This window comes from Diuraphis noxia, unplaced genomic scaffold, assembly GCF_037042655.1.
Source record: "Diuraphis noxia isolate RWA-SAM2 unplaced genomic scaffold, SU_Dnox_SAM2 contig0003, whole genome shotgun sequence".
In the NCBI taxonomy this organism is placed as follows: domain Eukaryota; kingdom Metazoa; phylum Arthropoda; class Insecta; order Hemiptera; family Aphididae; genus Diuraphis; species Diuraphis noxia.
This window is the reverse complement of record NW_028301713.1, coordinates 38,581,354-38,635,931: the sequence shown is the minus strand read 5'-3', so window position 1 is coordinate 38,635,931 and position 54,578 is coordinate 38,581,354. Positions and strand designations below refer to the sequence as shown.

General features: G+C 26.4%; 5 protein-coding genes and 1 long non-coding RNA gene across 12 annotated transcripts in view; 3 read left to right on the top strand and 3 right to left on the bottom strand.

The window, feature by feature from the left end:
* The window catches only part of LOC107170840 (uncharacterized), a 17,685-nt gene extending 15,954 nt beyond the window's left edge, over window positions 1-1,731 (bottom strand). Inside the window, exon 1 of the mRNA XM_015521042.2 lies at window positions 1,591-1,731. The gene's annotated coding sequence lies outside the window, so the exon portion shown is untranslated. The remainder of the gene's footprint in view (window positions 1-1,590) is intronic.
* A 2,132-nt stretch (window positions 1,732-3,863) lies between these two features.
* LOC107170839 (uncharacterized) lies at window positions 3,864-5,406 on the bottom strand. The gene is made up of 4 exons (XR_001506304.2): window positions 5,172-5,406; window positions 4,981-5,093; window positions 4,863-4,905; window positions 3,864-4,785 (listed from the first exon to the last, which is right to left on the bottom strand). It is a non-coding gene; the product is annotated as an uncharacterized LOC107170839 (long non-coding RNA).
* Window positions 5,407-5,805: 399 nt separating this feature from the next.
* Window positions 5,806-7,685, top strand: mh (DNA-dependent metalloprotease SPRTN). Its single transcript, XM_015521038.2, has one exon. It carries the CDS (start codon window positions 5,806-5,808, stop codon window positions 7,381-7,383), a length of 1,578 nt encoding a protein of 525 aa, XP_015376524.2. The 3' UTR covers window positions 7,384-7,685.
* A 1,420-nt stretch (window positions 7,686-9,105) lies between these two features.
* Window positions 9,106-29,945, bottom strand: C3G (C3G guanyl-nucleotide exchange factor). Of its 5 annotated transcripts, XM_089225048.1 has the most exons (18): window positions 29,755-29,945; window positions 29,477-29,633; window positions 23,534-23,784; window positions 23,141-23,428; window positions 22,813-23,033; window positions 22,535-22,743; window positions 22,345-22,464; window positions 19,847-19,986; window positions 19,555-19,768; window positions 18,970-18,993; window positions 18,623-18,803; window positions 18,406-18,552; window positions 17,911-18,092; window positions 16,632-16,806; window positions 16,207-16,569; window positions 13,937-14,215; window positions 12,930-13,061; window positions 9,106-12,870 (listed from the first exon to the last, which is right to left on the bottom strand). In XM_089225048.1, the coding sequence occupies exons 2-18, from the start codon at window positions 29,529-29,531 to the stop codon at window positions 12,741-12,743; spliced, it is 3,111 nt and encodes a 1,036-aa protein (XP_089081174.1). In that variant the 5' UTR covers window positions 29,532-29,633; window positions 29,755-29,945; the 3' UTR covers window positions 9,106-12,740. The 5 variants fall into 5 exon arrangements, with proteins under 5 accessions (XP_089081174.1, XP_089081175.1, XP_089081176.1 ...); XM_089225049.1 differs by lacking the exon at window positions 18,970-18,993; XM_089225050.1 differs by lacking the exon at window positions 29,477-29,633.
* A 494-nt stretch (window positions 29,946-30,439) lies between these two features.
* Atf6 (bZIP_ATF6 domain-containing protein ATf6) lies at window positions 30,440-39,977 on the top strand. Of its 3 annotated transcripts, none has more exons than XM_089225054.1 (15): window positions 30,440-30,678; window positions 32,669-32,738; window positions 36,157-36,200; window positions 36,317-36,443; window positions 36,503-36,603; window positions 36,672-36,849; window positions 36,933-36,998; window positions 37,351-37,559; window positions 37,636-37,776; window positions 37,862-38,004; window positions 38,062-38,262; window positions 38,843-39,022; window positions 39,083-39,306; window positions 39,394-39,522; window positions 39,607-39,977. In XM_089225054.1, the coding sequence occupies exons 2-15, from the start codon at window positions 32,681-32,683 to the stop codon at window positions 39,702-39,704; spliced, it is 1,899 nt and encodes a 632-aa protein (XP_089081180.1). In that variant the 5' UTR covers window positions 30,440-30,678; window positions 32,669-32,680; the 3' UTR covers window positions 39,705-39,977. The 3 variants fall into 3 exon arrangements, with proteins under 3 accessions (XP_089081180.1, XP_089081179.1, XP_089081182.1); XM_089225053.1 differs by having other exon boundaries at window positions 30,454-30,678; window positions 39,388-39,522; XM_089225056.1 differs by lacking the exon at window positions 32,669-32,738 and having other exon boundaries at window positions 30,455-30,678; window positions 39,388-39,522.
* Window positions 39,978-49,218: 9,241 nt separating this feature from the next.
* Window positions 49,219-53,980, top strand: parvin (beta-parvin). Its single transcript, XM_089223781.1, has 8 exons — window positions 49,219-49,606; window positions 51,601-51,690; window positions 51,770-51,943; window positions 52,461-52,558; window positions 52,634-52,801; window positions 52,887-53,027; window positions 53,088-53,331; window positions 53,519-53,980. The coding sequence occupies exons 1-8, from the start codon at window positions 49,483-49,485 to the stop codon at window positions 53,593-53,595; spliced, it is 1,116 nt and encodes a 371-aa protein (XP_089079907.1). The 5' UTR covers window positions 49,219-49,482; the 3' UTR covers window positions 53,596-53,980.
* The last annotated feature ends 598 nt before the right edge of the window (window positions 53,981-54,578 follow it).

Sequence of the window (54,578 nt, the reverse complement as noted above, 5' to 3'; positions counted from 1 at the left end):
TATGGATGGAACATTTTTAACTGCACCTATAGGAATCAAAGTTAATACAGACAGAAAGTTAATCAAGTTTACACTATATGTTAAAATGGGTTTGATGACAATTGTTTAGGTGTACATACTTCTTCAAAATAAAACATAACAGACTTATACCGAAATACTTTCTGTTATTTGTGCAAAATGTTCAAATTGTGAAATGGTACAAATAACAATAGACTTTGAGAAAGCTGTCGTTTTTTGCAATTGAAAAAGTATTACCAAAAGTAAAAATTCACTGTTGCTATTTTCACCTATGTCAATCAGTATTGCGTAAAATCCAAGAGTATGGGATAGTCAAAAACAGTTCCAACGAGATATCGCAATGATAACTGGTCTTGCATTTTTATCATTTAGTTATGTCAAAAAAGGTATGTATATTATGAATAATAACTTGTTCATAACTAGGTAGATGCACATTGTGGTTGAGTTTTAGGTTTGAACATTTTATATGAACAATTTCATAACCAAGATGCTGATCAAATTCTTACGTACTTTGATACAACTTATGTTAACGGTTGTTATAGAAATAAACAAAATGTAGAATTAGAGTACATTTTTACCAGAACACCTCCGTTATTTCCACCTTCCATATGAAACGTGTTTGAGTTGACTAAAGTTGGTATAGGTAAAACAAACAATATTTCGGAAGGGTGTAATAATAAATTTACAACACTAGTGCGAATTAATCATCTACCTAAATATTTGGCTTTTTATTAAAGCTCTACAGACGAACAACTCAAGTGCATCAATCAATATTTTAAATTATAGAGCAGGAGCTTTTCGTAATAATTTAGGTGAAGATGATAGGTTAAAAAAGTTAGGTTATTGGTGAAAGTTTTTCAAATGATGAAATTTTTAATTTTTTAATTTCAGAGAGGTCTTACCAGAAAAAAAAAATAAAAATAGGTATACATTTACACGATTATACTTATATTATTATTTTATTTATATATGTTTCATATTTATTTATTTTGTCCGAGCGGAAATTATCCCATTCGGTGGGGGGAAACGTCTTAGATTCATAAATTAACGATATTATGAATCATATTTGGTTGGTAAAGATTAACCAAAACCGTCTAGTCGTACATCGTGTGTATGATTTTAATACAAATGGAATTGTTGAAATTGTTCAGTGTTTTTTGTCCAATCCATTTGTCGATCTTTATCTATTTTAAGACCGAACTATGTATAAACCCAGATAAATTTAGATCATGGTTCCAGGAGAAGTGATTTCAGCTTACAAGTATTCCAGAGATGATCAATCAAAACAAACATGCGAAACCATTGAATAACAAGATAGGAACAGCAACTGTGAGTAAATTGACTTATTAAGTAATAGCGATTTTCAGAATTTCGATTCTCGAGAAAAAAAAATATTTAACAGACGACAAATCAAAATGGCGACACACGGCACACCATGGGCTCGATGTGACCTTTGTGGACAGGAGCGCACAAATATTACTCACTGCTATAGTCTAATCCATATAGTAATTATTAAACGAGTATAAAGCGTGCGGTCAAGAAGATTTCTATGGAAAAAAATTGTGTACTTACAGTATGAAGCAATACAATACACTAATGCCGTGACACACCATAGATGCCGAGTGACAGGCGACAGCATTACAAATTACAATTTACAGCAAGAAAAAATAAGTCATAAACTCATAATAAAATGAAACAAAACAAACAAGAATAATAACTAAAAAGGTTAGAAGTAACTAACCACTAGGGAGCGTCGGAGCGAGATTATTGTCAGGCGTGCACCGATTGGCGATTATTGGTGATTACTGTAAACCACGGTTTAAACCGTGCTGTAAACAAGTTATATCACCAGCCACTTTAATCGAAATTTCATGGACTAAAGAATACGGAGGCATTGAAGTATTTGAAGTGCCTCAAATCCTCAATTATAGTCCAGTCCATTTCGATTATTATAAACTAAATTTATTTTATAAAATGGATACTGGGTACCAACTGGTTTAGTTGACGCCCGCCACTAATATATCTCATATTTTATATTATTTAATTTATATAAAATTAGAAACTAGGTATTTAAAATTAATAATAACTACAACACAATAAAAACATAAGTATGAAAAAGTATAATAAATATTTTGTCTATGAATTCGTTTGAGGAAATACTTAGATACATACAAATTTTGGCCACCTGCATTTTATAATATTACTCGTAGATAAAATATATAATATAATTTTTTAACCAAATCAAAAACACCATTCACACATGGCATTCCCCACCTGAATTTTCAAGAAAGATGGAAGTCTCCATAAATAGAATGCGCATAGGACACACGCAGCTAACTCACCAGTACTTGATGAAGAAAGAAGACCGACCCATTTGCGCCAGTTGTGGTACACTTCTATCTATCAAACACATCGTATCTGAATGCCGTTCCTTCGAATCGGACAAACAAGAAGCTGGAGTATCAAATATTATATCGGAAGCCCTCCACCCAGACAACATTAGCCGCATGATGTCCTTTTTAATCAAGACCAACCTAATTAACAATCTATAATCTATTATGTTGTAATATGTGTAATGTTTTTGTAAATAATGTAAATAGTGTATACAACAATTATCATTAACAATGTAAACTATGTCAGCCAATGGCCTCCGCAGCCGAGGCTTATTTCTAATAAAAAAAAAAAAAAATATAATTTTTCATATTTTTATATTTATTGTATTAAAATTGATATTATTTTTAAATACCTACCTAATTCCAAATTTTATAGAAAATACGAAAAATATAAGTAGCGGGCGTTAACTATATACCTGAATGGCGGGAGAATACGCGGGTTGGCTGGCGTCAACCAAACTAGTACCTACCATAAAATGTTAGGCCAACTGTTAAGGTTATAGTATACGACTATACGAGTAGGTATTATTTCACAATTTTATGTGATATCCTAAGTATAATATTACTATAATAATTAACACGTTCACTGAAATGCGGCCGCCGGGGTCCGTATAAAAATTATTAGGTATTGATTTTTAGACCGCCGAATGCCGCACAATATCATTCCTTGGAGGCCATACGGTCTAAATTAATTTGGATTTATATAATTAACTTTTCCGTGGCGCTACAATAATGATCTAGAAAATGCACTGTGGTGTAGCGGGAATAATTGTATTTTTTTTTATGTAATAAACTATAAACATAATATTAACATTTTTTTTTTGTACTTTTGTTTTTTTTCAAATTCAATAGTATATAATAATTATACAAATTTATAATGACACTGAAAAATTTCCTTGACGTACTAATGATAAATATTCTTGTGGCCCCATAGCAGACAGCAGTCAACATGTTAATAGATAAATAGATCTTATAAGTTATAGTATAAAAGTATATGAATATTACAGAATACAGAGTATAATACAATAATAATATTATATCATCTAGGTATTTTATTGTGCAGGACTAAAATATTATACCATTTGTTGTTCTTATTATCAATATTTGAAACATGCTTAAAATTAAAAAGTTCAAACCTTGATCTTAATTATAATATCTTATTATTACTATGTATATTACATGATATTACAGCGAAACCTCGGTATTTCGAATTTTTTTCAGTCCCGATCATTCAGTATTGGACTTAGTATTAAGTTATTTCGGTATACCTATCGAATTTCCATAAGTCGAATATTTCTGTAAGTCGAAGTCATTATCCATATCCGGTACCCAACGCCTATTATGATTCACTAACTCGAATATATGACAGATTAGATAAACACTCTGATATCAAAATTTCATATCAAGAATTTTTGGATATTGATTCTACTTTGAGCACATCAGAAAATTAAATCGATGCAGAAATTTTTAAAACATCTGATATTCTCAGTGAGTCAGAGACAGATTTTGCTGATGAAGTAATTGACGAGGAACTGAGGAAGAAATTGCTGTTGTTAAACCTTTCATACGTGGTGCCCAAGCTGAAAACTACATACATGAACTTCGAAGACACGTCCAACAATTACAGTTAGGAGTTTCTGACAACATTTTTTCTGCACTAAATATTTTAGGTAGTTTTATTGAAAATACTTCTAATACTAAACAAAAACGATAAAAATTGATCAACACTTTTCAAGAAATTGAGACGGACAAGGCAAGAATGTTGGCTGAGGTGGTAGAAATTAATCGAAAAAAAGGTAAAACTGAAGTTTAATTGAAAATTTTAAGTCAACGTTTTTATATGAAGTCAAATCTGCAGATATTCCTAATTTTTATAAGCAAACAGGTCACAATATAAAAAAGATGTTTTAATAATTTTAATAAATTCATTTATTATAACATTATTATAAGCTTTTTATTTTTTAATTAATTTACGAGAGGTAAACCACACCATGATAATCATAGAATTAGGTTACATTTTATCGGCATTTATATAGAGGAAAAAAAATTTAAAAAATGGAAAATGTCCTTATGAACATCTCAAAACAAGTAAAAATATTTTTAAAAGTTTACGGTGTAAAGAAAATGCTAATAGAGACTATTTCCTTATATCCACAAATAAATAATTTAAAAATGTAAATAATATTCATTACAGTTTTTTAATTATTCTGACGCCGATTTGGTCGTCGTGGTCGTGGTTGCCGTGGCGGTTAGGTAAGGTTAGCGGTCGTCGACGTTGCCGCCTGCACGGCCGTGCTGCTGGCCGTCGCCGTCACTGGCGTCCCCTTATTATTGGTCGGGGCGGCCTTAGCCGACTTTTTTTTCGGTTTTTTGCCTGAAATACAAATAACATTATATACAATTTTATTGTGAAATGAGCTAGAAATAATATAATAAATGTAAAATACTCACATTTACGGGCGATATGCCCGTAACCATATGCAATTATAACAACCTGAAACAAATAGGTACATTTCAGCATAAATTGAAGTATTTGTAGACAAAGTTTATTAACTTTTGATAAACTTACGGCGTGCAGGCATCTTACTGCCCCTGGTATATGCAGGTGAATTATTACGGTAATTCACCTGCATATTGGGACAATTTTCAATTTTAAAAATTAATTTATTTGGACTGTTCATTCTAAAAATAAAATTACAACTTATTCACACTATGCATGTACATAACAATTGATAGATATAATTTTGGGTAAACACTCACGTGGGGTAGCTTGACGGTGCCTCGACGGTAGTCCAGCAGAAACAAAGTTTAAAGTACAAATCGCTTTCTCATGACCAGAATTTTGTATTTTGGTGGTGATGGATATTGTATTATAACAAGCTGGTTATAACCACATAACGTCGTGGTCATCGCATAGATAATATATATTATCCACGATGTATCGTGATATTATCTATGGTCATCGATGAGTATCTGAGATGTTCTTATCTAAGAAGTGATAAAAACACATGTTCGCCTGTTTTCAAAAGGCAAAACATTTATCATTTATCAAGTTTAAATAATAACTGTTTTACTGTTTATTGTAGTATATATTAGAATTATGTCATTAAAACTTATGTCTTCATAGTTTCGTGCTTAACCAGATCGTATTTTTCAGACCTTTAGTATTCAGTGGTCAATGGTCAGTACTAATTCCTAACCTCAACGGTTATTTCATATTATACATTGTTGACGGTTCAGCATTTCAATCATGGTCATATATTGAAATAAATATTTAGTGTGATGTTTGCCATTATAGGGTTTTCCTTTGTAAATTGCTTTAGTAAGTAATGTAGGTAAATATTAAATTTAGCTTACAAATATATTGATATTGTTATGCAGTAAATATTCTATTATGGATACAAGCAATGATTATTTATTCGCTTTACAATTGCAAAACGAGTTCGCCAATTCCGAGGAAAATGGGGATCTACGCTATATAGATATGACAAAATCTACAACTAATTTGGCTGTTGGCTCTAATAATGATAGTGTAATTGATTTGACTGATATCAATACCAATGTTAAGAAACAAAAGCGCAATGCACGTGATAATTTATCTCAACCAATTAAACGGCCATGTCCTAAAAATGTAGAGGCTACTGTAAGTATTGTAGACCATTCTTGGGAAATGTTGGATCCAAATCCTGACATACATGGTCTTTTTTTGGCATTTAATCGACAGTATTTTTGGAGTACATTGGATTCAGTAATGATACAGTGGAGCAAAAGGATGACAGTCTGTGCTGGTTTATGTAGATATCAAAATGGGTTTTGTTCCATTAGCCTTAGTGAACCATTGTTGAAACTCAGGCCTCGAAAAGATTTAGTTGAAACATTACTACATGAAATGATTCATGCATATTTGTTTCTTACAAATAACAAAGATCATATAAATAGAGATGGACATGGACCAGAGTTTTGTAAGCACATGTACAGAATAAATGTAGCAGCTGGTACTAAAATATCAATTTATCATGATTTTTCTGAAGAAGTAGAGGTGTACAAAATACATTGGTGGAAGTGTAATGGTCCATGTCAATATAAGAAGCCATTTTATGGATCTGTAAAAAGGTGTAAGAATCGTGCACCAGGGCCATATGATAGGTGGTGGAGTCATCATCAAGCTACTTGCGGTGGAGTTTTTACTAAAGTCAAAGAACCTGAAGGGTTCGGATTGAAAAAAAAAAAAACTATTCCAAAACAATTGGATGTTAAACCTGTTAATAAAATTACAAATTTCATTACAATATTGGACTCTCCAGTAAATGAAGTTCATCATAATGGTTCTGACATATATTCTAAATCACTAGAAAATAATCAAAAAGTTCAGTTTGATGATAAATCAAATTCACCAACACAGACAATTTCTGATAAGAATGCTGAAATGTCTCCTGAACCTGAATGCGATAAACAAAATATTGAACAGAATTTATTTTTATTGAATGATTTGTGTGATGAAACTGATTTTAGTGATGAAGATATTAGCGATTTGTATGATGGAACTTCTGAATGTCCCATTTGTAGTAGACTGGTGTTAACAGACTGGTTGAATGATCATTTACAAAGTTGTGATCAATTGAAAGAGATGTTTGGCAATGAAATTAATGATAAATGTAAATGCCCAGTTTGCAATAATACAGTTGATAGATCCTTAATGAATGAGCATTTAAATAGTTGTAAAATGTTGATAAATGTATTTGAAAATGACTTTGAGAGCATTCCTGATGATACTAATTATGTAAACTGTCCATGTTGTAATAAAATGGTCAAAGAGAGCAATATTAATACACATTTAGATATTTGTATGTCAACAGAATCACTCAAGCCAAAACATGATAAAAATCATTTAAAATGCCCATGCTGTGAAAAAATATTTAAAAATGTTATTGAATTGGATGATCATATAGATAACTGTTCGTCAGTATGTTGATAATATTATAGTGATTTATTTTATTTTTCACTTATTTTTATACTTTATATATGTTATTTTTTTTTTATCTTTATTGTATCTTACATAGTATTTATACATAATATTTATTAATTGAAAATCCAGGTTTGATCATTTTATTTAAAGTGATTTGTACAGTCAGTACTAAGGCATTGTCAGAGCTCATTATACTCTTGCACTTTAAGGGGACTTGCTTGTCAAAATCACATGTTTATATGAGAAAAATGTTTGGGTATTCTGTGTCATGATATTAAATAATAAAGTATGCATATTTTATATTCGTACATAGTTGTTACTCTTTATTTATTATGTGTACTTGTTACAGTAAACAATTAATAAATATTATTATGTTATATACTATATTCAGTAGAGAACTCTATATAGCACTGAGTTACCTCATAATGATATTTATAAAATGTAACTCTTACAAGTGGTTATAATATTTGGTTGTTGACAATATTAGCAAATTCTAGTTGTCTCGATATACAGTTTAAGCTTATGTAGTTATTAGGGATAGGATTCCTCATTATTATTTTTATTATACCAAAAAATGAAGAATACTCAAGTGTTCTAAGAAACAAGAAATACTAACTATTTCAGCAACATCTTATTTAAATTTAATTTTCAGATTATTAAATAAAACCATCAACCAAAAACTTGTTGAACTCATGTATTCTGCGCAGTAGATGGAAAAAAACCCAAATTTTTATAATTTGTTGTATGTAATGTTTTATTGGACATTACTGTAGGACTTGATTTAAATGCATATGCATCTTTTTTTCTGGAATGGTACGATGCTTTCCATGATACAAATGTCTTTCAAGTACAAACTATGCTATTAATGAAATATTTTGAGGTTTTTGATTTTTAAGAGCATTTTTAATTTTCCTAGGTTTTCTAAGAAATCTATTTGCTATTATTATTAAAAAAATATTGATATTTACTAAAACAACACAAACGTAAATTTTTTGATTTCTGAAGAAATACGATATAAATTTTAGAGTATTTTTCACTTTAAGGTCATGTTTTTTTATAGGGTATTTAAATTCGAGTCCTATAGTAAATAGGTTCAGAGATTAGTGTTAATTACCTATCTAATTGAAAATTTAGATCGATAATCCAAAGATAATTAATATCTTATACCTTAAAACCAACATGTGTATAAGTATACCATATATGGCTATATAGATATTATTTACTTCATTTTCATGAAATTTGAATTCAAAAATATGCATTAGATATTAAGTCGATTAAAAGCTATTTTCCAAAATTTCTATTAGTTATTGTTGAACTATCTGTATTTTTCTTAATTTAAAAATAACTTCCAAAAATGATTTTAGACTATTTAGACTTGATTCCCAGCTACAAAGGTACCTACCTCATTGGAAATGTTTTGCTAATTGTTTCACTTAAATAGTTCTATAACGAAGTACTTTTAAAAATCACTTGCTAATGCATTTAAAATTAGATGTTTTTATAACATATTTTTTAAATTTTTATACTGATCAACTTCAAAAAAATCAGGTCATTCGGTAGGTATGTCAAAAACAAAAATGTAAAAGTTCTCTTTTTGAGCTTGTAGAAATAATTAATTGCTTCGACTAAAAAAAAAAGTATAAATATTGTACACCTATAACACTTACTTTTACAACAAGTTACAAACATAATACTATACAATTTATTTTAACAAGGAATAAATACATGTTATTGATATATATTTTGTGTATTTAACTACATCATAAAAAATTGCATTTCAAATGTTAAGTCACCTTAACATTGCTAAATAAATTATGTGAAGGCCGGTCAAAACAATTAAGTTGTAAATCACTATTACATACCATCATACATTTAATACATAATATAATATATATTATGACTAATGGTGTATTTCTATGCCAAATAAAGATTTTACATAATTTTTTACAGTAATATATAAACAAGATAAATTCAATCATTCTACATTGGATCACATAAAAAATTATTTTAAACTAGCCTTTTTCTAATAGCAAATATAGATCACAAAGATCACATCATTAATAAATATTTCAATTTTATGATTGAATGAAAAGATGACACAGGTGAATATTAAATTTATAAATAAGAAAACTGTATTAATCTTTCTTATTTTAATGATATGATCAATAACAATAAACATTTTTGACAATATATTAAAGTATAAGAAATTTTGAATAATAAACAAGGAGCGCAAGATGATTCAGAGCAATATTTCTAAATTTAAATTTTTTTAAACAAATTTTTATAGTTCAAAAATTTAGAAATAAATACTACAAGCAACTTAGCAAAAATGGTAAGATAAATAAAAAAGTGTAATCAGTTTTAGAAAAAAAAAACTTATTTTCTTATACAGTTATATTATAACCTAAATAAGTTAAAAGAATATGTAAATAAAAAACAATGTCACCATAAATAATTCATCTTTATCTTTATGGTATAGTACTTAATGGTGAATATATTAGTATATTATTTCTAACATATACATAATGCTACACATAGTTTTACAAATATAATTTAAAATACCTTACATATTCTGATATATTATGGCCAACATATTTTTTTAATTTAATACATTGTATACTATGAAGTATGGGCAAAATTCTATTCAATTTTGGTTATTTATTATACATAATTATATAGCTAAGTAGTAATGTGAGACAATTATTTGATCCTCTTCTTCTAGGTCTATCATGTCTATAGTGGTTTTAATGGTTTGCAATTTTTGTACAATAAAATTTAGTATTAATCAGATTTTTAAACACATAGTATATATTTAAATGTATTTAAGTATTATACATAATAAATAGTCATTTTATTAAAAAAATAAAAATAAAATAAAAAATAGGAACTAAAATTGTTCAATGCTATTATATTTTCATAAAGTAAATATTTAGGTTACCTCAAAGAGGAAAATATTATTTATTCTCTATAATATATCTTCAACAATTGATTTTTTCTAATTAAATTTTACAAATTTAACTTAAAAACTGTAAAATACAACATACACATTTATACTATAAAATATATTACATACTGATTTAATTAAAATATGTTTTAGTTATTAAATATTATTATTAATAATTATTAATAATTCAAGCTGCTATTAAATTCTAGTTAAATTATTTCAATACTTTCTATTTATTCAATTCTATTGTTACATCTATCAAAAACACCAATTAACCAAACAGGTTAACACCTGTTCTAATAGATATTAAGTTAATTCTATAAATAGTAATAAGTAAGGATTGAAAAAATAAAAAATTATTCATTCAGAATGCTTTGGATTTTTTAAATATTGTTTATATAACATGGCAACTTTTTTTGCATAGCGAATATTTTTATTAAATTAATACATGGTCTTATTACAAAAGAGAGATTTATAATAGCCTGCTCTAAGTGGAAAGATTAAAGCTCCCCCAGTTCTAGATTATATTCGACAATTAAAGTTTAAATCTTTAGAAAAAAAAAAATAGTTGATTAATAAAAAAAGTTATATCAATTGTTGTAAATGATATAAGGTTTGATCATAAAATAATGAGACTTTCTAAATATAAACTAAACTATTCACTATAATCTAAAACGCGATTATTGAAATATGATGAGAAAACACTTGTCTAAAAGTACTATAAAAATTGACAAATATGGTTCATTTTCTTATAGGTTAGTAGTCTTTATATAAATTTGAGTTAGACTACCGCCAAAAAATATAAAATTCAAAAATCGAAAAACATTTTAACATTAAATAACTGCCTGCAGAATAGTTTCGGATGTTAAGTTGAAGTTTAAGGTAAAGAATGTTTATCAAGAGAAATCCAGGAATTCCATGCATTGGAAGACACCAATTTTCACGAGAATGAGCAATTTGAAATGCTCATTGTTTTTTTTTTGACATTAAAGTAATAATTTTTGTTGAAAGGGTTTCTAGTGAGCAAGTAGTCAACCAACATCATTATAAAGAGTTATAAAATGAATTTAGAGAATGTGTAAGGAAGAAGTGACTGAATCTGTGGAGGAATGGCTGGGTTTTTCACCAAGACAATACTCCAATTCACAGTGCTTTTTCAATTTAGCGTTTTTAACTAAAAAAAATATTTCTATACTTCTATATCTCCAGCAAACGCCAGACTTTACTTCTAGTGAGGAAAAAGGAACCCATTTACAAATGGTTGATGATGTAAAAATGAAAATGGCAAACTTAAGGCGCTTGGTAACACTGTTTTCAAGAATGGCAGCAACATATGCAACAGAGCATTGATGCCGAGAGAAGGTACTTTGAAGGTGATAGTCATTAAATTATAATACTTTAAAAATAAATAACTTATTAAAAAAGTCTGGTTATTTTACAATCATACCTTGTTGTGTTACATTGGAAATAAATTAAGTGAATTTAGTTAATTCAATATTTTTGAATAGAATACAAATTAAATTTACATTGCAACAAATAAATAAAAAAGAAGAATATTTTAATAATAATAATGTTAAAAATAATCATGAATAAAATTTCAACTAGACAACATAGTTTAATAAAATAAAATTGTTTAGAAAAGTGACTAGATATTTGCTAAGATCTATCTTATTTAAGACATTATTAATTGTTAATTTTTAAAATTTTATCTAATTTTAATCATAGAACAAGTATATATTAGGTACCCAAATTAATGAGATATAATAATTTTAAAAGCAGAATGGATGGTCAAAAGCTTGTTTCATTTTACTCACTATGACATGAGTTATATGTTGTTATTATTCCAGATATGATAGCAATGATTGCATAATGGTTTAAAGAGGTGCACAGTTAAGTATAGTGTTTATATTATTTTTAAATTAGAAGTGCTCATAAAAATATAATTACCAAATAAAAAAAATTGGAATATCTGATTTAACCTTACATTGAAATTTAAATATTTATAGTTATGAACAAATCCAATCGAAAAGTCAACAAAAGTAAGTCATAAATTCATAATGGAAATTAAAATTATTGTGAATAATTTACTAAATATTGCAATTTTTGTTAATTGATATATATAATATGCAATTTGTTTGAATAGCATGTCTTATTGTGAGAAAGTTATAGCACTAAAATATTAATAATTGTATGGTAAATTATATGGAAACTACTAAACATTCACAAAAATTAATTTTATAAGGTACTGTTTGAATTATTTTCAAAACAAATTTGAGAATCGAGGATTCTATATGAGATTTTAACTGCCTTAGAAAATTATGTTAAAACACATAAAATCATTGGAAAACCAACAATTTTCTCACTACTGCTTTGAATATCAATTGCTATAAAAATATATATATTTTTTTTAGATATACTTTTATGAAGTTTTTTTACTTCCCCTTGGCTTAATGCTTTCACTGATTTGCCACATGGCTTCTTCACATAGGAACTCATCAAAATTGTTAAAGAATGCAATGATATGATCATGTTTCTTAAAATTGTAGCATCTATAAAAATATTTTGGAATAAGTATTCATTAATTCAATATACAATAATATATATTTACCCTTTTTTAAATCTCTTCATATTTTCAACAATATTAAACTGTTGCCATCTTTTGGAAAAGTTTATTATATTGTCTGATATATAATCATTGTTGCCAATGTGTACAAATGTTAAATCTTGTAATACTAGTCCTCTGAAATAAAAAAAAGTGTTTTGAATGTTGCTGTATAATTAACTATTTTATAAAGCAATATTATATCTGTTTTTATGTACTTCAATGCCATAAATTAACGTTAACAAAAGTTAGATTCTATAGTCTATTCACAATGAGATCATTACTCGGCGGCGACCAGTTTTCGTTCGGCGGCGGTCAGACTCCGCCCACAAGCATCTAAAGCGCTGCTCCCGTCGGCGGCGGCGCGTCAGCCGCTGCCACGGAACAAAGCCACGCCCATGCGCACAACTAGGCCGCCGAGTAATGATCTCATTGTGAATAGACTATAGTAAGTTTGACTTTAGCGGAAATGCATTAAAATGTCTGTTAAAATCACTGAGAGTTATCCAAAGTTATTTTGTATACTTGTAAGAATAGAACTTAAGAACAGGTGCAAAACATAGAAAATTTTATGTTTAAAATAATCCACTTTTTTATTATTAGAATGAATATTGTTCTATCACTAAATTTGAAGGAGAATATTACTAGGGCCTAAAATTTTTTTTAATTTTTTTAAAGTGAAGAGGGTATAACTTCCTCTTAATATGAACATGTTCAAAAAATAAAATTTAGAAAAAAAGATAGATAGTTCTGAAGGAATTTATTAATTTGGTAGTTGCAATTATAATAAACTATAATATACAGTACATACATTCATAAAATTGTATAACCAAAAATAAAGGTTATGAATTATAAGTGTTATATACTAGAACTAGATTTAAAATAATTTTATTTTGAATAAACTGGTCTTAACATGATTGTAATTTATGTTACTTGGTTCATTATTTTACAATTATCATAAGATTTTAATTATTAATTTTTAATAACATGTTAAATGTATTAAATTATCTTACATGTAAGGGATGCATGGAGGATTTGTGTCAGCTAAAGCTTGTCTATAAGCTCTAAAACTTGATGAGCTATCAATCAGTGCACAGTATTCTTTTAATCCTTCTGTTATATATTTTTGCCATTCTAAACGTCTTATTGGTGCACTATCTAATGCAGATAAAAGTGCTAAATATGAATTAAAATTATTCATCTTTCTTAAGCTTTTCATTATTTTGATAAACTTTAACACATAACGTTCACGTTCTTTAGCTTCATTTTGTTCAAGAATGCGTGATCTCGCCCTAAAAATTTATTATATTACCTATGTATATGATGTACAGAGCGATTCACCAAACATGTTCATACCGATTTTCACTTTATCTATGAATTTATACAAACATTAATTTAAAATTTTTTACATATACCTAAGTACCATATTTTATTTAGACTTTGTACTCAATTTAAGGAATGTTATGTGGTGATACAAACTTCTTTAATAAAATAAGAACCAAACTTTTTAATGTTTCATTTTAGAGAACATTTATTTTTTGGAAATCGTTACATCAAGTTTGAAGAAGTTATAACTGAGTTAATATTATTATTATTGTAAGGATAAAGATCAATAAAAATAGTTTAACAAAAATATGAAATATATATAATATTGGATCTGGTAGTGCTGTAGCCAGAATTTTTTTTTATTTTTTTTGGGGGGGGGGGACTTAATTTTTTTATTAAATTTTTGCAATGTTAGAATACCTGATTATCACCTATTACTTAATGGCCCTTTTGTTTATAAAGTGTTTACTACAGGCCTATATTTTTTTTTACAACTACAATTATATGTTAACAACAATGGTATCTACACATTTAACATAACAAAGAATTAACTATTAATATTATTGTAAAGCATAGATTGATAGAATAATTTATTAATTAGTATGGCTATATTAATTTAATTAGATCAACATTATCATTTATCAATATGTGTTTGAAAAACAACATTTCATTGTTAATTCAAATATTATTAATATTTACTAACATGAATACTAGATCATCACTCTTAACCTTCATCAAACATAATTAGCTACCAATTAGTACCTACGTTCTTGAGCACGAAACAAGATATGTAACATAATGATTACCATAATTAAGCCATAATTGTTTTCATAATAAAAATGGAATGCACTTGTATTTCATATCTGAAGTGTGTACTTATTATTGCTATTTGAAATTTATGAATAAAAATTATAAAATTAATAAATTATAGCTATTCGTTATCATAGATTTATATAGAATTATATAAATTTAAAAATTTCTGTGCGATGTTCTACGGCCACCACCAAAAAAAAGGGATTTCGGAGCGGGCATATGCCCCTAGTGCCCCTCCCTTTGGCTATGGCACTGGAATCCGATATTAACTTTTCACCATATTCATCATAAAGATAAATTTAACAAAATTATTAATTATTAATACATAAAATGTTCAATTAATCGTGGCCCCTAACCTTCTAAACCCAATATATCTTGGACCTATCATTCTGGTTCTTTTAAGAGGCTTTATACAGCATAACTTATAATCCCATGTGAATTCACTATCTGCGTACCATACCCAATTTTATGCTCAGCAGATCTTGTTTAGCTCAGTAAGAATGAAACTATACAGAAACATTATACCTCTTAAAAAATTTAAAGATAAGAGTATTATTTAGATGACCTCATGGGCTTTTATTATATATTAACTTTGAAGCGAGTTATAAGTATTTTAATATTATAAATTGTTTGTACATTTTAATATGTCTAAATAATTCTCTTACCTTTAAATTTTTTAAGAGGTCAATTCAACTCTAGTTTCTAAACTAACGGAGTTAAACGAGATCTGCTGAGCGTAAAATTTGTAAGTTACAAACCTATAAAACGAAGACAACTCATGCGTATATAACGTCCTCTTAAAACTAATCGTTTGAAATATTATTCCGATACATTAAAATTATCAAAATAGTAACATTATTAAACAATATTTTGGAGAAAAAAGTTCACACACAAGAGTCATAGCCAACAACATAACCGGAAATTTCTTGAATGGTATCAAATATAATAGTATTCGAAAATAGGGTCCTTAATAATTAGTATCCTACATATACTCAAAAATTCCATAAATCATAATTTCAGCATATAAAATAATATTAAATGAAAATAGGGCTGAAAATGTTTGTGGATCACTCTGTACAACAAAACATAATATATTATACATTCATTATTCAAAAATAATTCATGTTTTCCCTAAAACACATACCAATATGACATTTTGTTAAAATGCTCTGTGAATTCTGTGAGATTTGGACTACGCTCTTCATTTTGCTCCTTAACCCAAATTAAAACTTCAGGTATCTCAATTTTCATAAACAATTCTGAATCCAACATTGTCATTTGTTCAGCAATAAGTTCTGTCTTATAGTCTAATAAAGTGGCTTGGCGAGTGTATATATTTTGAGATGGTAACAAAGCATTTATTGAAGTATTATGCACTAGTTTTGCTTGATACCTTTCCAAAAGTTTCACTCTAAGTGCTTTTGCCATAGTTAAATCCCCAGCACATAATAATTGATACACAAATTCCATAAGAATTTGTAGCACTTCATTATCTAAGTCTGTTAAACTATAATCAATTGAACCTATTAAATAATTGTTCTCGTAATTTTAAACTTTGAATTTACTTACGTTAAATCACTAACTACTCTAACCAAAAGAGAAAATGATTCTCGTCCAGCTCTCTGTCTATTCAAATCACCAGAATTTTGAAACCTTTGGTGTCGCATGCAAAGTTTTTGAATTAATTCTAAAGGTGATATAAATGTTCGGTATGTTGTTAAAAATGCTTCTTGGTACATGAAATCTAAAGCAAAGATAAAAATATTAAAAATAAATAGTAAATACAAACAATGTTATCAATTTAGTATCTTCATTCATTATTAAGCTTAAAATTTTTAATTTTTTGAAAAAATATTATTTCTATACGATTTTATGATATAAGATCATTGTTTCATTTTTTGTCACAATGATTTTTGAATCTACTTTTTTTAATGAGACCTACATATTTAATTTCATATCCCAAAGCGAAACATTTTTAGTAGTTTGTATATAAACTCAAATTTTGAACGAGTAAGTAGTAAATTATAAGTAGGACATATTTTTTTAAGAAATTGGCTATAGTAAATTAAAATTTTAAAATGGCATAAAATATAGTATAAATATCAGTTTTTAATAGGGAGTGAACTGTCATGTTCATATTTTTAATTGCACATGATAATATGTCAGTCATCTATAAGCTTTTACTTTGTAATTTTTTTAGTCCATACTTTTGTTTATATGCCATAAATATGTAATTCATTTGTCATACAATTTTGATATGGATTTCCTCAACAAACAAAACCACAGAGGGTTTTCTACTGATGGAAAAGTAAAAATGTTGCTACAATAGCCGAAAACATAAATTATTTGTTAAACATTTTCACTAAAAAATAAATTGTTTTTTTTATTTATTAAGTAAGCACATAATTTAGTTTAATTTATTTTAAATTAATAAATTACTAATTATTAAAGAAACATTTTTTTTAGTTACCTATTTAAAAAAAAAATGTTAGCATGTTTTTAGTATGTAATTTATTATATACCATATTATGATACTTATTAGAGTATAACAATTTTTGCTGAGGTTGGTTGTAAATATTTAAAGTTTAGATAATTGGAGTAGTGAACTAACATCTGAAAGGTACTCTATATATCACTATGTCAAAGATATAAGCCTTAAAAACTTATACCTAACTTGAATAACTTTTTCTAAATTAAATCGTTATATTTTAAACTATTAAAGCATTCTAAAAAATATTCTGCTTCAGATAAAATATTATGAATTTTCAAATGTGTTTAATACTTTTTAAAATAATGAATTCACACGTAAATATAGAACACTTTAAATTATGCAATTTTAAATATTAACCATTTTTAACTGCATTTGTTGCATGAACAACAAGAGCATCTGCATGCCCACCACGGACAAGTGGTCCGTCTTCTTCTGGTTTTTTAAACACTAGCCATTGTGATACATTTAATTCTTCCATAATATTAACTTCACTATTATCAATATGTAGAGATTGTTCAGTAGTACTTGGTGTAATATCCCTGGAAAGCATATGTTATGTTATACTTGGCAATGGGTTAAAATCTTCAAATACTGGAGAAAGTAACATAATTGCCAAAATCAAAAATATAACTAAAAATTATTCACACTTAATAATTAGCATTTGCTGTATTCAAGTATATAAAATCTGTTAATGATAAATAAAAAAATAATATATGAACCATAAAGAGTAAAAAAATGTCTATAACACTACTTAGTAAGTTGACTTTAGTAATGTTTGATTTAGTACAACATTCAATTTATTGTTGGTTATCAAATGGTAAAATAGAAATAAATTATTTTTAGTACTCTTACTGAATTTCTGAACATTGAGTTTGTATCGGAGTCGATATAACTTCTGTAATGTATACTTTATTTGGAGAATTAGGTGGTGTCAGTTCTCTATAAGGAGATGTCACTATTTTACCTCGTTTAGGTGGTAATGCTGGTGGATTAGAGTCACTGAAATGATAACATATTATTTTAATTTAAATAACTTCTTGAATTTAAGATCAAAAGGTATGTAACATACTTGGTAAAATAATATTGTTGACAAGAATTTTCAACACTAAAACTTTGTATTTCACTCTGATACTTTTGAGGTGAATGCCAATTACTTTGATGGAGCATTGTATATGTATGAACAGAATGACGTAGAAATTCTGTAGTATTTCCATGTGTACAATTTCCAAACATTTCCATGTATGCCATTACTACAATAATTAAATTTTTTAAGTATATTATAATTTCTAATATTTAAATAAAGCACAAGATTCTATATTCACTCTAAACTATTTTCAAATTAAATTTGATACAGTTTTTTTCTAACTAAATGGTAACTAACATGCAAAAAAAAACCTATATTTTTCAACATCTTACCAGAATAGGCCACCGAATGAAACACTAAAGAAAAATAAATTAATAACTATAAATTTATTTATCATAAATAATAACTACATTAATAAAAAAACTATGAATAATATAATTTTTTTTTTTTAGTATAATGAAGAATTCATTAAATTAATTAAGATTATGTTTGAAATAAAATATACGTAATACCTAATAAATAACTGAATAATTTTTATCCTAGTACAATACAAATTAAATAATTAAACTGATTTTTTTGTTCATTTTAGACAAATATCTAGTAATTATTAATTATTCAACAATTAACACAACAATAGGTATTGGGTAATAATCAAAATTTAAATAATAATTATAGATAATGAATTTCAATAATAATTGTATATATGTACTCCAATAACATTCATACCTATAATATTGTATAAAACATTAAATATTTTAAGATATCTAATTCCAAAAAACATAAAACTTTTTATAAATAAAATATTTATATTTCTGGTAATATTTTGATATTTGTATTAAGATATTGAAGTCTTATGTACATATTTTATATATATTCTGAATTTTAGAGTAGTATAATCTCGTTTTAAAATAACTTACTATGTTTCTTTTTCAATGGCAAAGGTGGTGGATTTGATGGATCAACTGCAGGGTTATCAAGTGATGCAGTATGTGTTAAAGCTTGAATACTACAATGGCTGTTATTTCTATGAAAGTTATATTGTGTGGCCATTTCATCCATGGATAAATTGTCATAAGTAGATCTCAGCCTTTGTCTAACTATACGTTTTTTTTCTGGCACCGGTGGTGGAATCTAGTAAAATTAAAATTTCCGATTAGAAAATATACAATAAATATATTATGCATTAATTTTAATGAAAAAATAAATAACTTCATCATTTGATGTTGAACAATTTATTTCGTTTGATACTACGGTTCTATTAGTGATTTGATGTATTGTTGTGGATTTGGAATGCGTCCAAACTTGATTTGACGCCTGATGAATAAATGCAGTTTTCTTTTCTACCATTGCTAATAAACACAATTCCAATTAGTTATTTGTTTATAATTAAAGTATATATGTTGAATTAAAGAGAACAAATCAATCCTTTTTAGATTCTGAAAGGAGTGATGAATGTATTGATTTTACAATGATGTGTGTTTTTGTTTTTGTGTCTCTTACAACATAACTAGTCGAAATAATGCTTCAATTTCAAACTTCGGAGTTAGTTTCCGATGTAAAATTGAATATCCTTGGTACATTATAGAGGTCAAAAGTAAACATTTTCCAACAGTTTTCAAAAAAAAAAAATCGAGAAAAACAAAAGTGACAGAAAAACGGGAATTTTTACGCAAAACCAGTTTTTGACCAAATCGCTTTTTTTAGATGGTTGTAATTCAAAAACTAATCACTGTAAATATTTGAAATTTTCACCAAATGTTTATGTTGCGTTGTCTATATAAATTTTGAATTTTTTTTTGAAGTGTCGGTAAAAAAATTTTGGATGAACTTGAAAACTTGAAAATTTAATAAAAGGTTCCTTATGAGTTGTTCTTATTGTAGCTAAAAAAATTAAAAATCATTGATTACAGTAATTTTTTATAAGCGTTTATAGTTCAAATTTTTATGAAATCTGTCGAAAACGCGAAAATTTGCAAGTAATTTTGAAGTTGAAAAATCATAAAAATTTTTGTGTTGATAACTAAGGATTAAAAATACAACACTAAGTTTTCCATAAGTTTTCCTTCAAGTAGCTATAGAGAAAACTCGAAGCATCATTATAGGAAAAATTTAAGTGCGTTTGAATTTTAAATTTTTACGAAATAGCGTAACAATAACGATTTATCCTCGAACGATTTTAAATATTTGTTATTATTCAAAAAGTATAAGTTATAGATACTTGAAAATTTTACCAGTTATTTAGATTGGTATTTTATTAACATGATTTAATTTTGAAAATATTTTGACTTTTTTTGAGATATTTATAGACAACTGACATTTTCAATTTTTCTGAAAATTTTTTTGAAGTGTCCATAAAATTTTTTTGGCCCAATCAAAATACTTGAAAATTTAATACAAAGTTCCTCATAAGTTATTCTTATAGTGATTAAAAAATTATAAGAATACATAGGCATAATTTTTTTTATTAGCATTTAAAGTTCAAATATTGACAAAAATTCGTCAAAACCATTAAAATTTGCAAATTATTTTGTAGTTCAAAATTCATAATATTGTTTGTATTTATATCTAAGGTTAAAAAATTCAACATTAAGTTTTCCATAAGTTTTGCTTCAAAAATAGCTATAGAGAAAATTCGAAGCGTCATTATAGGAAAAATGTTTTGAGCTTTTGAGTTTTAAATTTTTATGAAATTGAGTAACGATAACAATTTATCCTCAAACCAGGTATATGACATCTATCTATGATAATATAAGGTATTATGAATTATGATAAGTACATGCAATGTTTTTGGAAAAATTAAAATTTGAATGCCTTATGCAAATGTGTCCTAATTGAAAAATAAAATATTTGTTTCAAAATAGATTATATTATGACAATATTTAAATATAATATATCCTAGACTGACAAATCATCTCCGTTCAGAATCGTTTTTTGTATACAATGAATAATGATACCTATCTTTCCATTCAAATTTAACCTACCCTAGTCAGAGGTCCACCCCACCCTCTAATGTACAGCAGAGCGACATCCACTAACCCTCTTTTTTTAGTAGTACAGTTAATAATTTTATCAAAAATAAAATAATAAATGACAAAATTGAAACTTAATACAAATTAATATTCATTAGCTTTGTGTCAATCAAACTGACATTCAGAAATGTTATTATTATTTCAATAAGCAGAAAATATAAGTAACAATACATTAAGTAAGAAATTATGTATGATATAGCAGTTTTGACAATGAACAAGTATATATAAATTGTGTATGCAAGTATGAACCAGGTAACAAAAACATTTAGTTATAGTACTAATAGTTAATGTACACATCATATTATTTTTAATAAATAACACAAGATTGCTTAATATGTTTCTCCATAGTAAATAACCTGATTCTTTTCTTATGTGATTATTATTTTTTTTTACTTAAATTTTAACCAGGACATAATAGTATTTTGACAATTATTGAAACATACAATTGACAATTATACATATAAAATTATAAAGCTCACATCATTAAATTTGCAGGCCTGATTATAGTATAAAATTGAGCATATGCGTTAATATACTTACATTATTGGCTAAAAGAGCATTGATTACTTATATTATTATATTAAAAGTTTTAAATTTAAATCAATTTCTTTAAAGTATCTATAGAGTTAGACCAACTGTATCTATACGAATGTATAGGTGTTATAAATGTTAACTTACTGTGTTGTGGTGGATATTCGGAAAATGGAGATATTCGTTTTTCATTGCCTTGGTCTACTGAAGCAGAACTAGAAGAACAATTACAATAGCCACATACATGTTTGGCAATGTTGGCATCATCTAATAATTCATATAATTAGTACTAAATATTAGCATTTGATAAATTAATAATGGCATATTAACAGCTTACTCGTTAAAAAAGAACTATCATCATTGCACATAACTTGATCATCATTTATAACTGAATCCAGTGAACCTATTGATGAAGATCTATCTGAAAGGCTTAATGGATCTAAAGATAAGTTGCCTAGAATATGCTTGGAGTTATTATTTCCAGAACGTCGTTTTGGTGGCAAAGGAGGAGGAGAATTATTTAGGTCAGTCTTTTTTAACCATGATCTATTTAGGAATAATTTATGTTAATTATTAGACATTATTTTTACAAAACATCTCAAACATTATACTTACCGGTCAGGTAGAGGTGGTTTTGAAGGAGGGTTACAGTCAACCGTGTCAAAGGAATGATTACTCGTTTGTTCTAATATTTCTCTTTCCCTTGGTGTTAATGGTATATCTGGTAAAGAAACCCTTTGCTTTAGTTCATCGGGAAGTTTTAATGAATTCTCGTCTTTGTACACAGTTTTAAGTACACCGTGGTTAAGTTTGTCATTAGTTAATGATACTAAGTTCTATAATTTACCAAAAATGTAGTTTAATATAGTTAATATATAATTTATAGCTTATATAGATAATAGGATTATAATTATGTGCCTATATTAATATATTATTTTAATACCTGAATAGCTAGTTCAACCAAATGCAGTATATCTGATACATTATCTGTATTGATTGCTTTTTCTCCAAATACAAGCACATCATCACATAGCTTAATCAATTGTGCTATACTTTGGTACACTTGATTTAAAGCAGATACGACTAGTGAACTTTGCTCATTAATATCATATGATTTAAATACCCCACAGATTGTTGTTACTGTTTCTAAGACTACTGTACCATTTCCAGGTAACATTTCTAATTTATTTTTTGTTACTACATCAAGGAAATGTCTAGAGGCTATCTGAACCTAAAAAATTATTTTATTATATGCAATATATATTAGTTATTTAAATAAAAATAAAAAACTAATTAAGACACTTTTGATAAAAATAGATAGTATGATATGACTTACTTGTCTAACATGAAAGTCGATGTCATTAAGAGACCGTTTAGGACTACTTCCTGATGAAGCATGTCTTTGCTTTGGCAAACCATTTTTTGGCGAACCACTCTTAGAACTGATGGCACTATGACTAGGTGATCGCATTGCAGATGATAAAATATCCAATAAATCTTCTTTAAACGAACGAGCTCTCCTTGCAAATTTATTACCACTACCAATATTACTATTCCATTTTTTGTACTTTTCATCTGGGACAACTCCTAATAACAAACAGTAAAAATAAGCATAACATTTATTTGAAAAAAAAAACTACATTTAGGTATATAATACAATTAAAGTACACTAACTAAGACATTAAGTTAATATTTCACACTTTACTACTATATTATGTAGTTAATATGTTATTACAATTTCTTATTTGTGAACCGTTGATGCAAGTTTACAGACAACAGAGATAAAGAATCTAAAAATAGAGCATCTAACCAAAGTGAGTGGGGTACTACACTAGGGCCGTACATACGACACAGTATTGTAGACTGTAGTATTTGTAGTACAGCATAAGAATGACGAATGTGGAATGACTGTAGACTGTAGCACTATATACGTCGACTGTCTCAGACGTTATAGACATGTAACTAAGTAGTTTTATACCACTTTCAAAGCTCACTATTCAGCCGAATCTGTCGTGATATTTTAGTTTGCGAACTGTATTTATAACTATCCAATTCTCGTACATACAAATCAACAGATTATAGGTTTTATATTCGATAGAATCCATGAAAATAAATTTAGACATTTCATACTCGATGTATGGCGCCTACGTATTCGAAATATGGAATCATTAAAACAATAAATTGTATAGTATTTTACCTACCTAATTGATTATTACGTCACGTATACTACGGATTACGATATCAATGATCAAGGTTATAATTTATCCATACTTAGTCATTCGTTTTAATTTAATACAGATACAGGATGTACTTATAAGGTATAATATATAGACATTAAATTAGTAACCAGGTTTTGACAGAATTCCAGCGGACATACATAATGTTCGATACAAAACCATATTGATCATCAGTAAGTATAAGTATCAATAGAATAGTTTACGCATAAATTATTACAAAAAAAACAAAATTATAATATAATAAAATAATAACATTCAAATTAAAATGATTTAGGGTAGCCGGGTAAGTAATCTTTATTTTTCAAATAAAAAAATTTAGAATCTGTAAAGAGAAAACTATTACAATAAGCAAATATGATATTTAAAAGAAAAAATTACACGAATATCGTGTAAAAGAAATAACCTACTCTCACTAGTAATATCCGAGGTAATACCTCTTCGATAATAAATTTTTAAATATATTATTTTTTGTTTACATTACAAACAGTGATTTATATTATAATAATACCTAACAACCTACTATTTTCAGTTACTAGTTACTACTATACTCACTTTTATCTAGTAGGTACGTTAATTTTTAGAGATTTTTATAGTAAAATTAATGTGTAACTAGTAAGTAGGTACGTGGCACGGTACTTAATAGGTTTAAATGTATAATATATTATATATTTATTTATTTAATATTTATACGACATCCTGTCTGTATAGCGCATTGTTCCCGACCTCCCGTTAATAACTTATGACATCACAAAATTGAAACTGCTAAACACAGGTTTGGTATGTTGTTTGTTTTTTATGAGTAGTGAGGAGAGACATTGAAACAACGGCACGCACGCGAGTGTGACGTCTTTTATGATATATTTATATCAGTATTTATTTCATTATTTGAAATAACTTTTTTCAATAAATTACGTATACATTTTAATATTAATATTAATGCAATAATGTTTCTTAAATATTAAATTATTAACGTGTTTCATTAAATTCAATGGTTGATAGGCAACTAGGACGTAAGTACTTATATTAACATAGAATCATAGAATTCAGTTTATCAAAAATATTTTTCCAAGAACACCATTTTGTTATCTATACTAATTTTTATAATAATGAAATGTCAGGTCATACATTTGAAGTAGGAAATTCAAAAGTTTGTACAATATTAAACATCGAAATAACCACGCGTCCACACATTTCATAAAATGTTACAAATATTTTGGAAAACTAATTTGAATACTTTTTTCCAATCCACAGTATTTTTGATGCCGATTATAAATATAAAAAAAAAATGTTGAAAAGTCAAGAAACTGGTGTAATGCGAAATACTAAAAAAAGCGGGTAAGTCGTGGATGTGGCTCTGCTGTACAGTAGGTTACAAGTGGGTTACTGTAATGAATGGAATTAAATTTGAATCCAATGATATTATATCATTGTATACGAAAAACGATTCTGAGAAAAGACGGTTTATCTGTCTAGGATATATTATAGATTATTATAAATTATCAAATCTTAAATTTAAAAAGACAATTTTTTATGAATTTCTAGTTTAAAATAATTTGCGAATTTTCGTGATTTTTACATATGTTGTCAAAATTCAAACTTTCAATGCTTGTAAAAAAAAATTGTGCCAATATATTTCTTTTATGTTTCACCTGCAATTGTAAAAATATGTTAGAAGCCTTATATAAAATTTTAAATTCTTAGATCTAAAAGGAAAATTTTAAGTGAATTTCTAGCATTAAATAAATTATGAATTTTCGTGATTTTTAAGTATGTTGTCAAAATTCAAACTTTGAATGCTTGTAAACAAATTGTGAATACGCATTTCTTTTATTTTTCAACTGCTATTGTAAAAATATGATAGGAGCCATGTATTAAATTTTCAAATCTTAGATATAAAAGGAAAATTTTTTATGAATTTCTAGCATAAAATAATTTACGAATTTGCATGATTTTTACGTATGTTGTAAAATTCAAACTTTGAATGCTCGTAATTTGACTTAAAAAAATTGTGACTATGAATTTATTTTATTTTTCAACTGATATTGTAAAAATATGTTAGGAGCCTTGTATTAAATTTTCAAATTTTGAATTAAACAGAAAAACTTTTATGAATTTCTATCTAAGATATAATCGTAATTTTTACGTATTTAATCAAAATTTGAACTTTAAATGCTTATAACAAAAAATCGCGCCTATGTATTTTTAATATTTTTAAACTGCTATTGTTACAATGTGTTAGAAGCCTTGTATTAATTTTTCAAGCTTTTCTACCAAACAAATACATTTTTATCGTTATTTATAGAAAGAAAAAAAACCAAAAAAGTTGAAAAATTAAACTGTCGGCAAACAGCTCAAAACAAATTTAAATATTTTGAAAATTTTGAAAATTTTATCAAATAAAGAAAATGCCTATATAAACATTCAGTCAAAATTTCAAGTATCTGCGGTCATTTGTTTTAGAGTTACACCAAAATAAGGAAATCGATAAATGTGAAAATCCAATGTTGTAAAATTTAAATTTCAAATGCTCATAAAAATTTAATTTGAATTTCCAGTGGACTTTTTATTTGAGATAAAGATTGACAAACTTGTAAGAAATCTTGTATTAAATTTTCAAATCTTAGATTTAAAAAGAACATTTTTTATGAATTTCTAGCTTAAAATAATTTGTGAATTTTCGTGTTTTTACGTATTTTGTCAAAATTCAAACTTTGAATGCTTATAAAAAAAAAAATTGTGACAATGAATTTATTTTATTTTTCAACTGCTATTGTAACAATATGTTAAGAGTCTTGTATTACATTTTCAAGCTTTTCTGCCTAACAAATAAATTTTTATCGATATTAATTTTAAAAAAACTAATAATTATCGAAAATTTCAAATGCCTATGAATAGTTCAACTTAAGTCGAAAAGTTTTGAAAAATTCATGGTGCATAGAATATACTTACATGAACATTCGGTGAACATTTCATGTATCTATGGTCATTTGTTTTAAAATTACATCAAAAACCAAAATCGATTTTGTCGAAAAATGAGTGTGCGTAAAATTTCCCGTTTTTCCCTTAATTCTTGGTTTGTTTTTCTCGATTATTTAGAAAAATATTAAGAATTTTTCACTTTGACCCCCCCCCCCCCCCCAAAGTACCAACTAGATTCACTTACTGATCGAACAAGGTACTGAAGTCAAAAATCGAAGCACTTTTACTGCCCCAAAACGTGATGACAGACACAAAAAAAAAAAATTAAAAAAATTAAATAAAAACACACATCATGGTAAAATCAATACATTCATCGCTCCGCTCAGAACCTAAAATGTGGTATTATTATTATAATATGTGACCATGGCACTACTTTTTTTTTTTTGAAGTCAATATTTATTTATTTTAATTAATTACTACAAACCAGAGACGAGTTTTTTTTTTTGGCGTTTATTGAGAATTTACCATCTGTAAGTAAATATGACACAAAAGTCGCTGCTAGACGTCAGTATCTTGCGTATACATATGTATACTATATCTACTGACTATTATAGTATATGTATACAACACTTTAAGTTTAGTGCCAATTAGTGATAGCCGATAGGACTGCTATATTTTTACAAAGTAATAGATTTATTGGTATAACCAGTGACGGATTTAGAGAAGTTCTTGGGAGCTGAAGTACTTATTGTTCCGCATATTATGGATTTTTTTTTATTACTAAACTAGTAGTTAACAATTTAGTATTTAACAATATAGAATAATATATTATCACTATAAATACCGAAATATTTTATTTTTAAATTGTTACTTTTAATAATCTAATTTACTTACATAACTATTAATATAAAATATTTTAGGTATATTTCTTCTACTCTACCAGACACCTTGTTTTTTTTAAACTTAAGTAGTTTAGTACGCTGAAAACGATGGTGAAGTCAGAATTTAATGTCGGAGTAAGAGTTTTACAAAAAAAAAAAAATGCAAAATCACCACAAAATGAATAAGAACTGTACTGAACGCTATATAGTGTATATTAAGATACTAAACATGTGATGTTACTAATGTTTAACAGTTCAATGTAGGATATTGCTTCTTAGGTGATAATAGTAGAAGATAAATAAATTAACTAAATAGATAAGTTTTCAAGTTAAGGATAATTATATTCACATAAATAGAAGGTGGGGGCTTTGCCTCAACAAAATTATTTTGGCTCCCTTATATAATTAAAATCTTCAAACCCATATATTAGATTGATTCAAAATAAATACATTGCAAAGTAAAATGCTGCATGTGACGCAGATATTCAACATCAGTGCTAACAATATCATCGCAATAAACATAATTTTATAAATCATAAGACATTCTGTAAGTGCATTTGTATTTTGATGTCAAGTTTCATATTGATCTATTCATTTATGGAATACTCAAATTCAATCAAAATGAAAACTGTATAATGCACCAACACTTTTAAAACTACAGTAAATGATAATATATCTGATTTTAAATTTGTTAAGGAAAGCTTGAAACATTAGTTTCAATTACTAATTAGTATTCATGAAGAAAAATGAAATGAAAGTTAAAATAATTATTTTATTATTTATAAATTTTTATAGAGGAGCAAAAGCAAGCTTCCAAGCTTCCAAAAGTTAATATTTAGGAAAATTTATAGTGCACTCTAATGCTTAAGTCCCCCCCACCCCCCTGAGTTTTTTTTATTTTAAATACTTGCACAACTGAATGTTGATTATTCATAATATTTTTGAATATTACATTTATATTATATTATATTTTTTTTTTTATAAATATACCTATAACATAATGCTGACACATTTTTCTGAGTAAAATATTTCATATCGCCTCGAAAAAACAAATATTACCAATTATAGATGAGTTACATTTATTAAAAAAATTGGTTAATATAAATATTTACCAATAATTTAATAAACAAATAACTTAAAAATTATGTTCAATGATTTACCAAGACTTTATTTGGTAATCATAAGCATGCATGTGCTCAAACACAATCTACAATGTTTACATAATTCATTATTAATACTTACTACACTGTTCAATTTCATCATCTTTATCAGAATCATGTTTATTCGTCGAAGACATGTTGTTAAAAACCAATCATACGACGAAACAAACCATAACTGAATGTAATGCATTGTTGATCATGTTATGTGTCGTTTGAGTTCAACATGATCAATCAAATTACTGATAATCATTTTCAGTTTAAAGAATTGAAATATAATTAAAATGAGTTAAAAATAACTAGTAAATAATAGGTATATTACGTAGAAATTAAACTTTAACAAGGTAAAACTACTGTACTCACCATAGCTGATTGTGTTTAAACACTGAATGCTGACTGCTTACTTGAACAAATCTGGTAAAAAACTTATGTTGTTCCATCATAAATTAGTGTTTTTGTAAAGAAATTCATTATTTATATACTGATGCAATTCAGAATTATAATAATTATGAAAAGTTAAAGTTCTGAAATTAGTTGGGGTTTAAAAACTTTTTATCACATTTTTATCACTGTATCACATAATATTGTTTTTGAGACCATGGTATGAATTGCACAGAGGTTGTAAATATTATGTTCTATACAATCGTTATGTATCGATGTCGGTACACCGGCTTGGTTGTTAAGATGGAAGATAATACCCCATATTATTATATGGTCTGTATACACAGCTGCTGATATCTCTATTATACTATAGATATCTATATCTATAATATAGAATAGATATCAGCTGTGTCTGTATACAACATAGAGTAATTACTCTATGGTATACAACAAAAAGTTGTTAGTAAGTTCCACGATACTAGATGGTATACTATCTTAAATCGTGGTAAGTTCTATAATTGTATCTATTCTGTGATAAACTGATAAGTTGTTGTATGTTGATATTAAATTTTATCAAATTATTATGTATACATATTTAGTATACTACTAATATTACTACATAGTAAGTCGTTGTATGTATAATTTACTAAATTATTTCATACTACATTGTCTACATTATAGGTATACACTATAACTATAAGTGGATCAAAAAAATATTTTCAGAATAATTATATTATTGTTTTATTTTTTATTTTTTTTTAAAATAATTTTATGTTTGTATTTTAATTTATTAATTATTATTTTTTTTTTACTCATTACAATTAAAAATTATTAAAATTAAATTTGAAGATAAACAATTGATGCCAAACGAACACATTTTTTCTTCTTCCCGTTGCATTTCATCAGGTAATAAATATCTATAGCCTATTACTAATATACATAAAATATGTTAACTGACTTTCAGATGATTATGTCGAATGTTTTTAATGGTACCTGCCTTTTTATTTTATAATAATTTAATTCATAATTTGATATCTATTTAAAATTCTCAATTTTTTATAAATTAAAATATTTCATGGACAACTATCATGATATTTTAAATTTTATGAATTCTGAACTACACTTATTGATAGAAAAATGAGGACTGAAAATATTTTATTTATGATTATAATATTATAATATTTTTATTATGATCAGTGAAAGTGAGAATATGTATAAGTATTGAGTACTGAATTTGTTTATTTTATAGAAATACAATTTTAAGTCATTAATTTACTATATACGAGATTATATATTGCCCTTGTATTATAACAATTTACAATTTACCAATTCAAATTCAATTAAATGAGCATAACACAGTATGTAAATCGTAACAGTCTGTTAGTCATTAATTATTTTAGCATTTTACTCCTAATGTGAATTTTTGGACTAAAGTTATTGTTTGTCATTTATACAAGTTAAAAAATAAACCATAATTTAATGTCTTAATAATTTAAACATTTCTTTATAGATGGTATAATTTTTATTGTCTTCTATAGTTTTATTATTTATTTTATGATAAAAGTAAAAAGACTTTTTATTTATTATAAATAATATTATTGATTGAGTTTGTACTTTGTAAATTTATAATTTATAAAAAAAGTTGTTATGAAAATCATAAACTTATTGGATATAGATAGTATAGTCAGCAATTGTTGTGATCATTTTTTTTGGAAGATGATTCTATTAATTTACTATTTGATATTGATATTTTTTGGAATATTTTAAAAAATATTGGATAAATATGACAGATTACTTTTTAATAATACCCATTTACCAATGACATATTATAAGCAAACTATATTTTATGGGTATAATGATTCTGTATTCCTGTCCTATGAAATCAACCAAATTTCATTTATTTTTTTTTTAAATTAATATAAGTAGGGTTATATTTTACAGATCACATTGGCGATGAGCTTAGTTTTTTAATATTTTAATTTCTATTTTAACATTACGTTTTTCAAAATAAGAAAAATTAAGCTTTTTTCATAAATTATTTTATGATATCATTTGAAATAAATTTAAAAAATCGGATTTTAATATGTAGCCAGTAGGAAGTTTTCTTCATTAAGATAAAAAAAATGTTTATCAGAATCTGACAATTCTATCAGGCCTGAAAATTTTTTACGTGAAGTCATTTTTGTTGATATAATATATCAACCTCGAGCTGTAGATTAACGAAAAGTATAATAATTAAGATAGTTACTAAAATATAAAATAAAATTTTCAAATTTAATGCAAATGTAGAAATTTTGAAAAATCAGAACTGGGCTCCTAAAAATATAAAAATATAAGCTTAATATATCCATTGTATTGTCTATATATTTATATTTTAATTTTAAATCATTACATACCATTCAATAATTCCCCATTTACACATCATTTACCATTTATTTTAAATTTGTAGATTAATTAGTTATCATCTACATCACAGACATATTATAAAGATCATTATAAATTTTATAAATTATAATGAAATGTCTAGACACTCTAGATTTAAGTTGTAATAAAAAATGGTTTTGCCAAAAAAAAAACAAACATAATTGTCAATTATTAAGTGGCTACACTGAATAAACTCTATTGTGCGTATAGTGTTTTAAAAACGTAAAAAAATTATAAACCATGTTTTTTATCATAGCCGGCATATAATGTACGAGTATAACCGCAGTTAGCAGTTGTCAGTTTAAATTTTAATATTTATTTTTAATACATAAAATAAATAATCATTTAATGAAATGTTTTCGATAGAGTCTGTGTATTTAAATAATATTTATGTTTTTCAGTTTTTGTATCTGACAAAGTAAAATACATATTATTTTATAAATTTATTATTGTTTTTTTTTTTTTTTGATAGAACATTTAAGTAATGTCAAAATTAGATCCTAGCGATATTTCTATTTTGCCTTGGTATTATGACGAATTTGGTATGTATTTTATTTCTATTTTTACAAAAAATATAGTATGTTTTAATACTTTTATTTCATTAATCGTAATTTGGATTTGACAAATATTATTTGGTATTTAAGAATTATATAATTTACTGTCCTAAATATTGGGATTTACTGTCTCAAATAGTTATAGGGATTTAAAAACATCAAAAATGTTTAACGAAGCGATTTAATTTTAATTTTACTTATGTAGGTATAAAATATAATACAGAAAATAATTTTCCTATTAAATCAAGATGTAGAAAATGTGTTTGTCGTGAATGATATTTATACTTCTATAACTCATATTAATTCAATAAATATCATATTCATGAAAACCGATGCACAATTATATTTCGTTCGATATAAGTTCGATATTTTAATATTACTTTTTAAGGTTTATTTAATATTATCGTGTAATGTGGTATATTTATTTTATAAATTATACACCTTAATAAAATATAATGTTCAGCTTTTACTTTTTAAATTAAAAGTGAATAAAATGCCGCTCATTTGCTTCCGAGTTTAGTGATAAAAACATAAGCTTGTATCCGGATTTATATCGGATCATTGACCCGTAGGTAAATCTCGAGTTCAAGGACATAACTCGTAATGTATTTACTACACTTTTTAACATTTTCTATTCCATGAATTTGTAATACAAATTTTACATCTTGGTATACTGTCTACTATACTTAATACTTGTGAAATTTTTTAAATTTTTGTTGTATGTACCTATTTGAAATTTTATTGGATAAAGTAATAATTGGGATTTAACATTCACTTAGGTATACATATGTGTACCATATCATTATAATTCAATTTAACGTATTTATTTATAGTAAATAAATAAATTGATTAATAGGAACTAAAAATCCGATAAAATGTGTTAGATGATTATAAACTTCGAATTCGAAACGTTGAAACTTGAAATTGATTATAAGCATTTGGTAAACAATAATTTATTGATGTATTTATGAATTTATCAATAAAACATAAATGCTACTTTTTTAACAATTAAGGTTTATTAAGTTTATTCACCATACGATTTATTTTTTTTAAATTTGTATTTTCATACTCAAATCATTATGTTGGAAGTTATTTCCTCCCTAAGTTTGCAATATTACGTTTTTACTCAAAAGCTCAACGCTGTATGTATTGCTGCGTTTCACGCCTGTAACGTGTTTTAATTTTTTTTTTTTTACGTATAATAATGATGAAATCAGAAATTCAATATCAGTGATTCGTCTTATTTTTTGAATACAGTAATCTAGGTTATATAAATCTAATATTTAAAACTATAAAATTACTTTTTTCTTTCTTAGAGCTTTATTGTGTAAATAAGTTTTAGCCAATTTTACCATCGGCCATTAGGTAGAGGTAAACGGATAACCTAACTAGTTAACCTAACCTACCACTTGGTTTTTAGATAGATCTAAGATCTAACCAGTTAAATAACAAGTATAGTAGCTCCATTTGCCTACTGGCTATCGGCTCCGGTGCCGTATTTTCAGTATTAAAAAATAAAAATAAATATTTTATGCCGTACTTGTAGTGCTGGAGTGTCTATTGACTCTATTGCCTATATTCTAAAACAAAATTTTAATACGTTGATTCGAAAAAAAGTTATTTGATTTGTCAGGTATTTCTTTTTATTTTATTTTTTATTAACTTATGGCTTCAATGGTCATTGGGTGTGGGGACTTTCCTCTGGGGAGGGTACTGTAGGTTTTTAGGTTGGATAGGTTTGGTACACGTGTGCAGTTAGGATTTTTAGACAGAATTTTGAATTAAACATCCTCAGGTTTCTACCATGCCTGATTAGGGGGATGGTGCTCACTCTCTCCAGACAGTCGCCTGCCCAGAGAGAGTTATCGTATATATGGCTGGGATTTGAACCCAGGTCATTCTAGTACACCTTGTATCAATATATTTAGTGAAAATTATTGATTATAATATGTGGTTATTTTTAATGGATTACAACAAAACAACTCAAACTGGGTAGGTATCTCTAAAGATTCCCGTTTTCTGCTATTTTGTAGTTTTTGTTGATTGTTTTTTCTAATAATTCTATAAGGTTAATTTCTGAAACTATGTTTACTAACATTTTGAGTTGAAAGTTGATGATTTTTTATGATCTAAAATATCCATGACAAGACACAGAAAGTAACTGCCGATCGGTGTGTATGCCTTATTCGAGTAGGTCACTGATCACTGTGGCGCTTTGATCATAATATTGATGTTTTAAATTTGAATTCAATGATAAATTTTTGTATGCAAAAAATAGGTTCTGATTGAAGGTGGTTTTGAAAGAATTTTTATTATTCAGTTTATATTATGATATATTTATATTAGTTATATTACTATTAAAATATTGCTTATACTTGGGTAAGTATTATAATTTATTTTACTATTAGTTTACGGTAGGTTGAATTAATTTGTGCCTATAATATTGCTTATTTATTATTATAGTTTTTATTTATATATCATATTATTGTGATGTTATTAACTTTTGAGTCAATATCGATAACCAATTGCTGATTTACCATAGAATGGTGTGAATAGTTTCATGGTATAAGTAAGAAATTACATAAAATTAATCTAAATGTTTTTAAAATGTCATTGTGTTATATAAAGTATAACAATATATGTAAAAGCATAAATTCCCATGGATAATATTTGTAAATAACTAAAAATTATTATTTTGGTCATTTAAATATTTAATGTTGTCCAATTTTGAACTTAAAGTGTTCTTTAACAATAATGATGGTTATATATATATATTTTTTAAATATTTTAGTTCCAATTTGAACTGCTTTTGAGAATCCTTGTTTGGATTTTCAAATCTTGGTTATAGAAATTGAAGATTTTTTTAATTGTTTACTATAATGTGCAAAACTACTGTTTTTTTTTTTTAAATAGTTAGTGACTTTGCTGAATTTTGCCAATATTTGAATTTTAAATCCTATACAAATTATGCAAGTGCATTATAAACATGTAATATGGAACCTTTAGTTATTAACTGAATAAACTTAATTTGTAATCTGGGAGTGTAATATTTTCTTGATATTTATTTTAAATTTAGACACTAAATTAGAACACTAATAGATATTGGAAGATAGTTTATACTTGTATCATGTTATATTAAAATAATAATCATTAAAGTAAAATCAAAATGAATACCATTTGACTGTATCATTACTTTGTAAAAATGTCTTTAAATTTAAAGGATCTTAAAATATTAAAAAATAATTAAGATCCATAATAATTCATTTTATAAAAAAACCTCTTTATTATGTAATTTTAAACATTTTTTTTTTATATCTAATTAATACTTGTTGATTAATGATTGTTAATAACCTGTGCAAAGAGATAACTAAGTTTTAGCCTGAAGTAAAAATTGTATTTTTTTTAGAAACAATGGATGTATTGGTTGAACCTAAAGATGAACTTTTTGAAGTAAGCTTATGTTATGTTATAATAAACATTAAAATAAATACTGAATAAGCATTATTTTTTGTCATACATTATAAACAATAATTATTAACTAAACAGTTTTTTTTTTTTCATTTCAGTTTGATGAGTTTAAGATGGAACCATTGTCACCTTATTTTGGGGATGATATAAAATTTAATACAGAAGCTAGTGATCTAGATACTGATCATATGATGCAATGGAACATTGAATCCTGTTTTGGAAATGGTAATATTTTTACAAAATATATTCTTTTATCTGTAGAATAAATTATTTCTATGTTTTAGGTATTGATTTGGAAAAAAAATTTACATCACCTCCATCATCTCCTTCTTCAAACGGGTCAATGCCAAGCGGTGATTCACAATCATCATTTGATTCAAACCAAGTATTTGCTATAATATATTTATTATTTTTAATATGATAATTTTCTTATTTTTGTAATTGTTTAAAAAGGTATTACCAAGAATTATATTACCAAATATAAATACTAATTGTGATACTAATACTGTAATCACTCTTAATTCTATGAGTGGAATTCAAACACTTCCAAAAATGAAAATATCTCCTGCTCCAATTAAACCAATTTTAAATGCAGCTTCTAGAACCAACAATATTTTAATAAATAAAAATTGTAAATTATATTTTGACAAATTATTTTTAAAATTGGTTTTTTTAATGTTGTTATTAATTTTGATATTTTATTACATTTATTAGTCAATGTTTCTTCAATGCTGACTGATCAAACTAATCAATCTCCAGTTACGATTTCAAAATCATTTGGTAATTAGTAATATAAAAACTTTATTAGGACGCAAAGTCCCCTGACATTTAGTCTCCAAATTAAGGGATAGTTATAGGAAATTTTTAACTATTTTTAACAAACCACTCCAGAATAAATAAAATATCCATTTACCTTGAACACCTTTGTAAGGTACATCACAAAGTAAAAAAAAAATTCAACCTTTTTGTTTATATTTGGGGGTCCAATTTTAATTCTTTATTGTACATATTATATCATGCAATGTTGATTAATATGTAGTGACTAAATGTCAGATGTATGATAAAAACATAATTTATGTTAAATTTATGATAAATTATATGTTTTAAATGTAGTTGATTTTTAAATTTTTAGCAAAAACTTTCCCACAAAAGATTATACTAACTCCAGATCAATTTTCAAAAATAACCAAATTACAAAAACAAAAACATGTTGATTTAAGTGTACCATCTTCAATACCAATAGTAAAAAGTACTGCAGAAGTAAATAAGAAGACATTGCCAGCAGTTGAGATTGATTTAGCAAAGCCTAAAAATTCTACTACTACTTTACAATATAATCAAGTATAAAATTAATTATTAAAATTAACAGATTATGATATTAATGTTTTATTGTTTACATTAAATATGTATTGATAAGTTAAGTGCAATAAAACGACATCAACGCATGATACGAAATCGAGAAGCAGCAAGTTTATCTCGTAAAAAGAAAAAAGAATATGTTACATCATTAGAAGAAAAAATCACCATATTGGAAAAAGAAAATTTGGAATTGAAAATTGTTAGTCAATTAAATATGTTTTCAACTTAATAGTACACAATTATTTACCATTAATTTTATTAAAACAATATTCCTTTCTACTTAGCAAAATTCAGCATTGAAGGAAAGGCTCAAAATTTTTGACAAATTATCTTCAATAACTGACAGACCTATAATCAAAAAAGCCAAAAAAGCTACAGCCATATTATCAGTAGTTATAATGATTTCCTTAAATATTGTACCATCAGGGTAATTACTGATAACACATATTTATATTTTTAATTTAAAAAATGTTTTCTTCCTTAGGCTTTTCAATATAAGACAATTTGATAAATCAGAAATTCAAATGAATCTTGGGAAAGATTACAAAACAAAAAATATTGAAAACATAAACTTTCATAGCAGAAATCTATTATGGGTCAGTGATTTTGAAGATACTAATTCGTCATTAAACACTACTGAACATTTGATATGTCCAACATTTATAAATGTATCTGAATCAAAAAGGTTGGTATAATGCATTTAATAAAGTGGATAAATTAAAAAATAATTTTGAATTAAAGATATTTAGATTTTATAAAGTATATTAGTATTTAAAAAAGGTAGACTAGTGGGTACCATATTCCGTTCTGTTCTTTCTACAAAAGGATGTTGATCATATAATATTAATCTGTGTGTTATATTCTAATTCAATAATAAATCATTGCATATAAAAAATTAATGGAGATATTGTTTTCTATAAATAAAATGTCATAATTGAATAAAAAAATAATATAAATCATAATATCTCATGACTTTATATAGCGTAACTTTTTTTTTCATTGTTAAATCAATTAATTTATTGCTCTGCTCAGAATCTAAAATACTAGTGTATGGTAGATAATTTGGTATTTGTTTTGCAATTATTTAAAAATAAATTTTATTGTTAAATTATGTATCTACTTGATAAAAATATTTAATTGAAAGTATGGAAATTGTACAATTTTAAATTTATTTTTTATAGTGTTTTTAATTATAATTATAGTTATTTGTTTAGTATCTTATTTGGAACTTTGAAAGTAAAATAATCATCTATTTTTATTTTCAGAATTGATAGTGAACTCCGAAAATGGATTGAACCAAAAAACTTTAAGTTATTGAATGATAACTTATCAATGGTTTATGTTGAACCACCATTTTTAAGTACTACTATTGAACATTCTAAACATAATGAATACACTGGTAACAAAGACAAAAAAATGGAAAAATTACAAAAAAAGAATTTTAAGTAAGTTAATTAAGTAATTCTGTTTTTAATCATAATATTTTAACTATATTAAATTCATAGAAAAAGAAAGCATGTTCCATCTAACAATGATTTCATAGAAATATTTGGTCAGTTGAAGTTAGATAATAAAGAAAGCTTATTTAACTCCATTGAAAGGCAAGATGATACATTCTACGTTGTTTCTTTTTCTGGTGATCATTTATTATTACCAGCTAGCCATAATGCTTCTAATACTACCCTTCGCCCAAAGATGTCACTTGTTTTTCCAACTTTATCATCAAATGGTATGAATTACATATTATAATTGATTCTATATATTTTAAATAAATTATTAATTAGATACTTTACATTTAACTTTTTAAAAGGTTCAGATTTCGTCACTATGATTCAAATTGATTGTGCTGTAACTGATACAAAAACATTACATATTCGAGACATTCACTTAAGACATAATAATGATTATAAAAATAATGTATCATCAAACTTAAAACAGCATCAGGGTATTAAATTATTTTTATGAAAATATTATATCAAACATGTAATTTTTACTTTAAAATATGCATTTTTTTAAAATATTGTTGCAGACCATAAAAACAATATACCACACAAGCCCTATTTTGTACGTCAAAGTTACTCTGGTTCAATGTTTAGCAAAATGAATAATGAACTTCCAAGTTACTAGTATTTCAATGTATTTTAAATTTAGAAATAATATCTTAGCAATTTTTTTTTATAATTGAATGCAATTTTTTTCCATATTATAAGCATATCTATTAAACCATATACTGATAATATGAATTGTTATGTTAACTATTCCTACAAAAAGTGGCATTCAATTGGAAAATTAAATTATTGATATATGATCTAGTTGACTTTTTTTTAGATAAGTATCCTATTCATAATTTAGTATATAATAATGTAGTCAAATATAAAAATATAATCTTTGGTAAATATATTTCAAAATTAATTTAATTGATTTTTTGTCTTAGATTCTCCTAATTTAATTGTAAATAATATGTTACATGAAGTTTATTTAATGTACAGCTGAGTTTTAATAACTTAAATTTTTTTTAATTCCTTAAACATTTTCATATATTAATGGTTTAATGTTTTATCTTCAAAACTAAAACTTATAAATATCCTAGTCAAAGTCTACTGATTATTTGTTGTTATTAAAGCTGAGATTTCAATGCAATTTGCAGTGCTCCTTCTATAACATAAACGTTTCATGTATTTTTGAATAAGAATAAAATGTTTATTATTTTGCATTTTTTGACGATTTTAAAAGTTAATTTTTTTCATTCTCTAGCTCATTTTAAGATTTTTAAGGTAGCTTGAAGTTTCTATATAAATTTACTAAGCTATAAATATATACATGTGAATAAATATATTGTTTGAAGTCGAAATCTATAAAAATAAAAGATAATAATTTATGGAAGTATTTTTTCAAATAAATGATGTCCATAAAAATCAGTTCTTTTTGTACAATTTTTTTTTACAATCCTTTGAAATGTATGTTGTTATTCAAACATTTCAAACCATATTTATATAATAATGTGTATCAAAATAACTAAAAATTAATAAATTTGTTATGCATTATTTTGAATTTTTAGACCATAATATTATTATTTTTTTAAATCGCTGCCTAGTTGTTATTATTATAATATTTTGTAATTTAAATTGACAATTTGAAGTAAAATAATATTTTGTTGATTTTTTCAATTGTTTTAACTTCTTAAAATTATGTTTTTTAATTATGATGATAAATGCCACCAGTATTAAAAAAAAAAAAAACTATTATATATGTTCGATAAAAATCCTTGCTTAGTTAAATCATCCAAATTTAGATTGGTTAATTAATCTATATTTATTTATCTAAAACTTTAAACTTTGATTGATGTATTATTATATGACATAGACATTAACAATAGTAAACTAATAACTTCTGATTATTGTTACTATTTTATATTTGCGTAATTTGGTATATAATTTACAATACAAATAATTTATGTAGATTTGTGGCAGTTAAATTTTAAATATTACCTGATAATCTCTTATTGATTATTAATATTTTGTATTATGTTACATTATTTTTAATCTTGATTCTATATTATATACACTGCACAAAAATACAATATATTAGAAATTATTAAGTTATAGATTGGTTTAATAAAACAATAAATAAGCAATAATTTTTTATGGATAATTTAACTCATTTTTTACAAGCATATTATGATAAAAATAATATAGGTAACTAAGGTTGTTTTATTTTATATTTTAATTTATGTTAGGACAATTTTGTTTGAGTATTTATTTAATGGTTCCTTTTAAAAAAAAAATGTGGTAGGTTTATTTATTTGTTTTGGTTTTAAGTGAGATTTAACTATATTAATTATTGTAATATTTTTTTTTCTTTTAAATGTTTCAAAATAATATAATAAATGTATTTGTGTGATTTTTTAAATGTATTTTTTATAAATAAATGAAACATTTTTTACATAAAATGTTGTGATATTTATCCTCATTTATATGAAGTTGTTAATAATATATAGAGTGAGGTTGACAAATTTGGAATTAAACTATGATTTCAATTACATTTTTCTGGCAGGCCATCTTATTAGGCTTGCAGCTTTCCTATATTTAGTATTCTTCTATTCAAACATTGTTAAGTAGATAAATAATTAAATATCATCTCAAATTCAGTGTTTTTTATTTCAGTAAAACAAAGTTTTATCTCCCATTACTTGTGAAATGTTAAATAATTAAAATACAATTGAGTGTTAACAGGCAAATTCAAATGTGTTTATGGCCGATGCCGTGTCTTTAGATGAGGAGCTTGTTGAGAGGAATTTTTGTGGTAAGTTTTACATTTTAGATTTTGAGCGGAGCTAGGAATATATTAATTTCACAATGATGAGTATATATTTTTTTTTGTCTTTCATCAAGTTTTGGGACAGTAAAAGCTCTTCGATTTTTGACTTCAGTACCTCGTTTGATCAGAAAGTGAATCTAGTTAGTCCTTTGGGGGGGTCAAAAGTAAAAATAAAAGTGTTTTTCTTAATAATTGGGATAAACAAACTAAAAATTAAGGAAAAAACGGGAATTTTTATGCACAATCAATTTATGACAAAATCGATTTAGGTTTTTGATGTAACTTTAAAACAAATGACCATGTGTCATTTGATTACAAATCAAATACATAGAATTTTCATCGAATGTTTATATAAGTATATTCTACCCACCCTGCAATTTTCAAATATTTCGACTTAAGTTGAACTATTTATGGGCATATGCAATTTTCGATCATTATTAGTTTTTTTTAAATTAATATCGATCAAAATTTATTTGTAGGATAGAAAAGCTTGAAAATTTAATACAGGGCTCCTAACATAATATTTTTACAATAGCAATTGAAAAATAAAAGAAATACATGGTCACAATTTTTTTTTACAAGCATTCAAAGTTTAAATTTTGACAAAATACGTACAAATCATGAAAATTCGCTAATTATATTAAACTAGAAATTCATAAAAAAAATTTTTTTTTAATCTAAGATTTGAAAATTTTTAATAATCTATAATATATCCTAGACAGATAAACCGTCTTTTCTCAGAATCGTTTTTCGTATACAATGATATACCTAATATTCAAATTTAATTCCATCTATTACAGTACCTAACCCACTGTTCAGCAGAGCAATATCCACTTTTCCGCTTTTTAAGTCTTAGGTATTAAATAATCCTTAATAGTGGTGAAACTAGGGTGACCATGGTTTAATCTTCCCACCCTTAGTTGATTTAAATATAAGCTCCCTATGACCTATGGGATTTTTTAAATCAATAGTGTTGTTGGTTGAGCTTAGCCCCCTCCTCAGAATTATAATCCTAGTTGTTCCTATGTCCCAGACTCACCTATGTCCGAGTCAATATCATAATGATGCCACGACTCATAATAAATATTGGTTATAATTTAGTTAATTGGAATTAATTTTACAAATCGGTGTCGTGTATAGAATACAGAAAATTATAAAATAGTATATTGTGTGGCAAGGGCGGGAAGTGAGCCATTTCAGTCGCGGGCGTCGTGTGCGGCACGAGCCGTAGGCTCGTGCCGCATTTCGCCCAAGACTGAAATGGCCTTCCCGCGCGAGCCACACATAATATTTTTTGTCACGCCCCTGCGTTCATGGAAAAGGTTATGCAGGGATCTATGCAACAATAATTATAGACTATTCTACAAAAACAATTTCATGGAAGACATTTACTAACGCATCGTTCGACGCACTTATCTAGGAACAGTGCAAATTAAATATGTTTAAAGGCCGTTCTTACAATGTCCGGTTAAGTGTCGGTTAAGACTAACCGGTAGAATTCTATCGGTTAACTCATGATAAATTCTTCCGGTTAGTGTTATCAGGCACTAACCGAGCATTGTAAGAATGGCCCTGAATGTTTATGCGTCATGCAAGGAGGTTATACTATACATTTAAGATGTAACCAAAAGTTTATGTTTTGTAAGAACCGTGGTAGGTTAGGTATACATTTTAATTTCTGGTTGTGCAGGGGATACGCGCCCGGCGGTCGGCACTTTTGGGGATTTCTTCTTTTCCGCCCGGCACTTTTGGGGATTTCCTCTTTTCCGCCCGGCACTTTTGGGGATTTCCTCTTTTCCGCCCGGCACTTTTGGGGATTTCCTCTTTTCCGCCCGGCACTTTGGGGATTTCCACTTTACCGCCCGCTGGACGGAAAAAGGACGCTTTCGAACGCTTCAACCGTTGTCGAAAACCAAACTTTCGGTGCAGGCGTGACAAAAATATAATAGCATACAGAACAAACTATGTGAACAGGGTGGTCCATAATAATAAGTGATATGGTGTTTACCATTTTTCCAATAATTGTAAAGACGAGGAGCTAGTGATAAATTCGATAACGTTGAATCCAAGGTAACAAAGTAAAAAACAATAATTACATTTTAGTCAAATTGTCAGATTGGCATATGGGTGTAATAGGACATTCAATTAATCAGATAAAAAGCTATTAAGTACAACAGCTATCAATATTGTTACCAAAATGTATACATATATACATATATATATGTGTATATATTATGTTTACCAAATGATATCGAATTTATCAGTTAAGCTCCTAGATACCTAGATTACAAACGAAGAAATAGTATAAACAATGCCGCACTTACCAACTATAACACCTCCCTCCCAATATTTTGAGGAAGTATATCTCGCAAACCAATCAACGAAAAATAAAAACGTTAACTCGTAAATTCATTTAAAAAATGGTTTTATTAATTTATGATATGTTACTATTTGAAAATCAAAAGTTGATAGTGGTTTTTACAAGGGTGAAAAAAATTTAAACATTATACGGTATTAGAAAAACATAAACCTAGAAGTTTAAAAAAAAAAATTCATAAAAAGTTAATGCTTTTCGAAATAATTAGTATCTCCACTTAAATGGATCACTCTGTATATTCACAGACTATGTTACCTATGGAAATTAATTGATAGTTTCTTTTAGACTTTAGTCTGTGGATGAATATATAAATCTGTGGGTAAATAATTCACGGCTAAATCGTATACCCAGCTTTATTTAAATCTATAGGTTGTCAACAACAGCGAGGTCAGTTTTCGCAGCCAAATTTTTTTATATTATTAGCCGTTGCTTCCAGGGCATAGCACGAAGGTAGGTTAGGTTAGGTAATAATTATTTGTTATTCAGTGTCGAGGCCACGAACTAAGATATTAATATAATATTATGTCTAAAGACCTTGGTTCGTATATCATCGTATTGTTCTGTCAAATAAATGTAATATATATTCAAATACATTTTTTTATTCCAATACCATTTTACCTTATGAAAAAATTATTTGAATAGGTATACAAAATAAAAGTATTCTTTGTAGAACTGGGCCTAGGTTGCTAATAGTTCTCAGACACCCCAACATCTTAAATATTTACTTTTCTTAAGCTCTACATATTATAGGTATACCGTATATCTTTCTTTAAAATTTGAATGAACCAAAATTTAATTATAGTAATTTAAATATAGTTATAGATTTATAGTATAAATAGATATATAGACCCATGACGCTATATCTCCAAGTCAACGGATATTTACATACATATACAGTAATTAATACCTTCACACCACATGAATAAATTGGATGATTAATCGATATATTTAAAATAAATATTGATTATTTTTAACTTTATAAAAGAAATTAGTTTAACTACAATAACTTTGTGGAGTAGGGTCATCACCTGACCGTTTAGTGATGACCACTCTAGTAAATTCTTCAGACACTGTAGGATGAATTCCAATAGTATTCCTTAAATGTTCATAGGTTAATCCGACCCTATTAAAAACAAACATTTAATTTAAAAAATGTCTTTTTATACATATTTGAATATATGTTTAAATACTTTATAGCTGCAGCATATCCTTGTATTACTTCACCAGCCTGAAGCCCGATAAAATGCATACCCAAAACTTTTTGTGGTGCTTTCAAAAGCGTTATCACTTTTAAATAACAATGTTTAACATTTTTCATGGGTATAAAAAACTCGGTAGGCTTATAATATGCATGATACACCTAAAAAAAATTAGGTACAATTAAACAATTTAAAACTATACAGATTAAATGAAAAAAATAACTCATGTTAAAAATATATTGCAAGGACAGACAACACTGCAGAAATGAAACATATAATAATATTTATTAGTAATTAAAGTATGTCTTTTAATGAGAAACCATTTCTTCAGTGGGAGGGGGTCAGAATATTACAAAGAATAATAATAAAAAAATAAAACTCATTATTATATTTAAAACTTCTGGAAACCACAAAATCCAATAACATTAAATGGAACACCTGAACATCATAACACAAAATTATTATCATTAAAAGATTAAAAGGGTTGAAAGTTATTATAATTGAAATGGTATTATTATCAACATTTAATCGAGCAACTGGGATTTGGTAACGCGAAAGGCAGCTACTATTTAATTATAAGTTAAGCAAAATGTGCGCTGAAGGCAAAGCTTAGAGAGATAGAGCCCTTTATTCATTGTAGAATATTATTTGTTTTGTTCTAAATAAATGATGTGGATACGAGGGGAAGTAGTGCCCGCAAATGTGAAGTGCCTCCTCGTTTCGCTACGATTCAACCACCAAGAAAAATAAAATTTTTATTGTTATCGACAATTAAGAGGATGTCAGCCCACTATTTGTTTTCTCTCTCTAACCCACGCGTAACATAGACAAAACGCATTTACAAAGAATCATTTTTTTTATGTCTTTAAGTAATTTTAGAGTAAAACCTTTCATTACAAAAAAGATAAAGAATAATATTTTTGAGGGAATGACATATCGATTTTATATTTTATTGATATTTAACTTTGTATTTGACTTTCAAAATAAACAAAAAAACACTATACATTTAAATAATGTTTAAATTATTAAGAGACAATATTTAGACAAATCGATATGTCATTCCCTTAAAAATATTATTTTCTATCTTTTTTGTAATGGGAGGTTTTACTCTAAAATTACTTCAAGATATAGAAAAAATGATTCTACGTATACGCGTTTTGTCTATGTTACGAGCGAACCAGAAAGAGAAAACAAATAGTGCGCTGACATCCTCTTATTAAAGAAATAGATGGCGTATTTGAATATTTTAGTTTTTAATATTATAAGAATATTAATTAAGATTTAAATACTTGTCTTCTAATTGTAAATGTATAGCCCAGTTAACCGATTGGATATGTTCTTTTACAGCTTCTGTTAAAGATTTCCAATTGAATGAAATTGGATCCGGTATGTTAAATCCGTAGTTCCGAGCTTCCTAATTTAACAAAAATTAAGTAATTAATAGTAATAAGAGTATAAAAATATACACTTTAAATATGTTTTTTATCATACTTGAATTGTTAATGACCCAACAATGATGCTTGATGCATCAGTTTCTGAAAAAGGTACCTCTTGGGGAATAGGTGGTACTTGTGTCAACGTAGGTTGTATACCTAAGAAACTGATGCATCAAGCATCATTGTTAGGCGAATCAATTCAAGTATGATAAAAAACATATTTAAAGTGTATATTTTTATACTCTTATTACTATTAATTACTTAATTTTTGTTAAATTAGGAAGCTCGGAGACCGGAGTTACGGATGGAACATACCGGATCCAATTTCATTCAATTGGATATCATTAACAGAAGCTTTAAAAGAACATATCAAATCGGTTAACTGGGCTATACATTTACAATAATTAAAAGACAAGTATTTAAATCTTAATTAATATTCTTATAATATTAAAAACTATAATATTATTCAAATTTTAAAACATTTATAGAAAAATTGAGGATGTTAATGAACACTGCGTGTTTGAAGATACTGTTGTCGCAAAGATAAAAAATGGAAAAGAAAGAAGAATATAACAGCAAAAGATATTGTAATTGCTAGGTATAGGTACAACCTACGTTGACACAAGTACCACCTATTCCCCAAGTACCCTTTTTCAGACGGAATAACAAAATCTATGACTACGACTTGTTTTCCAAAACTTGAAGCTTCTTTAGCACAAGCTAAACCACCAGATGCTCCACCTATTACTAAAAGATCAAAATCATACTGTCCACCTAAAACAAAAATAAATATGATCAATATTTAAAAAGACAGGCATAAACAAGAAGCTATCATATTATATACGGTTAACTAAAAAACTTAATTTATTTGTGGTTTATCAATATTATTATTAAAAAGAGTCGTTTATAGTCATAGTAATTTCTAGGATTTAACAAAAATAAAATTGATGAGCTATATTGATATTAAACAATGTTTTTACTAGCAGTTGACAAATTGTATCAATTATTGTTTTTAAGTAGAAAATATATTAAAACATGGTTAAGTAAAAATATTTTTTAGGTGAGCATAAAAAAGTCGTTTGGTAGGTACTACAAATTCATCTACTATTCACATCCTTGTTGATGTTTGTTGGTTCATTAATAGATGAGAGAAAATTTGTCTAGTTAACTATTTGTTTTGATTAATATAAAGGCATGAGTAATCATGTTAATCATGATACTTTTTACATTATTTTATTTACAGACCACGTTCTTATACAAAATTACTAATTAAATTATCAAATAAAAACATATATACATAACAATATTTATAAATTACATAAAATTTGCAATTTTCTATTTTTTGTGTAAGGAATTTGCAAATTTCGATTAGCTAGTTCTGGTTAACGTAGTATAAATTCTAAATCTCATAGATAAATTTAACAAGTATTCATGAGGGAATTGTTCACAGGGATGTTCAAAATACACATTTAACATTAAAGTTTTTATTTTTTGCCCTACTTTTGGTAATGGTGCTAAGGTAGGAAATTGATTAATAAATATAGTGTCTAATTCAAAAATATACTGGTAAAAATTACAATCTGGGGTCATTAACGATGAAAACATTGAAATAGAACTATGTTGATGTGCTTTGAAGTGTGTGAAAAAAAGTTCATAGGATAACTTTGTTATAGATCTGCCATATCCTATGCATGTTTCACAAGAATGCATGTTAAAACACTTCATAATCAAATAACCACATATATATGTAAAAGCATTTCTTTCTGGTAATTCTAATGACCTGTAATGGGTTGCATCAATGGGTAGTGGATTAATTTGAATTACTTTATGCTTGTCAGGGAATATTGTTCTCAAATCTTCTGAAAAAATATCAGAGAACTAGATCAAAAAACAAAAATCGATTTTTGTTAAAATCTGGTTTTGCCTAAAAACAACGTTTTTCTTTATTTATGGTTTTTATTTTTCCCCGAATATGGATTTCTATAAATACGTTTATATAAAATGTATGGAAGCATCATAAAATAACATTATTATTATATAGTCATTTACTTTTACTATATATATTATATATGGTTATTTATTCTAAGGTAGTATGCAGTGACCTTTTTTTTAAACTTTGGCGGGCTGGTCTCCAGAGGTCCGTTTCAGCGATAAAAGCGTTCCTAACATCTTGCCTTACCGCCAAGCTTACAACATCAATCAGTCCCCCACGATATAAAAAAAATTAAAGTGGAAGGGCAAGTGTCGCTTCTTAATATATTAATATTTTATGATTTGACCTACTATAAATGGTGGATAATGACTTCACATAATATCACTATTTAGCACGGTTTAATATCTTAAACCGTGCTAGTTAGCAATCTAGTTTATTATCTATATCTGTGGCCAACACGGAACACGCGGGTGTTACTGGTGTTAGTGGAATACCGCCTTTTATCGTGCTCACGGACAAACCATAGAGTAATATTACTCTATGGGACAAACATGAAGTTTCTTATCTTATTATAGGTGCTTCTTATCAGTTTTCAAAACAATATTTTTACTATCAATTTTTATTCTGAAAATTTAATTTTAAAATGACTACCCCAAGATCCAAATCTCCTAAACCACAGAATTCGTTTAGGAAAGATGAAAGCAAAGATGAAACAACGTTTTGGGACAAAATTGGGACGTTAGGACGCAAAAAGCGAATAAAGGAAGGTAAGCAGTTCAACATTACCTTATATGGTCATCACCAGTGCTCCAGACCTATAGGCTTATAGCTTATAGCATTAGAAAATTATGAAATAGGCATGCTCTAAATATAACTTAAATAAATGTTAAATATGTTCTATAATACAGGGGAAGATTGGGGCCAGTGGCGGTTTATCCCGAAGATGGGCCTGTGTGCAAAACTAAAAAAAGGCCCCCCTTCGTTTTTTTATTAAATAATATAGTTATAGATATATAAATTCAAATTTAAAGTAAGAATTTTTATTCTAAAATTACAAAATCTTATGCAATTTCACAAGGTACCTACTTTCCATTTTTATTAAAATTTCAATTACATAAGAATAAGATGAAATTACGTCATTCAAATAAAAAAGTTTTGTGGAACGTTGAACAATAATGGGCCCCCTCAAGTCGAGAGCCCGTGGCATTTGCACACATCGCACACATGTATGACACGCCACTGATTGGGGCTTTAAATCTGTCCTAAGTAATTGGCATAATTTCATTAAAAATAAAATATAAGTCTACAAATTAAGCTCTACTTCTAGGAGTGGCTTTAATTCATATTCCAATGTTTTAACAAATTTACTTACAATAAACATTTTGTACATTCATCTGCATTAGTATATACTAAATACTGCATATGAAATATCCCTAATTTGTGTTTTCAAAGGTGAATGTAACATGCTCTTTAGGTCACAAAAGGTGAAATTAAAAATTGAATACCTAAGATACAATAAACGCAATATCCACTTTCATATAGTTAGTATATTACTGAAATCATTTTATGTATAAACAAAGTATCACTCGTTGGGCGGCACTTGGCAGAAAACATTGTATATATTGTCAAGTAGAGATCTGCAAGATATATGTATATTTTGTCTTTGTTAAACAGGAATTAAGTTCAAAGTTTTCATCCTAACACAATATTCATGTAGTACAAGTACATGATTTTTTTCTACATTAATTAATAGTTTTAAAAATAGCAAAAAAAAAAAAAAATTGGACATAAAATGTATTTATATATCTTGGAATTGAATTGCTGTTAGTCTAAAATTGATTAATTTACTTTGGTTATTCTAATATATTCTTAAGTACAGTAAACAAAATATAATGCTAGAAGTTTTGAGCAATGCTATGCCGCTATGGTCATCAATAGGGCTGGGATTTGTATGTAAATACATATTTTTAGTAAACATGATAAAATAATTATTGCAAATGATAAATTCGTTTCACGTAATTTGCAATAAAATAAGACATATTTTATTTTACATATTTTTACATATTTTGTAAAATTCTCGCTTTTTTTACATATTTCGACAATTTCGACAACTTCAGTGGTTTAGTAATATTTAACATTTATATTTCGATAATGGTACTCGGCAAATTGTAAGTGTATAATAATGTATATAGGAAATAAGTAGGTTATAATAAATATTAATAACTTGATTTTAGTTTATCTTATCTGTTTCTGTTCGATAACCACACCTTAATGATCTTAGGTTATACTTTATGTTCAACAATTATGTGACAAAATATATTTACGAATTTACAAAAGTACCTATCAGACTACCAGTTCTTGTGTTCGCGTGGTTTTGAAAATATCTTCACCTAACATACATTTAATTTTGAAAATTTAAAACAATATATAGTTTGACATTGTTTCACTTTAAATTGATTAAACATCAATTGTATTTCAATTTAACAACATATTTTTTATTTTTTACCACAAATTATTATATTTTTTAAATTAAATTAATTAGACATAAAAAACAATAAATTGTATTATTCAAGCATTATTTAGAAACATATTTTAATTTAAAATTTTTCTTAGTATTTACATATTTTTTTATTTTATACAACATATTTTGGCAATTTTAATTACATATATATGTACATATTTTTGGTTTTTTATTACATATAAATCCCAGCCCTAGTCATTGCCGTATTAATGGAATAATAATAATTTTATATTGTTACAGTGCAAGAAGTTCAAGAAGAGGGCAAATATGCTATTGACTCTCCAGGAAATCCAGCTATGGCTGATGTTCCTCCTGAGGAATATACCCTTGGTACTTAATTGTTCTATACTTACTCAAGATTTAAAGAGAAAGAGAATTGTTTAATTTTTTGTATAACTTAAAATTTTAGAGGAAAATGAAGAACGGACTATGGTGGAACCAAAGTCTTATTCTGATCCTAAATTACAAGAGTTAATGAACATATTAATTGATTGGGTAAATGATGTGTTAGCTGATCATCGGATCATCGTTAAAAATCTAGAACAAGATCTATATGACGGACAAGTTTTACAAAAACTATATGGTAAATAAATAAATGTAACTTTTGTGATAAGGAGTTTAATAAAAATATACTTTAAATAAAAAAATAAACTGTTTATTATTGTAATAGTATCAGTATTTATTTTATATAAATATAACGCATACACTACAAACATGTGGCCAAATATTCCTATTCTATGGGAAATGTCTATTATAAGAAATTATATATTTTCTATGTCAGTAGCGTATATAAAAATAATTTTGGGGGTGGGCTATAAAATATAGCAACTAACAATAATGATCTAGTACCTAGAGGCTACTATATATTTAATAGTTTAGAATGTAATTTTTGGAGTAGCTGCAGCACACTAGGCCCTCTCCCCTATATATTCTACTGATCTATGTATTTATGCAATTTGTTTGATGTATAATATTAATTATACAAAAATGCAATGTTCAAAACTAGTTATGATTACATTATATTAGTATATTTTTTTCAAACATTGATAATTATTTTTTATTTTATAAATAATTCAATGATTAATAATAATTATTTTTAGAAAAATTGACTAACGAAAAGTTGGATGTTCCTGAAGTAACTCAATCTGAGGAAGGGCAAAAACAAAAATTATATGTTGTTCTTGGATCTGTAAATAATGTGAGTAAATATTGAAATTTAAACCCATTTTAATTAAAATTCAAAAACTTATTAAGATTTATTTTATTTTTTTAGATCTTGGGTCTCACAGGTAACAGATTATCACAACAAAAATGGAGTGTTGAAAGTGTTCATTCTAAAAACCTTGTAGCCATTTTGCATTTATTGGTATCACTAGCTCGTCATTTTCGAGCACCAATTCGTCTTCCTGAAAATGTTACTGTCAATGTAGTGATTGTACAGGTGTTTTAAAAATAAATATATACATTTAAATAGTATTGATTATCACTATGATTCATTCTACTTAACATAAATAATATTCATGTAGAAACGTGATGGAGTGTTGAAGAATCGAACTGTAATTGAAGAGATCACATCCAGGTACGACGATCTCGGTATGAGATGCGAGCGTGATGCTTTTGATACATTGTTTGATCATGCACCTGACAAATTAGAAGTTGTTAAAAAAGTATAAGATATTAAATTTTTAACTTAATTATAATTTTTATTAACCAATTGGATTTTTCAGTCTTTGGTGACATTTGTTAACAAACATTTGAATAAGATTAACATGGAAGTTCAAGATTTAGACACACAATTTCACGATGGTGTTTATTTGACATTATTAATGGGATTACTTGAAGGGTTTTTTGTGCCACTATATTCATTTAATTTGTCACCTCAAAATTTTGAACAAAAAGTACATAACGTCAATGTAGCATTTGATTTAATGCAAGAAATTGGACTAGCTGCCCCCAAAGCTAGACCGGAAGGTAACATATTATTTTATTTCTTAAAGTTCAAATGAATAGATTTTTATCTAATTGTTTTGGCTGGAGTTTTCTATTTTTTTTTTATTAACTTCAGTATAGTTTATTCAATATATTATCAATATCCAAAAATTATGAATAACTTTATAATATAAATTATAAGTGAATCATTATTTATTTTTTTGTTTAGATATTGTTAACTTGGATCTGAAGTCAACATTAAGAGTGCTCTATAATCTTTTTACTAAGTATAAAAATGTATACTAATCAAAACCAGATCTAATATTTTATAATTGTTTATTTTAATTACATTTAACATATATTTAAGTGACACCATCGTTAATTAAACACAAGAGATATGCATTTAATGTACGAAAAAGGTAACTGTACTCTCATCCAATAATTAAGCGAACTACAATTAATAGCTTGAAAATTAAAATTATAAGTATACTTTGGTGTTATTTACTTTTTCTTTATTTACTTATTTACTATAAGTATTATATTTTATATGCAATTGTTATAATTATAAGAAAACTAACTAACTAATTTTATGTATTTATGAATTTAGACAATTTAGTAACATTGTTTAATTTTTTATTGTAATTTTTGTCACAAATTTTATGACATTAAACTATAGTCTATATTAGTAGAAGCTTAATGACTAATATTTGTTAAGGTCAAGAGTCTTTAGATTTAAAATTACTGTTTAAACTTGAAAGAGCTTTTCATCATGTTTATTTTTGGTTAATAACTATTTTTAAATATAAAATAATTTATCTTTATAAATTGAAATATTTAAATACAAATTAACCAAATTAAAAGAATGTGAGATGTAATAAAAAAAGAGATTGAGTATCCACACTCTATGCAAGTACATCGGTACATGTAAATGTCATGCGGCTACTGATTTCATTCAACATCGAAAGTCATAAGTTATTAATATAAATATATAATTATAAATTATAAATTATTATTATTACCCTAGAATATTTTACTCTTCTGGCCTCAATACGATGATATAATGCTAACATTTTTAGTGTTGCACAAATTTATACAATGACCCCAGCCATAAGACATATAAATGTTAAAAAAAAATTCTATTTAAGATCAAAAACTTCATATCTTAGAAGTTTGTATTTTATAATATGCCTGTAAATGTGGTTCACATGAAAACTTAATGTGGGTCAAAATTATATGATTATTCACTGGTGTACACCATTGAAACTCTTATAAAATAGCCTATTAAAGTT

Coding starts and splice junctions, on each gene's coding strand:
- mh (XM_015521038.2), top strand. CDS start 5,806: ATGGATACAAGCAATGATTATTTATTCGCTTTACAATTGCAAAACGAG.
- parvin (XM_089223781.1), top strand. CDS start 49,483: ATGACTACCCCAAGATCCAAATCTCCTAAACCACAGAATTCGTTTAGG. Junction 49,607..51,600: donor CAAAAAGCGAATAAAGGAAG/GTAAGCAGTTCA, acceptor ATATTGTTACAG/TGCAAGAAGTTCAAGAAGAG. Junction 51,944..52,460: donor AGTTTTACAAAAACTATATG/GTAAATAAATAA, acceptor AATTATTTTTAG/AAAAATTGACTAACGAAAAG.
- C3G (XM_089225048.1), bottom strand. CDS start 29,531: ATGTCTTCGACGAATAAACATGATTCTGATAAAGATGATGAAATTGAA. Junction 23,429..23,533: donor TCGACTTTCATGTTAGACAA/GTAAGTCATATC, acceptor ATAATTTTTTAG/GTTCAGATAGCCTCTAGACA. Junction 16,807..17,910: donor AACAAATGCAGTTAAAAATG/GTTAATATTTAA, acceptor TCTTTGCTTTAG/ATTTCATGTACCAAGAAGCA.
- Atf6 (XM_089225053.1), top strand. CDS start 32,681: ATGTCAAAATTAGATCCTAGCGATATTTCTATTTTGCCTTGGTATTAT. Junction 32,739..36,156: donor TTGGTATTATGACGAATTTG/GTATGTATTTTA, acceptor TATTTTTTTTAG/AAACAATGGATGTATTGGTT. Junction 38,263..38,842: donor AATGTATCTGAATCAAAAAG/GTTGGTATAATG, acceptor TTTTATTTTCAG/AATTGATAGTGAACTCCGAA.